Genomic DNA, 59,479 nt, shown 5'->3' with positions numbered 1-59,479 from the left:
GATTCAAACGTTGGCAGCCTTCATGCATGCTTTTCTTAACCAAAAAGGCGAGAGAGAGAGAGAGCTGGAGAGTCCAAATACGAAATGCTGCCGCTTAACTTTCTCGCTGGCATGTGATATGATTCGCCTCCTCCTTACCCCATGTTTCCGGCCCTATGCAATTTAACCATCAGGTTCTATTTCCCCTGAAATGAAGTAGAAGTAACGCAATGACGTGATATCACACGAGATAAGATATACAAGTTAAAATCATAGCCTTTTGCGTAGGGTCCAAAAAAATATGGATAGCTGTATAAATAGAAACAGATTTATGCCCGCGAATTGTACGTTAAAGAATTTACCTCCAGGACCAGGGGGCATGAAACCACTACGTAAGCTTCAGGGCTGATGGCGGCACCCCACCTCTCTTCAAAGTTCAAAGGCACGCCACTTCCCTACATCTTCTCATTTTCAAATTTCATATCTCTGTCTCTCCTCTCTCTATCCCTTGTCAGTTGTAACTGCATTCTTTTTTTTTTTTTTAATTTTTACCGAAAAACCATTGAATTCAATATATATCAATTAAGGTCTATTTGGTTCGCTTACCACATCTTTCTAACGCAATATAAATAAAGTGCAATGCAAACAAACCCTCCCCTTCACATGTAATATGATATTAATTAACGCTCTCCTCTTTAGGCGCAGATTTTGAAGCAGAGGGAAATAGATAACGCCAAAGTTTTCCGTATTTTTCTCCTTTTAATTCTTTCGCCAAAAATGTTATTTTTTACCTCTTTGAAATTTCAAATCGAGTGATTTAGCTTACTAAAGTTTTACTCCCGCTGGACATTCAACTAAACTCAATGCTATAGATTTGTGTTCTTTTCTTAGCAGTTTAGAACCCAGCCTTCTTCGACAAACATTTCTTAACAGAAAAGAGAAAACCTTACTGTCTTTTCTAAGGGAGAGAAAATTCAAATAATATCGACTGACCCGAAATTAATGTGCACTGTGTTGTGCGCAGGTTCGATTCAGCGTATTCCGTATTGACTAGAGGTTGCTCCACCAAACCTTCAATACTTTAATAAATAATAAAAAAATTAATTATTTAATTTTTATAATTTTAACTTAACTATAACTTAATTTTTAAATCTTAATTCATTATAATTTAATTTTAAAATTTTAACTCAATTATAAATCAGTCTTTAAACTTTACCTCTTGCAATTTAATCCCTAAAAAATATAATTATAAAAATTCAAAATATTTTTAAATTTATTACTAATATTTTAAATTATTAAACCCTCTTAATTTTTATAAATATTATAAATTTTAAAATTTTAAAATATTTTTAATATTTATAATTTATTTTTTAAAATAAATATATTAATATTTAAGAGGTTAAAACTTTAAAAATTAAATTACAAGGGAGAAAATTTAAGAAATAATTTATAATTGAATTAAAACTTTAAAGAAAAAATTATAACAGGTCAAAGTTTAAGAATTTAGTTACAACTTAATTAAAATTATAAAAATTAAATAATTAATTTTTCTTAAATAATATGTAGCGGAATGTGAATGCACTCAAATTTATCAATGAAAAGGTATGGTTATTAAGTTGAAAGAAACCTTAGATAATAACATACTTCCTTTAATTTTTATTATAAAATACTTTTAATTATTTTATATATATTAAAAAAATTATTTTTTTATATTATAAAAAAGTAAAGTATATTTTTATTTTTATTTTTTTTAAATAATAATACTATTATATAAAATACTTTTACGTTAGTTAACGAGGAATAAAATTAAAACAATATTTTAATTATTATAAAATATTTTATATTTTAAATTAAAAATTATTTTTAAAAAGTGTATTATAAATAAGATTGAAGGGGGGAGTGACGTGATACTAGTAATACATGGGCATTGCTAATTTAATTATTATTTAATTTAATATAATATGGGAGACCGCGCCAAGAGGTGGACCTGAAGGCTAGGTGCATTCTGCGTGCCACCAAGCGGCTTTACGAGTTAGGGAAGGTCACTGTCGCTGCCACCTCTTGCTTCCGTGGCATTTCATTTCTATTTCTTTCATTCATCTTAATTACATACATGCCATTTTTTTTTTCTAATATTTATCCTCTCTATAAAACAGTTCTTGCCTTATTCCAAAGGGAAAACAGAATTATTATTTTGTTTAAATCAATCCATCCACGCCTGTGTATATAAAGAAGAGGAAATTCTAATCGTGAGATTGATTTTCTAGCTAAAGATGACAGAATAGGACTCAAGATTTTTATATTTCGACTGAACCCATTGTTGGGTGCTTGCCTTTATATCGGGCACTCTGCAGTTATGTTTTAAACTTTTATCAGGTTGATGGCTGTCTTTGAATGCTTGAACAAACTTTTTTTTTTTAGTTTTTGATTTTGAATTACAGTTCAATGTGAACTAATGAAGTAATTGGCCACAAAAAAAAAACTAATGAAGTAATAAAATCAAAGAATCTGCAAAAATTGTATGCTGAAAATATCTCCACTTGCCGTCGCCCTGTTTCTATTTATTTAAACACTGTGCCTGTTCTTGTCGATGTCTGCCCCTTTTGTAACAGCAAATCACCCAATTGCATGAATCTTTTGATTTTCTTCCATTTTAATGGTTTTCGTTTGGGGGGAAATTTGACTTTACCAGTTTGACAGTATATTGCCGAAAAAAGCGCGTTCGCATTCGGTGTGCACGAGAGCTCATCAGCTTCTGATCCTTTCATTTTCTTTTAAGATGATCTCCATCGTTTATTTTAAATTAATTTTCAAATATTTTTAAAATTATATTTATCAGAAAAAAAATTTATAAAAATTAGAAAAAATTACTATCAAATCTGAAAACTCTTCTGTGCTTATATTCTTGATAATCTAGATTATTTAGCTTTAAAGTTTTTATTTTTATTTTTATTCTATATTTATGAAAATTATAAAAAAATTTAATAAATTTGATCATCACCAACCTTAGAACCGATAATTCAGATAAGCGGAGTTTATTCAGATCAAAATTAAAGTATTCTATTCTTTTTAAAAAGTTCATATAATTAAGCCTGACCCTAATACCTTTAGACATTGAGCTTATTTAAGCCGGCCCCAATACCCAAAATATTTTAAAAATATTTTTTATTTTCTTGAACCAAATTTAATTTTTAAATAATTCTGTTAAGTATACAATATTATTTTAACTTTGAAAGAATAAAATAAAAATAATAACTTATTAACTTTATATTTAAGTAGCTTTATTTTTGTTTTATTGTATTATGTGTAATTTATTCATGAATGTTTTCTTTACTTGCAAATTAATATCTTAGTTGTTTAAATTAATAGGTCTATTACTACTAATTTAAAATCATTGTCCCTATTAGTTTAAAATTTTTAATAACTTTTAAATAAATTATACCTTTTGTTTTTAAGAATATAAAAAAATAGCTATCATTATATTATAAAATAATTATTAGTAATGAGTAAAATACTATTTTTTAAAATTTTTTTCTTTAACTTTTTATATTATTTAACTTTTATATATAAGAGTTTTCACTTTAGTTTATTCTTAATTTTTAACCAAATCTGACATAGATGATAACTGAATAATTATCTAAAAATATTATTTTATTTATTATATTTATCTAATAATAGAGTCAAGAATTTGTATATGCCCAAATTTTATTTTAAAAATTATTTTTAATTTTATTTTTATTTTAAAATTAATTATCCAAAAATATAAAATATATTTTTTGAATATGAAAATAATGTATAGGACTCAAAAAATTTTTCAAAAAAATTGAGTCTTGAAATATAAAAATAAATATTAAATACATTTTAAATATTATTTTGAAATATTTTATTGATTAAAAATAATAAAAATAAAAATATTTTTTATTTTTTAAAAAATAACTATAATAATACACTCAAATATATAATATTTTAGTATAAAATGATATAAAATTTAAAGAATTATTTAAAATTTATTTTATTATATATATATATATATATATTTTAAAAATTTATTTTTTTATTCAAATATTTTGGTCAGGCCCAAACTAGATTGAGCTTGACTCAAATTTTCTTTGGCCGATGAGCTTGGGCATTAAAAAATAATTTTTTTTAGGCTCCACTCTAATTTTTTCTGGTGAGTTCGTGACTTGTCGAATTTGATACAAATTACTAGCTCAACCCAAATAGTGTAAAGATTTAATCAAGACAGTCCAATTTAGTATTAAATTTTTTTTATAATTTTTGCAAATTAATTATGTAAATATACTCTGGACAATCTATACGGTCCTATTTAATATTAAAATTTTTTATAATTTTATAAAGTAACTATACATATACACTCTGACCAATTCATGTTTAAGATTAATTGTTTTAGAATTTTTATAAATTATATTTTCATAAAGATAATTTTTTAAAATATCTAAAATTTAATTTAACTAACAAACACGGTAACTTAACGGATAAAGAGTTGTCCTCTCTTGGATAATGGATAATTATGTAAAAAATAATTTAAAATGAACCGCGGAGACCATCTTAAAAGAAAATGGACGGCCAGATGCTGCTGAGCACTCATGCAAACATGAAAAGTATGCATTTATCAAACTTATTTTGATTATTAATAAATGTTAGTTATGCCTCGCTAAGGTCACAATATAGCATCACCTGTAATAGAAACTTATTTTACAAATATAAAAATTATAACATGACTGATACTTAAAAGTTTCACCAAAAAAGTTTGGCCGGCCAGTATATATTTTAATTATTACTTAGGAGGCCACCAAAAAATTAAAAAAAAAATTAGGAGGCCATTTGCCCATTTCACAAAAAATAGAAAGGGAATTTATAGCTAGGAAGCATTCGTCACCAAGAGCGGGGCCCCTGATTTCAGACTGTGGCCTAAACCAGCGTAAATGAGTTGCCGAAATTATAAAAGGAGAGGCCATACATTGGGATTTATGCACACCTTGAATTTATTTTATTAAAATCTTCACATTATAATGTATAACAAATATATGATTTCTAAATAATATCACAATCACAATGAGTATATAATTGTTGTAAATAATTACATTCCGTTCAAGAATATATGCTCATTAGCATGTTATTAAAAAAATAACATATTCAATTTAAAAACTTAAATGACGAAACGTTAAGTAATCCCACCAAGCGCTCTAATCCAATCCAAACTAAAATGCAAAGAATGAAAAGAATGGAAGTGAATAAAGATTAAAGAATGCCGCTTTGTTTTGCCTAATGGGCGGAAATAAGTCCAAATTTGGAGATAAAAAAAAATAGATTTGAATTTCGTAGAGTAAAGTTCGAAATATGAGTTGACCCAAATAATTAGTCATAAGGGTTAGGCTGAATTGAAAAAAAATTACTCAAATAAAAATGAGTTTTTTTAGCCTGGACCATATGATCCGTGAATCACATGTGTTATGATTGGCTTGTTTAATTCATACTATTATTTTTAAAAAATTTAAAAAAGAAAAAAATGAGAAAATTTTGTGGATATAAATCATATTAGGCATGACTTACTTAGTTGTATCATTTTATATATTTTATGCAAACATTATAAATTAATATTTTGATTTATTTAAAATAAACCATGAATAAATATCAAATTGAAACTTGTTATTTAGATATATTTTTTAAAAAAGTCATAAAAAATAAATGTTTTAAAAATTAAGTTGATGAGTTGGCCCATTTAACTCGTCAACCTTTAAATATTGGATTGAGTTAAAATTTTTTAACACATATAAAAATGAGCTGAACCCAATCCAACTTATAATTTTCTCAACCTATACGAGTTACCTCACATGGGCCGGGTTGACTCATATTCTCACCTTTATCATAAAGTGACCAAAATATACTTATTTGTCTTATTTAAAATTATTAGATTTTATCAATACTTGAAAGAATAAGATTTAAATATTTAATTTTTTATGATTAATGTATTTTTGTCCAATCAAATCAAACTAAGTAAATTTTGAAAAATATTTAGATAGATTGGGTGTATCATGTGATTTGTGATTTATTTAATAAAAACATACTCCCATCGTTAAAAAATATAAGATATTTTTAACCGAATCTCACCCTCAGTAAAGTAGTTACTTACTTTCTAACTAACCCCATCTTTTTATATTTACCTCTATTAAACACCCTATAATAAATATAAAGTTATTATCAATAGGGACACTTTTAAAAAAGGCAATGATTACACCTTAAAACATTAAAGATACCTTATATTTTTAAACATTTAACTTCTCAAAAAATACTTTATATTTTTAAATGAAGGGAGTAATATTTATATGATATTAAATATAAATTTATTTTGATATTAATAATAATAAAGAAAGAAAAGGAAAAAAATCAAATATAAATTATGTTATAAAAATTAAATTAATTTAAAAAATATCACACAAAATTTTATTTAAATTATTTAAAATATTTTAATTAAATAAATTATAAATGATATAACACATCTGATTTACTTAAGTATTTTTTGTGATTTTTAGTATATTAATAATGTTAATAATAAAAATTTATTATAGAATAAATAATATATAAAAAAATTAAATTTATAAATTTAAATAAAAATAAATATTTTAAATATCCAGATTGAAAACAATCCAGATTGATTTATGTCAGGGTCAAATCACTCATTATGTACGTTGGACCTTCCCCAAATGTGAGATTTGATATATATATGTATATATATTTACATTACATCTTTTGATTACCAGAAAAAGAAAATATGCTGAGGAAATTACGTGCCACTCAGGATGCACAGTGAATCTTAATTACCAAAAAGCATTAGATAGTGATAATGTTAAAAAAATAGGGGTGAATAATTATTAACAATAATCCAGCTGACTTCTTATCGTAGTCCTTGCCGTCCCCTGCAGCAACCCTTGGGGCTTGTTCTATATAAACTCCAGTGCGTGGAGATGCATAAGAATACTTGTTTGGTCATTTTATTGTCGCAAGTCTTTCTTTCGGTCGTCCCTAATCAATGGCGCAGAACAACGGTGTTCCCTCCTCCGGCGACGGCCTCATCCTCAGCTTCGGTGAGATGCTCATTGATTTCGTCCCCACCGTCTCCGGCGTCTCCTTGGCCGAGGCTCCCGGATTCCTCAAAGCCCCCGGCGGCGCTCCTGCCAACGTCGCCATCGCCGTGTCCAGGCTCGGTGGCCAGGCCGCCTTCGTCGGCAAGCTCGGCGACGACGAGTTCGGTCACATGCTCGCCGGGATCTTGAAGCAAAACGGCGTCAGATCTGATGGCATCACCTTCGACCAGGGTGCACGTACTGCCTTGGCCTTCGTCACCCTACGCGCTGACGGCGAGCGCGAGTTCATGTTCTACAGAAATCCAAGCGCTGATATGCTCCTCAAGCCAGAAGAGCTCAACCTCGAACTCATCAGATCGGTATGGATCTCTTCCCGTTTTTTCTTTCTTTTTTGCTTCGGCTTTTTGACTCCCGCCGAAGATCAAGTTTCTTGGAAAATTTACGATTTTTTCCGGCAAAGTTTTCGCGCTTCACGAACCGTGGGAGGGGAGGCTATGGGTCACGTTCTTTTTCTGAAATCGGTGCTGCCGCGTCAATTTCATTCTAGTGGGCCCCATGGGTAGATCTAGGAGATGATGATACTCGAAGATTACGCCGCGCAGGATTTTTTTTTTGGGGGAAATACAGGGATCCGGTTATTGATGGGGCAATGCGTTACCGATCCCTCTGAATCTGATTGAGATTTAATCAGATCGGACCGCAAAGTTGGGAGGGTCGGTGACATGTCACGTGAGCTCACTTGCTTCTCCCTCTTCCAACACCCAGATCATTTTGAATCTTTGTTCGCCGTTATTTTTTTCAGTTCTCAATCTTCGCGGTAATTCCCGGGAATTGACATGTGGGTTGGGTCCCACTCCCATCTATTGGATCTCAGCATCTCTGTGCCTTCACTCCAACAATTTGATATTTTAAAAAGCCTTTTAATTTTCAATTTTCTTATCATTAGTTTTGAGCCCGTGAATCTCACGCCCTACAACACTAATGACTTCATTGACTTGAGAGCCGACAAACTTATCTTGGTGTTAGACGGTTAGAGGGCAGCTGCGAGTCTTGGACCCCATAGTGGCGAACGCCCTCACGCGCTTCTTCCCCTGATTTTCCCCATAAATATAGGATTAGTATACGAGGACAACCCGTATATCTGTTCGTATCGTTGTTTTTGTTTTCTTTTGGTCAAATATGGCTATTTATTTTATAACATCTTGTTTTTGGATTTGTGGGCCGCGTCTGTTGTTGAGAGGTTGTTGGCAATGAGTAATGTGGTGGCTGTAGCGACTAGTCTTTATGTTTGCTTGTTGATCAAGGCCCACAATTTACAGCCTAGCTGGCACGTGCAAATTTAAAATGAATTTACTGGAGGCCCCTGCCTTGCGTGGTACAATAATGTATTCACGTGACGACATTAGAATTCAGATTCAGAATTATACAATATGTAATTCGATGTAACAGATTACAATATGGATTATACATGGAAAAGTCCTACTTGTATTTGGGGAAAAAAAATAAAAAAGGAATAATGTCACAATTTTTGTAACCATGGGTAAAATTGGCACGGATTTACTGTTGACTACAATTACCCAGGCTAAAGTATTCCATTACGGATCGATAAGCTTGATCGTGGAGCCGTGCAGATCGGCACACCTAAAGGCAATGGAAGTTGCCAAAGAAGCTGGGTGCTTACTGTCTTATGATCCAAACCTGAGGCTGCCTTTATGGCCTTCGGCTGACGAGGCCCGCAAGCAAATACTGAGCATATGGGATAAGGCAGATGTAATCAAGGTCAGTGATGTGGAGCTCGAGTTCCTTACCGGTAGTGACAAAATCGATGATGCTTCTGCCATGTCATTGTGGCATCCCAATTTAAAGTTGCTGCTCGTGACTCTTGGTGAGCATGGTTCCAGATACTACACCAAGGTAAAATCAGATTACTTGCCTTTTTTTTAAATTAAAAAAAAATTTAATCTACTGACTAATGTTCTTGTTGAACCTGCATACCATTTTACATTCAGTTTTGATTGGTGGGCTTGGGCAAACAGTGACTCTTAGCTCCTGCATGAGTTTGAGGCATTATAGATAAATTACACTTCGAGATCATAGCTGGATGAATGATAAAAGATGTAAAAATCTGTCTTAAATTGTTTTACTTCGAGACTTCGGTTAAATTTTAAAATTTTAAGTTACTTGAGATTGATCCTGAAGTGTATTTTTCCCGAATTGGGTTGATGTTTGGTTAATTGGCTATTGTGGGAATTCGTTTAAATGCCTTTCTCATTAGTTGTGTTGTATACCTACTGCGTGACGTATTTGAGTATGGAATGGATTGAAGGAATACGAGGGCGTCGTAACAAATTGTTGCTTTGGTTTTTAGCGCATGTCTACTTTCACGAGTTTAATTTTATGTGCCTATGAATAATTATTTTTATCCTGTTATGCAAAAAACCAGAATTTCCATGGATCGGTGGACGCTTTTCATGTCAACACAGTTGATACAACTGGCGCTGGTGATTCTTTTGTTGGCGCCCTCTTGTGCAAGATTGTCGACGATCAATCCGTACTTGAAGTAAGTTCTTAGATACGGCCGGCTAATTAAACCTCTGCATTGCTCACCAAGAAATAATCTGCAGTAGCTTTTTCTGTTGTAAAATCGCAAGCCTTTATTATACATGCTTGATATATTGTTAAAGTTCTCTAATAGTTTATTTTGTCACAAATTTCATTGCTAATTACAGGATGAAGCAAGGTTGAGAGAAGTCCTGAAGTATGCAAATGCTTGTGGAGCAATCACAACCACAAAAAAGGGAGCAATTCCCGCCCTTCCCACGGAGGCTGATGTGCGCAGCCTGATCAATGGGGCATAGAGTGTCTTGATTTTTAGTTTCCTTTTTTACCCCTCCTTGCCTTGCTTATCCTTCCGAGTTGCTTGTTATCAAATTAAGAGCGACATTGTCTCTCGGCTTTCTCTCTAGTGTTTTTTTTTTTTCACCCTTTCTGCTTTGATGGGAAGCGCCACATGCTTTCTTGTTTGCAAAATAATGTGTTCGTTAAATTTTGGGATTAGGCTTTAAACGAAAATTTGAATCATATGGCCGACGTTACTTGCAGCTTTCTAATCCACCTTTTTTGAACTTAAAAAAAAAAAAACGATTCGTGCCATTTAGTACATAGAAAATAAATTCAAGTCTTAAGAGATGCCGAAAAAGAAAGTTGGACTTGTCCTGCAGGAGGGAGGGCCACCGAATGAATGCAGTTAGCATTACACGCATGGGAAACGTGCACGTAAAAGTTTGATTCAACCAGCCATGACTGATCGAGTTGTAACGGACAACGTAATTCTCATTCCAACGAGAATTATTATTCTTCCTACTAGCTATGTTCTCGAAGCAAATGAACTGATTCAGACGACTGAGTCTCCAAATCTTAAATATGCGGATTACATGAGTGAATTATAAACATCAATCGTGCCTTTTGTTTCGGGAATTCCTGCTTCTCGAACTAGCAATGTGCCTGCCTCCTTCTGAAGCAACTTGGTCCATAACAACCTGCGAGGTGAGTTATAGAGTTACACGAACCATTCGTATTGTTGTCAAAGGAAATTTGGCCTCAAAAGAAGGCTCATTTAACGATTAAAGTACTCATTGATCTCTTTCTCGCGCACTTCATTTTGCGGCTGGTAAAAGGGGGCATAGTTGGACAAAGTGACCAATCAAAAACATAACTAGAGCACAATAGCCTGAGGATGGCATTCATCAACCTCCATCTTCAAGAACTTCCAAGCATATGCACATCTTTCCCACTTTGCTCGCATGTGAGCCATAAAAGACTCTGCCCATTTTTCACTGCTCCCTCTTGTGCTCAGATCATAAGGCACCGAAAAACTATTCAAACATGATGAGACTGTCAATACTTGATTATCGGTATAATAATATCAGAATTGTAAATCTCTTCCTGCAGGATGCCGTCTGTTCAAAATTAAAACTAGAAGAATAAAAAATGCAATTTCATTACGACAATGTCCCAGCAATTGATGAATGCACTTCCTGAAATGAGCTCTCCATGTTAAAAACTAGACACTTAAGATCTAAAACCCATGGCAAGAGCCGCGCCCTACATTGTCAATGTGCAGCAGAGTGGAGCTTTAATATCACCTTCTCAAGCAAAGTCAGATGCACGACCATAAAGGTGTATTTTTTTAAAAAAAATAATATGTCTAAGTATGAATTTTACTTAACAAGCTCTTCGCACAAAATTGCACCATCCATAGAAAATATCAGCGCAATGTATAAACCTACTTCAGTAAACTAGTTTCTGACGTTACAGTTTATGTCAATAGTAAAGCCATGTCGTGAATGGCTTCATGCCTTTATTTTTTCATTATTACGATCAATAAACGGAATAATTATTTAACCTCTCTGCTGCACAAAGAAATATATAACTTAGCTGCATAAATCGTTAGTATCTCAACACTTGTTGCTATCATTGATCTCCCCCCATTCTTCCAGGCATGCACTACTTTATAATCCTAAGCCTATGTAATTCGTGGATGCCAAATTTCCAATAGCTTAAATAGTTAGTTTTGCACAATTACCAAAGATTCTGTTATAATGTTCAACTAAATCTTATTCACAAATTCAGATTTACCTTAACAGTTCTTCTGCTTGAGATTCTTTCTTGAGGGTATGATTCCTGCAAGAGCTCAAATTTCACGTCACTAAGGATATTGTATATAAGGGGTAAGAATAACATCGACATTGCTATTAGAAGGAGTAAATTAAATTTTGTCAGCCAATGAGTAATATCAAATATCCTCTAGCTGTTGACAAGATGCCAAGTGCTATGTTACATTCCTTTGACTCTACACATGAACCAACTAATAATGGATATCCCTTCAGCCTTTTTTAGATTTTGTTTCAATTTTTCTCAAATATGGTGATCAAAGTCACTGAGGCAAGATGCTATTCAATGTTAGCACCTACGACTCATGAGAGGGACTGCCTCCAGCTAGCAGTGGTGGAACCAAGACTCAGAGTCATAGGGTACAAGATAATTTAATTTAAAAATTAATGTTTTCTTAAATAATAATTTCAAATAATTAAAAGTAATAATTACATTAGGACTGAAATTATAATAACATAAGTAGATTGATCATCATTGTTCTTTCTAAAAAATTATATTGAACATGTTAATATGATTCTTTTATGTAAATATCTTCTTCATATCTTATTTTGATCATTAAAATTTTATATATCTAATAAGCTTTCAAGCCCAAATTAGAGGATGCAAAATATTAAGAGTAGGCTGCAAAGTTGCAAAATTTAAATTCCCTACTTGTAATTTTTCCCAAATTAAGGGGATGCATTTGCCCTCCCTCACAACAAAGTGGCTACACCACTCGCAACCACCAACGAGGCACTACTAGGCAAGACCTTTAGGTCTCTTATTTTTCCTTTCAAGCCAGTGCCTTAGGCGCCCCTACATGCTTGGAAGCAAAAGGGGTAAAGTTAACTTAATAGTTCAGCCCAATTTGAAAGTAGCAATAAGTTAAATAGGAAACTAAAATACCTAATTTTAGAAGTCCAGCCCAACCTTAGAGATTTCAGAATAGGGTAAAATAGTTATTATTTTAAAATATCATTTAAGCTATTAGTAGTTTATGGTTAACAGCCACAAATAACCCAAAAAAAAAAAAGTTGCCCACAAGGAACTGCAGACTGTGTCCCAAACCAGAATCACAGCAAAGAGTGATAAATAAGACAGCAACAGCAATTAATATGAGATGAAAATACTTAGGTTTTGATATTAATGAGATGAATAACCGAATTAGATGTACATGGGAGCTCTGATTCTGGCCCAAAACCCTATTTCCTCTAAAAGATGATAAAACACTCTAGCAACACAGATTACAAGCTTCAATACAAGAGTCTCACTCCCATTGGCATTCGAGAGGCCAATCTCTCCTTACTATTCCAGTCTCATTCTTCTTAGCCCTCCCTTCCTAAATAAAAGACTACTAATACCTTCAGTGGCTGACACATCGCCCATACTAACCAAAAGATCCCAATCATTACAAAAGATCACAAAATACTGTTCCTTACGGCTATGGATTGAAGGGTAAACTTCTAGACTAGTTCAAGTATTTCCACTAGAGTTATTCTTCCCCTTTGACTTCCTCTGATATGTCTTAGGAAAATAACGGGCCCTATCATCACCCTCCCCTAAGAGCTCCACCTTGTCCTCAAGGGGAAAAGTTGGAAACTGTTTGCAAATTGTTTCTGCACATTCCCAAGAGTTCTCAAATTCAAGTAAGCCTTGCCATTTAACCAACACTTCTCGCTGTCCATTCATAAGCCGGCGCACCTTCCTAATGTCTTGAGGCTGCACTTGTAATTCAAACTCATTAGAAAGCATCGTAGGGATGGTAGGCTGTGCCACAGCAGCTGAAACCATTTGCTTGAGCTGAGAAACATGAAATACGGGGTGAATGCGGGCGGTGGTTGGAAGTTCCAGCTTGTAGGCCACTGTTCCGATCTTCTCAAGAACCTTGAAAGGTCCACAAAAAGGCGAGCTGAGCTTCTCATTGCTCCTCTTGGCTAAGGTTTTTAGTCGATAAGGGCGAAGCTTCACATAAACAAAGTCCCCAATCTCAAATTGCACGTCCTGGCGATGCTTATCAGCTTGCGCCTTCATTTTACTTTGAGCCTTAGCTAAATTGTCCCTTAATTGTTCAATGATCTGATTTCGAGCTTGAATCTGTTCACTCACATCTTCCACAACTGAAGGTTCGCCACTAAATTTTAGAAATGTAGGTGGATCCCGGCCATATACCGCCTTGAAAGGTGTCATGCCAGCCGCACTATGGAATGAAGTATTGTACCAATATTCAGCCCAAGACAACCATTTAGCCCATTGAGTTGGTTTTTCATTAGCAAAACAGCGCAAGTAAGTCTCCAAACTCCTATTTAACACTTCCGTCTATCCATCTGTTTCCGGATGATACAATGAGCTAAGGCAAAGTTGGGTTCCAGCTTGCTTGAACAATTCTTGCCAAAATTGGCTAATGAAAATTCTGTCTCAATCTGAAACTATGGTTTTAGGGAAACCATGCAACTTCACAACCTCATTCACAAACTTTTCAACAACATCCTTTGCAGAAAAAGGGTGGGCAAGAGTGAAAAAATGAGCATATTTGGTGAGTCTATCCACTACCACTAGAATGGTGTCATACCTTTTTGATTTAGGAAGCCCGGTAATGAAATCCATGCTAATGTCTTCCCAAATGTTTTGAGGAATGGTTAACAGCTGTAACAGACCAGCAGGAGTTAGCGCTTGATATTTATTCTTTTGACAGATCTCACAACTCGCCACATATTGCTGAACATCCCTTTTAATTCCTTCCCAATACACCACATTGGACAGCCTCTTGTAGGTGCGTAAGTAGCCCGAATGCCCCCCTATTGGAGAATCATGATATTCCTTCAATAACAAGGGAATTCTGGTGGAATTTTTTTGGTAAGACTAACCTCTCTTTATAGTGTAGGCAGCCATGAACTAAGCTGTACCCTTCCACCCCAGTTTTATCAGTTAGGAGTTGCTGTAGAATTTTGCTCAATTTTGGGTCTGCTTGCACCTCCTTCTCCCATTCTTCCACATCATTATATTGCCATAATGAGAATCCCATTAGTTCCAGTGATTCTTCTCTTCTGGATAGGGCATCAGCAGCCCTATTCTCTTTTCCGGGCTTGTAAATAATCTCAAACTTGAAGCCCATTAATTTTGACACCCATTTCTGCTGGTTTTCATCAACCACTCTCTGCTCCAGCAAGTACTTCAGTGCTTTTTGATCTGTACGGATGATAAATTTATGCCCCCAAAGGTAATGGCGCCATTTTTTAACTGACATAACAATAGCCATAAGCTCTCTTTCATAAATAGAGCATTGTTGGGCTCTATGTGAGAGCTTTTGGCTAAAATATGCCACTGGTCTGCCTTGTTGCATCAAAACTGCCCCTATTCCGGTACTAGACGCATCAGTCTCAAGCTCAAAAGGAATGGTAAAATCGGGCATTGCAAGCACTGGCAGTGAAGTCATGGCAGTTTTGAGCTGTTCAAATGCCTTTTTCGCTTCCACTGACCACTTGAAAGAATCCTTTTCAAGTAAATCAGTAAGGGGGCTAGCAATCTTCCCATAGTTCTTGACAAATCGACGATAGTACCCGGTCAGCCCAAGGAAACCCCTCAAAGACTTCACATTCTTAGGCTTTGGCCATTTCACCATGCTCTCTATCTTAGCGGGATCAGCTTGAACTCCTTCTCTTGATATCAGATACCCCAAGTATTCAATCTTGGGTTGTATGAAACTACATTTCTTCAAATTAATCACAAGCTGATTTTCCTTTAAGATAGCAAATACAGTCTCCAAATGCTTTAAATGAGTGGTTAAGTCATCACTATATATGAGAATGTCATCTAAAAATACCAATACAAACTTGAGTAAATACTCCCTGAATACCTCATTCATCAAGGATTGGAAGGTTGAGGGAGCATTGGTTAATCCAAAGGGCATCAACTTGAACTCATAATGTCCTTCATGTGTTCTAAATGCTGTTTTGTGTTCATCCCCAGCCTTAATCCGAATTTGGTGGTATCCAGACTTCAAATCCAGCTTGGAGAAAATTTTGGCTCCCTTCAATTCATCCAATAGTTCATCTATGGCTGGAATAGGAAATTTATCCGGGATTGTAATTTTGTTTAAGGCCCTCTAATCAATACAAAACCTCCAACTTCCATCTTTCTTCCTGACCAAAAACACTGGACTTGAGTATGGGCTGTTGCTTGGCTGAATAATTCCAGCCTGTAACATGTCCTTCACCAAACCTTCTATTTCGTTTTTCTGCATATGGGGGTATCGATAGGGCCTTATGTTCGGTGGCTGCTCTCCAGGTTTAATAAGAATAGCATGATCTTGTGAACGGGTTGGAGGTAGGCCTTCAAGAACTTGGTAGACAATAGGATATTTCTCCAATAACTCATGAATTTCAGGAGAAAAAATGAAAGTACTTTCATTGCTGCCCGTGAGCCCACTATATTCAATCAGAAACCCCTCTCCTTTCTTTCCTACAGAGTGAATTAGTGACCTGAAAGTAGCCTGAGCCCGAGTAAGAGATGGATCACCCTGCAAGCAAATTCTCTTTACTTTCTTGCCAATCTTCATTGTTAACTTGCTCCAATTGACCTTCACATCCCCCAGGGATTTCAACCACTCCATTCCCAAGACTGCATCAACCCCTTTCAACGTGAAAGGATAGAAGGTTTGAATGATTTGGTACCCCTGGACACTCAAACAGAGGTCCTTACACCTTTTCCTCCCTTTTACAACAAACCCATCACCCACTGTAACCGTATATTCAGAAATCTCATCAAAAGATAATTTCAATTTACTCTGCAGATTTTCAGCGATGAAGTTATGGGTAGCGCCACTGTCAATCAGAATTATCACTTCAGTGCCTCCGATCCTCCCTTTAACCTTCATAGTGTGATTATTGCCGAATCCATCCATGGAATTGAGAGATAATTCCATCTGTGCCCCTTCATCAGCATTTTCGAATTCCCCTCCTTCAAGTTCAGCCTCTGCGTCATCTTCCTCTCTCTCCTTTTCCGCCCCCATCTCCATTATCAGTACCTGAAGGTTCTTGTTTTTGCACTGGTGGGTCGGGCTGTATTTATCTCCACACTTGAAACACAGTCCTAACTCACGTCGCCTTGCAATCTTAGCGTCAAAGAGTTGTCGCGAGTTTCCCGTCCTCTTCGTCGACGATCCCCAATTCGAAATGCTCGCAACCTTGGAATGCTCTGTTTTCGTATCCGTTTTCTTCAAATTTTCAGCAGCTGAAGACGTTGCAGTATGCATGTTGCGATTCCCTTCAGTCACGTGCGTAACTCGTGTGGAATAAATGGGTTGCAGCGTTTCGAGTTTGGGCCCAAACTGAGGACGTTGGGTTCGGGTGATCCGGGTTTCTCTGCAATCTCCAAGTATCCGATTCCTCTCCTCTATACACACCGCCATCTCCATCAGCTCTCGCAGTGTCGGAGTTTTCGTTAACTTCAACTCAACTCTGATCTCTGGTTTTAACCCAGAACGGAACGCACCGATCAAGCATTCTTCAGAGGCCTCCTTCAGCGGCGCAGATAAGAGCTCGAATTCTTCAACAAATTCCAGCACCGTCCTGTCCTGTCTGGATGTGAACAATCGCTCATATTCCCCCCTGGCTAAGAGGAGTAAAACCTGCGTAGCAACTCACTCTTGAACTCCGTCCAGTGACTCAGAGGTATCCTGGTCTCCAACCATTGGTACCAATTTAATGCCTTACCCTCAAGACATACCACCATAGCCTCAAGCTTATCTCGTTCTACAATGGAGTTAACATGGAAATATCTCTCCACCCGAAAAAGCCATCCCAACGGGTGCTCGCCTGAAAAAACAGGTAATTCTAACTTTCTATATTTGCTTTCGTCTGTATCACCGCCTGGGTTGCTCACCGAAACCTCCTCATGACCTTCCTGTTCGTTTGCACGTGGCCCGGTTATCTTCTTCTCTATTTGCACCAGGGCATCATTAATAGTCTTTAATGTTTCTTTAATACCGTTTACATCTCGGGTCAATACCCCAACCGTTTCCTTCAGTTCCTGTACCTCCAGATCAGCATACTGGACCCTTTCCGCCATATCTCCTTACACACCACACCCAGAGATTGTACCTACTCTGATACCAAATAATGTGTCCCAAACCAGAATCACAGCAAAGAGTAATAAATAAGACAGCAATAGCAATTAATATGAGAGGAAAATACTTAGATTTTGATATTAATGAGATGAATAACCGAATCAGATGTACATGGGAGCTCTGATTCTGGCCCAAAACCCTATTTCCTCTAAAAGATGATAAAACACTCTAGCAACATGGATTACAAGCTTCAATACAAGAGTCTCACTCCCATTGGCATTCGAGTGGCCAATCTCTCCTTACTATTCCAGTCTCATTCTTCTTAGCCCTCCCTTCCTAAACAAAAGACTACTAATACCTTCAGTGGCTGACACATCGCCCATACTACCCAAAAGATCCCAATCATTACAAAAGATCACAAAATACTGTTCCTTATGGCTATGGACTGAAGGGTAAACTTCTAGACTAGTTCAAGTATTTTCACTGGAGTTATTCTTCCCCTTTGACTTCCTCTGATATGTCTTAGGAAAATAACGGGCCCTATCAAACTGCAGACACACCTATTTTTTGAGCAATAAAGTTGATTTATTAACTTCATAGACATATGGCTTAAATAATGACTTCATAAGCACATTTAACAATTAACATCGTGAATTATGACTTATTGATTTTCATGCTTGAGTAGAGATGCTTAAATAGTTAATTATATGTCAAATGTTATTCAAAATTTAAATATCTATATTTTCCCCCTAATGCATATCACCTAAAGCATTTTAGAAGTCCAACACCTTAAAAGGCACACTTTGCTTTTGACCATCTTGCTCTGAACACAATATAATTTTGAAATATATATATATATATATATCCAGCAAAATTTCATCCAATTTCAATGTCAGACAGATAAAGGCAGTTTCAGAACAGAAATCATACAGGCTCACTTAGAACTTCCTACCTGCAGATGGATAATTGGAAAATGTGGAGATATTTGGTGGAAAGATTATAAATAGCATCAGCAATGTGCTCCTTGCTGAACAGATACACCACCGGATAGCCTAGAAGCCATCTGAAGCACATAAATACAGCGTCAATGAGTTAAAATGAGATAGTACTAACACATATTGCATGTTTGGAGTGGCAGGAAAATGCATGCACTATTCAGTGGCATTGCCTACAGGTGGTACAATTCAAGATGAGATCCCAAGTAGTGTAAATATTAAGAAAGTGATTGCCTTCATACAAGCTAGCTTTATATTGTATTCTGAGATTAGAACATAGCATACTAATGGCAGGCAGGCTGCAACTTGAGAAAGTATTATTATCATATTGTAGCCAGCCCCCCTAGCCGACCCCATCTAGTGGGATAAAGGCTTATTGTTGTTGTTTGTTTGTTTGTTTGTTTGTAGCCAGCCCCTTCATTTGGACTATCCCTCTCTGGGAAGGACAAGGGAAAATAACCAAGACCAAAAGATTTTGTGTGTGTGCAAATGAACCATACCAGAAGAGCAATATAAATAAACAGAACTTCAGGGAATTACCCATTCAAGGTTGGTACTGTCACTTTAGAGTCCTTCATACAATTGCTGAGATCAATGCACTCAGTAGACTGAGAATAAAAAATCTGACAGCAAGTGGATTGGGAATTATCCATAGGCTCTGTGCCTTGAGATGATGATAGATTGTGTATTCCCTCATGAGTAAATATTGATGAGAACAACTTCTGAATTGATATGAGTTGCAATGCTAATGGGCTTTTCTCTATCTCTGTTATCATCTGAATGTATGTTTAAGGTAAATAAAAGGAAAAAAAATTATAAAAAGGGGAAGGTGTATATATATATATGTTTTTTTTTTTTGGGGGGGGGGGCTTGAATCTTATTCCAAAGCAGGAAAAAACCTGTGGAGGTTCCTGTTCAAGGTCCACAAAGACCAACTTTACTTCCGAGTTTAAAGTTGATCTAACATGCTCAGCTAACCCTTTTATGTGGATCAAGTAAATCATATCTTGTATAATCATCACCCTTAGAAGCTCAAAAACCGGCGACAGCTGAAAAAGGTATAAATACCAAGCAATTGATTTCCTAAATGAGAAGGTCCATATTGAGCCAAATGAACATAAAACATCGCAAGGATGAAGAATTGCAGCTCTCACAGACACCAAGAGAATCTACTGCGCAACGGCGTTAAGTTGAGGTAGATATAGAAGTGAAATAGAAAGAGCAGTTCAAACCTTTAGACAAAGTTCGAGGAGTGAACAAAGATGGTGCTGTAGCTCAGGCATCTTTCCACCATAGTCCACCATGACAACAGGTCTCATTCCTGTGGATAGGGCCAGAATATCTGCCACAAAATTATAGGAGTCACCATATCACCTGATAGAGTAAGATTTCATCGGAGTTCAAATGTAAAAGCAAATGGCGGACTTAAATATGTAGTCTGAAACATATATCGCATGGTGCTCAGAAAAACTTGAATTAGTTAATAAAAGAACCTAATTCTAATCGGCGCTTGGTAGAAGGCTTGAGGCGCCATTTGATCTGAGCTAAAGAGGAATCTAACACTTTCACAGCTTCGTCCAACACTGCAAGATCGCCAGGAAAGCATGCTTGTTTGTTGGAGGATTCCACGCGGCCCTCTTCCATTTCCAATACGTTTCCTTCCCTCACGCTCGCACGAGAACCAATCAGCACTCGCTCCAAAATGACAACTTTGAATATGCAAACGACCAGGACACTACCTCAAACGACGGGTGTTGTTGATCTAGAGGATGGGCCACAGACCACAGTGTCGCCGCGCTGTTTTGGATTTACTTTTTTTTTTTTGGCCAGTGTGCCTGTTGTAAGATTTAATAATGATAATTTAGACCAAGAACGCTTACATCAATTGATAAGAGATTGTCCTAATTTAATCAAAAGTCTTAAGTTTAAACTTTAAAAATACAGCTAGTTTGATAAATCCTTCAAAAAAATGTAGTAGAGGCTTTTTTAATCAGAATTAAACTCTTAAAATTTTATTAATTTAATTTTTTTCTAACTCATATTCAAAAAAATTTAAGTAAAATAAAATGTATAAATTTAGATGTTAGCGATAGAGTTGTAAAGTTGTAGGCTCAAATTAGTTAAATTTAGAAAGAAAAAATGGGTAAAATTTGGACTAGGACACTAAAAGCTATCATGTAAAAAAAAAAAAGATAATTTAAATAGTGTGTAGACTTATTACTTTAAACGTTTTCCGGCAACGATACATTGATAATTACTACTGAATAATTTATATAAAAAAAACTATTATCGTCACATTCAAACGAAATGGCATTCAGTTTCAGTGTGAGCAATCTGATTATCTGATGCAGATTTTTAATTTGAATGGTTTAAATTTATTATTTTTATTTTATATTTTATATTTATTATAAAAAATTATAAAATTGTAATAAATTTACTTTATCATCCATCTCTAATCCATCTCTAATCGGGATAATGTAAATTAAATCTATATAATCTAATGTAATATTATTTTTTAAAATTTTTTTATAAAATTGATTACCTAAATATACTCTAGATAGTTAGATAGTTAATTTATAAAAATTTTAAAAATTAATATTAAATTAAAAATTATTTAAATTAAATATGCAATATCCAAATTAATAATAAAATAAATTTTTTAAATTTTAAACTAAACTATCTAAATTTTTTATCTAATAGTAATAAGCACAAAGTTGCTCTTTAAAAGCCGATGAAGTGAGTATAGAGGTGAAAATATGTTAAGCTGAATTAAGTTTTAGCCAAATAAATTCAAGTATGTCTAATAAGTCAAATGTTTGAGTTTAACTTCAAACTTACATAAAGTTTTTTTCATGGCTCAAGATTAAATTTGGCCTAAAGTCTGGATAAGAATTTTTTCATGACTCAAGTTTGAACTTATTTAAGGCATAATTTAATTTAAAAGCTTACTTAAAAATAAATATTTTAAATAAACTTAATTTGTTAATTACAATATATAATAATTAAAAAGACTTACCAATTATAATATAACATAATAATAAAGTGATAACATTAAAATTAATATATGAGTTTAATTTGATTGACAACATGATTAGAAATAAAAAAGAATGGATTGATTAAAAATAAAATGATGAAACTAATATATATGTTGAAAAATTACATAATATGTGCGTGTGTGTATAAATAGGTTGTATTGTTAAGCTTATAAATTAGGTTTTAAAATAAATAAATCTGATCTATTTAATTAAATAAATATAATTAAAAGCTTGAATTTATTTAATAGATAAGTTAAGTTAAACCTGAAACACGCTAGGGTATAAGTCTCAACAGGCCCAGATTTATTTCCACGTTTAAGTACGAGTGAGCATATATACTAGGATATGCTATTGGAATTTTAATTTCACAAATATTCTTTTTTTTCTTTTTTCTTTTTTCTTAACACTGTGAACTGATTACACGGACTGTCTTCGTCCCCACGTATTCTCTCACGTTCTAAAGCGACAAACGACATTGTAATTTGCCAGAACGACACAGCGTGGTGCTCCTACTGGTTGTTGCTCGCGGTGGAGGCGTTTCCCAGATCTTGGTTTCACATCTCTCAAACCCGATCTGATAAGGAAAGTGCAAGCCAATTATCATATTCATTGAATCGATATTCTTAAGAAAAGTCGACAAACTCCGAAATCGCAAAGTTCTACAGTGTCAGACTTTCTCATCGCCGCCCCTTCTTTGTTTTTCTACTTCAAGGTTTCTTTTTATCTTCTTTTATTTTTAAGAGTTTGCTTTCGTCTGTTATTCTGGCGATTCCGGATTTCGGCGTGCTTAAGTTGTTTCTGGCTGTACTGCATATCGATAGGTATAGGCATGTACAATAACGTGGGATCCCAACCCCAAACCCTACCCGGGGCACCTCTACCACCCGCAAGTTCTCAACCTAATCCATTTGGTAGTGCTTTTCAAGTGGCCGGTTCAGGACTTATTCGAGGTGGGTTGCATGCATACGGCGAGAAGATTTTTGGATCAAGCTCTGAGTATGTCCAAAGCAATGTAAGTGCTATTCTAGTTACGTCCTTTAATGGTTTATTTCACCATATTGATCGCGCCTCGACATATAAGAGGTGTTAAATGATAATCACCTTTTCATTTCTCGTAATCTGCATTTGAAATGTACTAATTACTATATGCCTTCTTATATTCAATTTCAGCTACCTTTGATATAAGCTAATGCAGCTGACCAGCCTTAAATTGCTCTATCTGCTTAAGTTTCTTGAATTCATTTGTTTTTATTTACAAAATGACCTCCTCTTTTGTGTGACAGATAAGTAGGTACTTCTCTGATCCTCAGTACTATTTCCAAGTGAATGACCAATATGTCAGGAACAAACTGAAGGTTGTTCTGTTTCCATTCCTGCACAGGGTACGCTGAAATGTAACATTTCTTCCGTTCCTTTTTTTACGGCTATATGTTAGATTATTTTATCTTCTTTCCTCCCCTATTATTTTCTTTTCGGATTCAGGGTCACTGGACAAGAATAACTGAGCCGGTAGGAGGCAGACTTTCCTATAAACCACCAATTTTTGACATAAATGCTCCGGACTTGTATATTCCTTTTATGGCATTCGGTACCTATGTTGTTCTTGCTGGCCTCTCACTGGGTCTCCGGGGGAAGTAAGTTTCCTGTTAACTCTAAATAATGCTGTGTTTTCTTCTTTTTTGCATTTCAGTTTTGTAATACTAGAAACTTGCTGATGATGACGGATTAAATGTTTTCTTTTCAAATTTCGTACCTCTTATCTCGTTGTCTGTGTAAACTTATGTTACTTAACAAGCGCAAGTCATGACCTATGAGTACTCAGTTTCTTATTTTTGCATAAGGTAAGAAATGTTTTTTCCTTGGTAAGCATAGTTATGTTTCTTTATTTTGCTGAAATTATTTACATTCAAGAGTCTTGCTGTTTGCATGCTTTACTGCTTGGCGTCAAAAGTGATTAAAGGACTACCAAAATGCCACTTACAGCATAATTAAAGACTCTTGAATTGCTTCTAAGTACTGTAACCTGATTTAAGGCTATCTGATATTGTCTTTTTCCTTGCTACTGATCTTATAAGCTTTACAAGATGTTGCTGAAGTCTTGGGTAGAAATAAGAGTGTGCATTTGCACCTTTTTGAGGTTGGGGGTAAAGAATTTTCGCTGAAACAAGTTTTCGACGCTGTTTTTCCTTGCCCTGAACATGATTGGATGCCCAAGAAATAATCAGCGCTCTGGATAGTATTGATATTGCTATTTGCCTTGTCATTATTCATATGAAATTTTCAGAATGGAATCTTGGTCATATACTACCTAGACTTGTTAGCCTGATATGTGAGCAATAATTTTTCAGATCTTCTACCTCTGCTTTCTTTTGAACTTGTAACAGTTTTCTGAAAAAGCTTAATTGATTTTCAGATTTAGCCCAGAAGCTTTGAATTGGTTGTTCATCAAGGGACTGCTTGGTTGGTTTCTGCAAAGTGCACTGCTGAAGGTGACATTACTTTCATTGGGTAGTGGGGAGGCACCCCTGCTTGACATTATAGCATATGCTGGATATACTTTTACGGGCATATGTTTGGCTGTCCTTGGTAGACTTATTTGGGGCTACTGCTACTACTTCTTGATGCCATGGGCCAGTTTATGCATGGGAATATTCTTGGTTCAGACAATGAAGAGAGTACTCTTTGCAGAGGTTCGGAGTTATGATTCGAGCAAGCACCACTATCTCTTGCTCTTTATTGCTTTGGTTCAGTTCCCTTTGTTTACTTGGCTTGGCAACATTACTGTCAATTGGCTTATATAGAACTTTAGCTTCTACTCTATCCTTGGAAAATAAAGTTGTTCCTCAGGAGTTTTATGTTTTGTTTTAGGCATTAATGTTGATATCTTAACTTGTTTTACCATACTTCCTTTTCCCCCGTTTCAGGGATTAGCACAACGGGGAATTGTAACCTTCGGATTTCTTTTGTCACCCTTAGTGTTGGTTAGGTTGGCGGAAGAAATGTCTCTTCAGAAACGCATAAACTCCAAATATTTACTGAATATTTTGTTTATAACTTATCTAGTAGCTTCTGAAACATTTTTCAACATGAAAATCTTTTATAAAAGATAACCATTGCAATATTCACCATAAAGTTGGATTTTATCATTGGAAGTCGCCTAAACCTGGTAATTGTTTTGCCCGACGCACTCTGTATCTGGTCTTTGCCCTCCACGACAAAGAAGAACATTCTTTGGACAATTAAGGCAATTGCTTGCAAGACTGCCTCTGATCCTTGTCCGATCGAACTCCATCGGAAGATTACCGATAAGAAAGTTGTTATCTAAGTACAGACTGCACTTTATCTGCGTATTCCCTGGGAATGGAGCTGGAGAATTGATTCCTTGCTAAATTAATTGATGTTAGATTTTGAAATGTGGCCAAGTTTACTGGTAAATATCCATGGATATGGTTCCCTTTGGCATCAAGCACTCGAAGCATAATTTGCGACCTCTAATGTCGTAAGGCGATTGAAAGAGATATCGAGATAAACTAGCCTGGGCAAGGAAAGAACATCCATTGACATGGAACCTGAGAGCTTGTTGTCACTCAAATCTATCCATCTGAGGGGTTTGATCCTCGTGAGGGGAGTGATATGGCCAGAGAGTATATTGTGGCTGAGACGAAATGTTCCTAAACTCATTGGAAGACGTGGGAAATTTCCAAAGAACTGGTTATGGAGATCTGCTGTGTTGAGCCACCAAAGCCTCGTGAGGTCAGGGATTGTGCCTGCAAATCCATTGTTTGACAAGCTCAAATAGGTCAAGCTTCGTAATCCAGAAATTCTGGCAGGGATTACCCCCCAAGAGCTTATTCCCGACAAGGTCTAGATGATCAAGACTCTTGGGCCTTGTTTGGTACAAAAGAATGAGATGGTGGGACTAAGACTCAATAATCTCACTTTTTTTTTTTTGTTTGGTATGAAATAATACACAATCCAATGCCAGTACCAATCACCAATTCCATCCTTCATGGAATTATCCAATACCCACCTCCTCTGTTGCATTGCAAAATCAATTCTGTAATTTATTTTTTCAAGATGAAAATGCCCTCCAACCTTATTGGTTATTTATCAGTCATGCCTTCTTGCTGTGCCATTCCCTCTGCCGTTCCTACCGTGCCTCCGTTTTCTTCTTTCTCTGGTTCGACCACCCTCTTGGTCAAATCTTCAAGCCTTCTTGAACTCCATTTCCTTGTCTTCATCTTCGAACTTAGGTCAGTGACATTAGCGTCAGTGGGAGTTCATCTTCGAACCCAAGTCTACTCCATAGCTTCCAAGTCGTCAGACTACTTGTGGCATTTGGTCCGTTGAGATTGATGCCTGTGAGATGCAAACAGAGTGAGAGCTAAGGGAGGAAGAAGATGATCGTGGCAGGGGCCGGAGGGATCTGTATCTCGCGAAAGAGAAAATGATTTTCAAGGTACAATTTTTTTTTTATTAATTCCAAGGGTATTATACTCTTTTAATAATTTATGTTTAATTAGAAGATAAATATTCCATGCAATTATTACTTCATACAAAACATAATTTTAAAACATCAATCCCACTACCAATCCCAATTCCTCTAATTTCAAGTTTTCATACCAAACAGGGCCTTGGTGTTCCAAATTTGTGCCGGAATGAGATCAGTGAGCAAGTTGGTTGACACGTCAAGCCTTGTAAGCCTTTTCGGGCTTTCTAGGGTATTTGGTACTGGCCCTCTGAAGTAGTTTTTCCCCAGATTTAGAACGGTCAGCTCTGATAGGTTCCCAACAGTTGGGGATATGAACCCATCATATCCAACCGCATCGAGATCAATGGCTGTTATTCCGCTAGAGGATTTGTCTAGGGGCAAACTACACAGAATTCCCAGAAATTTTGAGCCAATGCTTTCACACGAATCCACCGATAAGTGCCAACTTCTCATCATATACGAAGATAAGGAGATCAAATTGGGATCGATGAGACGTTTTATCTCATGAAGAGCACAAGCATCAGATTCAAGTGTTATTCCGAGGGTTTGTGAAGCTACAGAACATGAAGCTATGGCTAGGGAGGGATAGAGAGGAAAGTGGCAAGTCTTGGGATGTTTCGCCATTCTCAGAGTGAAGTACGGTCGTTTCAAATGGTCTGATTGAAACTTCTAAGTGGTTTTTATAAGAATCAGAGCGTAAAGGTGGACATAAAATAATGAACGCCCGCGGACCCGCCAAGAACTTGAGCCATCCAAACAAAGATCATGAAGCTTGCGAGGCAGATGCCTTGGCAAATGTCATTCTTAACCATTGGAACCTGCTTAACTAACGAAATAATTTTGTAATCTTGCCTCATTTGACATAGTATATCAGGCAGTAACGAGTCAAAATAAAAACGCTGTTCAAGATGTTTAGAAAATGGTTGGTCAGGAAAAAAAAAAGTGTTTAGAAAAAAAAATACCCCCCACATGTTCGTGGTGGGTGAGCAGACGATAATTTAAGCACGATTACAAGTAACCCTATCTGGAGAACTGAAACTCCTTACAAGTGTTGTGAACTTCACACAGCTCGCGTTATAGGCACTTAAATTCCCAAAATATTGGTGCTTAGATGACTATACATATACAGCTAAACAACATGGAGAGTCATGTAAAAAGAGCACGGGCATGGCTTAACTTTTGCTTCAACCAAGATCAGGCACGGTGAAGTGTTCATCATCATCTTCAAATTCAATCCTCGGCTTCTTGAGAGACATGAGGGACTTAGAGGGTCTGTATGAGGCAACATTGCTAATTTGTGTGACTGGAAGTTGAGGGACTTCAGCAGCAGCCAATGCCTCCCCAGGAAATTGTTCCCCGAAGAGACCCACCTCCGATAACCATTCCAGCTCTCCAAACTCGAGTGATTCTTTCTGAACAAATAGATCCGAGGATTAAGATCTCCGCATCATAGCACATCGGACATAATTAAGGGGCTAATACAAGAAAAGAATCTCCATATCATATTAAAATTTTGTTGCGTTACTTGCCTTTTCAGGAGATTCGAAGTCAGTGAATTCCAACAAGTCATCCACAGCCCAAGGTGATGCGAAGGTTGGGACTTGCTGAGGCTGAGGGGGGATTTTTGCAGAAGCTTGTTGTGCACTCCGATTAGGTGGCTCTAAGCGACGTTCTTCATTGTCCTTGGAGCAGTTGGAGCTCAAAGCCACCCGGATACCAGTTGCAAGGAAGCGCTGGTGGTTTGCAGAAAGGCTGCCAGCTGAATGAATCGGTTCATCACAAGCTTCACAGAACAGCGCTCTGTCTTCAACACAAAATATAAAAGCCGGCTTGTCCTGTGTTTACAATATGCACAAATCACAAAACATAGATATTAGCAATTATCTATCATGTTCACTGAACAGGATAACTCATGCGCTAGTTTGGCCTAATCCTATCCAAGTCTTGTACAGCCAAAGTTGAAGAAGAAAAAAACAATATTTCTCTATTTTTTGCTTCTAGACCACCTACTTGAAAACGAGACATGCTTCTCTTAATTGGTACTTGATAAAGTAATGGAAGAGTATCCCAAAAACATCTTGCAGTAGCATAAAAACGACATGGACTGATATGTTTCCAAAAGGTATTAGAATCCTTAACCCAACCAACGATAAAATCGACCTTCATCCTCCCTTTGCCCACTACCCCCCCCCCCCCCAAAAAAAATAAATAAATAAGGTGAATTCTGTGTACATGGTCCAACAGGTTAGAACATATTTTCCTTTTACTTCCCTCATCAGTTTTTACAAAGCAAAAGGTGAACCAAACCATGTTAAATCGATGTTGTTTCATTCTCTCTGCTCTTCAGACGCACTAGATTTCTCAGTTTTTCCTCATCTCATGTCGAAGATAAACTCCTTTTAAAAGGAAAAATGGTCATGTACAAACCGTCCTAGCAGACAAAAAGATATTTATAAATCTGGAGATACACAGAAAGCAAGGGAATAAAATAAGAAAAAAAAAACTGTTACTTGGCAGATGTCACATGTGGGAAGCTTGGTAGACAGGCACTGAAGGAGAAGCCTCTGGTGCTTGCTGGCTAGCTTGTTGGCAGCATGAACTTCAATGTCGCATTTAGCACATAAAGCGGCCTCATCGGCGCAACAAATCACAGTTGCTGGAGCTTTCTCACACACATCGCACTGGATTTTCATCTCTTAATATCTTGGTCTTCACCTTTCCTCTTGAAACGATCCGTTCTCGTTGGACTGGAGAATGACGAATATATCCAGAAATCGCAGACGAGGCAATAAGCACTCGTGCCGACAAAACTTCCCAAAACACAAACCCACTTGGAAGTGTCGGGATTAGTATGAGTCGCTTGATCTAAAAACACGCTTTAACCAGACACTAGCTGTGAAAGCCAAATGTTAGGCCGAAAATGGCGATAGATAGATCAGGAGAGATTGGGATTGAAGCGGAGAGGAAAAAAGAGAGGTAAATGGGAAACACGAACACAATCAATAAATGGAGGAAGAAACTGTAGGACCCAAGAAAATGAAATGAGTGGAGGAGAATCAAAGACACGCTTCCGAGCGAAGCGATAAGGATTTGGAGCTTCCGTATCAATATCGGTAACATTAATGGAGGTCATGAATCCCCGTGGGACCATCCTGCCACTTGTTGTGTGACCGTGGAATCGCTAGCACTGACCCAGTTTGAGGTGGCCACTCAATTTTCAAGATATTTTTAATGTTCAGGAAAATTCATCATCTCTATCACTGCGCATTGTACAGTACTCCCTCCCTGCCTCCTCAGTCCCTTCCCAGGCATAAAAGTTAAATAACCACTCTACCCCCTCTCAAAAAAAAAAAAAAAAAAAACACTAAGCAAGATTCAGTTTCATTGATAAATGTTTTAAACATGTCATGATTTTTCTTTCCTTCTAAAAATGTCTCTAGTAAAAATATTAAATTGAGTCGCATGTTAATTAATTCGTGATAACTAAATGGAAGGCAAAATAAGAAATGTGCATTAACTTCGTCATTAAGTTTTGTTTTTTTAGTTTTCTCATACCTGGTGACAGAATAAGATTTGAACGATTCTTTTATAGATGGAGCGCGAGTAAATCAGTGAGAACAATGATGTGTTTGATGCCCTGTTGCATATAGCTGGCAATACGGGCTTACATATAGCTGAAAATACGGATGAATTCAATCTTTAAAAGTCTAAGACCTTGAATTCAGTTTTTTATTTTTAACTTTTTTTTTTTAGGTTTGGTCCGGATTAGACTCAGAAGCCCTATTTTAAAAAAATTATAAAAATTAAAATAAAATTAAACATTATAAATTCATTAAAATATTTTAAAATTTTAAAAAATTAAAATTATCACAATTAAAATCATCAATCAAAACCCAAATCCTTCTTATCCTCATCATTTACAAATAAAGCATTAGATCTCTCGGATATAAGTGTACTTATTGGAGATGGAAGTGAAGATTTAATGTCAATTACCTTTGCAACTTCTTCTTCATTACTTACAATAAATATTAACCAAATTGTGTCATTATCAATCAAATATGTGTGTGTGGGGGGGTGTGTGTATTTAAGATAAGCAGGCTTATCAGGGCTTGGAGGGTCGCCACGACCCGAGCCCTTTTTCACAAAACTTATCAGGATCAAGCCCTTAAGCCCAATTCCTTTAAAAAAATAATTTTCAAAGCTCGAACTTTTATTTAAACAGGACCTTCAGGCCTAGCCCTTATTCCCGACTCTGCTTTTGCACAAAGAAACGTACGGACCACCTTACCATCTTCTGGTCAACAAAAAGGATAAGGGTCCTCTTTTAGTTGGGAGAATTTCAATTGAGAAGACAGAAATATAATTTTTGGTAGGTCTCTAAAAAATTTAAAACTTCAGTTCAGTTTTGGAGTATTGATTGAAAAAAAAATTGAATGTGAAAAATATGAAAATACTCTCAATTCAAATATTAAAAAAAACTATCAATCACCATCACCGAAGCACCACTATCGATGATTGAAGCCTTGCCAATGATGGCAGCCACTGAACCATTGCTGCTAGTGGCTGGAGAATTAAATTCTCCAAAAGTGGCCGAGGGTGGGTGTAAAACCCATGACCCTTTGGCTCACCAAAAAGGTATGGACTACCAAGCCATTGAACCTATTCAATTATATAATATATAAAATTATATATATATATATATATATATATAATAAACTTTGTTTCCAAACCACTTGATTATTACATCACTTGTTAATCATGTAACTTTACTTTTAATATTTTAACAGGACTTGTTAATTACTAAACTTTCCCTGTTAACTTCATGACTCTTGTAACAAAACTATATTACTTGTTAATTGTATAACTATACTTGTTAATGCCTTAACAGGACTTGTCGGTTACTTAACTTTTCTTATAAAGTTCATTACTTCCATAATAGAACTACATTATTTATTAATCACGTAATTGTACTTATTAATACCTTAACAGGACTTGTTAATTACTTGAATTTACTTGTCAAATCTATGACTTCTTCAACTGAATTGTATTACTTGATAATCATGTAACTTTGCTTGTTAATCACGCAATAATACTTGTTAATTGCATAGCTTGACTTTTTAATACCATAACAAGGCTTGTTTAATCCTTGTTCTGAAAAAACAACTAAATTACTTGTTAATTGTATAACTTTACTTATTAATTTCTCAACAATACTTGTTAATTATCTATTGTCCCTTGTTGAATGAACATATAATTTAGTATATGTTCATTTAAATTATATCACATAATAAATTATATGATAAAGGAGACCCGACTGTCGTCGCTTTCGTTATCCGACAAACTCAATTTTTTATTTTATATGTTCATTCAATAAATGACAATAGACAATTAACAAGTAGTTGTTTTTTAGGAACAATGGTTAAACAAGCCTTGTTATGGTATTAACAAGCCAAGCTGTGCAATTAATAAGTACTGTTGCATAATTAACAATCAAAGTTACATGATTATTAAGTAATGCAATTCAGTTGAAGGAGTCATGAATTTAATAAGTAAATTTAAGTAATTAACAAGTCCTGTTAAAGTATTAACAAGTACAATTACCTGATTAACAAGTAATGTAGTTGATGGCTCAGTTAAGGAGCAAGTAGGCGTGCATAATGTAACATCATAAGTTCCCTTATTAGTAATTATCAGTGTTTTCAAGGGATAATTTGGTTAATTTAGATAAATTGTTATTTAGCGAGATTCATGAAGACTAATATGGTTTTTGAATCTTTAGATAGCCTTAGAAGAGGGTTAGGTCGAGGTTCAAGCAAGCCTGGCATGGAAGGGAGTTTAAAATTTTGTGGGGCTTTCTCTGCCATGTGCCGCGGTGGGCAAGTTAGTGCGCCGCTGCGCACAGGCAAAATCAGCACTTATTAGATCACAAAAATAGACCAAAAACAAAAGAGAGAAGAAGGAAAAATGAGAGAGCGATAGAGGAGAGGTTTTAGTATGTTAGGGCACGATCCTTAAGCTACTTTGAGGGCATTTGGAGCTTGAATCACAATTAGTTAAGTTGTACATTTCCTCTTCTCCCTCTTTTATGCGAAAATCTAAACATTTAGGGTAATGAGGGCTTTGACTTCAGTTCCCTTGGGTTTAAACCAAACCTATTGGGTTATTTAAGATCTTGGAGAGTTAAATCAAGCTTCTAACCTTGAGTTTATGAGTTTTATGGTGATTAAGAATTTTTTGTAAGGGTTTAGATGAACCCTAAGTATAATTTGAGAATTTTGAGACAATGTGGGACATTGATTAGTGAATTTGGTATGTTAAAATATTTAATAGGATGGTTAGAGTGTGTGAGAATGGTTGGTATTGTTAGAAAAGAAATTTTGAGTATTTTAAGCACTTAGAACTTAGTGAATTTGGAGTTATTCGGAGTGATAATTAACGATTATCACTTATTAGTGTAGATTGAGCATTTCTCGGGCCATATCGTGCGTATAGAATGTGTGGAGCTAATATTGAGCCACAGTAATCCTTTTCGTGTGACAAAAGGGTTGAGGTAACTATATAGTTTGTTGTGTTTATTAACTATTGTAACTATGTAGAATTAATTTTAAATGATAAAGTTGTAGTTTTGAAGAGTTGTGCATAATTTGACATTATAATTGATTTTAGCATGAAAAAGTGTTTTGTAAATGGTTATTGTTTCTAATTGAAATATATATACTATGTATAAAAGTGTGATGTGAAAATGTGGTGAAAAATAGTGGAAATTATGAAAGAGCATGATCATAGAGGGTGGGAGTTCACTCAAGATATGTGGGAACATGTGTGTGTGGAGATATGTGAGTGAAAAATTCATATGGTCGAGCTGACACCATGGGACATCTGGTGCAGCATTATATGGGACTGTTATCATGAGACATACGGGTAGTCTAGCAACTCTCTAGTACCCATTAGGGTATGATTAAGAGTCAACGATACCTCTATCACGAGTGTGTGAAGAGGGAAAAACTATACTCCGTAAGCGAGTTAGATTACCTTTGATTGGGTATTTTTACCACTGAAAGTGTGCTCAGGTTAACAAGTGATTGAACCAAGATAGCCTATGGTTTTATGTCGGGGAGTATTGGAGGTTCGGTGGTTAAATGATCATGTTAGTGTAAAACTATGTGTTTTGTTGAGAAGAGATATATATATCTCATAATTTTTAGGATGCTTGTTAATACTATAATTTTGATACTTTTTCATGGTTATTTATGGTAATAAACATTTGATGAGCTATATTAGTTACTGAGATGTTTATCTCACCTCATGGTTATATTTTACAGGTAAGGCTCTGGTAGGGGCAAAGGAAAGGAAGGGGCATTTGAAAAGTGAAGAGCACTATTATATAGCTCTTTCCTTTTCTCTTCTTGCGTAATGTAATGAATATTGTCACTAAATATTGCCAACTTGAAAACGTGACATTATTTGGATATCACTTGTATGAATTTGTGATAAGTGTGTATATCTTGGTCCAAGAATGGTGTTATGGATTAAGTGTGTACTTGGCCAAGTTGCTTACAAGTGATATATATATTGTAAGTGTTTTGAGTGTCAAAATGATCAATTGATTGATGTGTTGAATTTTTTCCACCCCATTGTGTTTTTGTCTAATGGGAGTTTGGTGGTTATTTTGAGCGTTATTGCTTAATTGTGTGATATGAATGGATTGTTATGTGGTGTGTGGTCCATTTGAGGTGGTCAATGTGTCTTTGGGGCTAATGGCATTGTGTATTGTGAGTTAGACACCATACTATGTGTTTTGTTGTGAAAATAAACCATTTTGGGTTCGGGTGTCCATCTTTTAAATGGATGATTATTTGAGTATGAGACTGGTGCCATTAGCTAGAAGGCTCAAAGAGCCTCGTGTGGACACTTTAACCACTCAAATCAAATGTTGGATGGCAAAATGACGCACTTCGAAAGTTTAAAGAAAAGTCATGGCAGCAATCTGCTGTCATGACAGTAGGTGCGCACCGCGACGCAAGAGGCCCTCTAGAGATTTGTCCCTCTGTGCCATCCGTTGTGGCAGACGGACCAGTATTTGTTGAAAAATGGCATTTAACCATATTTTGATGCAGTTTGTTTCCCATGCTTCCGTATATGCTTTTAATCGATTTTTAACCATGGTTTGAGCTCAAACTATATTTTACAAAGGGTTTTTTTGGGATCCCAATATTTTAACTAATTATTTTCACTTAAGTTATGGTAGCTTTGATAAGGGTTTATTAAATCCTAATTATCACAATGATGTGTGAGTGTTGTCCTGGTAATGTCAAGACAAACATTACACATAAGGTGTAAGAAGGAGGAGTCTAAGCCAAACATATCAAGAATGGTATGCTTAAAAATCCATTATAAGGTATTGGAGGCCCAATAATTAGGGTTAGAACCAAAGCTATGAAGGAAGCTCTTAATGGATTGATTCAAGACTTTATTGAAGCCAAGCCTATGCCCAACAAAGAGACCTAAGGCACCATCTTCACCCTCCAGAGTATCCAAGAAGATTTGTTATATGCAAACTTATAGTGCAAGATTTAATCTTTGACTAGTTAAGCAAGCATTAATTGCTAGATTAGTTTCCTTAACTATTAGTTTCCTATTTTCATTTAGGCATTTATTTCTAATATCTTTAATAATTTTCTTAATTTTTAAGATTGCAAATTTTCAATTTTAAGTTATTATATTTTAGGTAAGATCATAGAAGTTGTCATTATTTAGGAAAGTTTTTAGATTTAATTTCTATTGTAATTTTAGTCAACTTTCCTATTTCTTTGCCTTAAGTGGCGCTATCTACCTCCTTCCTTCTAGGGTTAGGGTTTTCATTTAATTGTTCATATATAGGCCTTATGTAATTGGGTTTAAGAACAAGTTTAAATGAAAACTTTGAATTATTCACATACAGTGAGAGCTTTTCTTATGTTTTCTAAGTGCTTGAGAAGATTGTGATTATCAAAGAATTGGTCTTCCTTTATGGGTGCCTGTGAAGTTAGGGGTTAAGAGCTAGGTGCCTCTTGAGTTTTAAATCATAGACCATGGGATAAAGAGTTAAGAGACAAGTTCCTCTAAGGTCAACTATCTAAACCTATCTTCTTTGGTTTCTTATTTTCATTTCTATTCTTTTTTGTGTTTCTTCTTGATTTCACTTCTTGTTTGTTGTTCCTTTTAGTTTTCCACTTCTACTCTATTCTTTGTTTTTGTTTGTATAGTATTTGACAATTGCATAATGATCTATTGGAATCCAGGGGGTCTGCTTCCAGGTGCAAGTAGGAATTTCCACATAGTAGTTTTATTGTGAGAGTTATGGACTTAATAAGAAAAGTTAAGTAATTAAAAAATTATATTAAGATATTAACAAGTATAAGTATGCGACTAACAAGTAATGTAGTTCTGTTACGGGAGCCATGAAGTTAACAAGGAAAGTTTAGTAATTAATAAGTCCTATTAAGGTCTTAATAAGTAAAATTACGTGATTAACAAGTATTGTAATAATAAAGTGATTTAGAAACAAGGTTTATTATATATATAATTTTATGCATTATATAATTGAATGGATTTAATAACTTGGTACTCCATATCCTTTTGGCGAGCTAAATGGTCATAGGTTCTACACCTACCCTTAGCACCCTTCGAAAAATTTAATTCTCTAGCCATCATCGATGGTGGTCCAGCTAGCTGCTAAAGCTCTAGGGACAGAAGTCCAATGGCTATCGTGGCTATCGTCGCTAATGAGACACTAGTCACTAGTGATAGTGCTCCGACAACGATGGTTAGTGGTTTTTATAATATTTGAACCAAAGGTATTTTCATGTTTTTTGCATTCAATTTATTTTTAGTTTATCCTGGAGGACTGAATTAAAGGTTTAAATTCTTTAAGGACCTACTATAAATTATGTGTCTTCCCACGTCCTTAACTGAAATTCTCCCTTTTCAATTTTCATTTCTGACCCCTTCAATTTTGAATTATTCAACTGCATCTTTATTCTACCAATTATTTTTCGATCTTTCCCTCGTTTATGTACAAACACTTCTTATGTGCATAATGGGTCATTAGAAAGGAATCCAATCAAGCGAGGTCTCTTTTTTTAATCATGTTTCTCTTTTTTGCATCTTCATTATAGTTGTAAACTATGATTCATGAAGATTAAAACCATAAACTGTTGAAATATTTATAGATTTGCATTAATTAATTAAGCCTAAATAGTTTGGTTTTTATGATCTTGTGTAGACCGTGATAGGTGAACTACACAAATGAGTCTAATGGGTAGAGGCCCAACCTACAATCCTATAGCCATCGGTTATTCTTTATCTCTTAACTGACTGGGTCAAAAATAATGTAAGATAATTTATTTATTTATTTATTTATTTATAATTATGGTTATTGATCTGATTATTAGATGTGCGATTTATATTACTAGGCCTTAGGCCTACTAATATCTCAAAACCTAATTTTCCTTTCTCTCCTTTCTACTTATAACGTTTACTTTCAAAGTCTTCGATTAGATTTATATTATTAGAGATTTTAAGAGTGTGTTTAGGGATTTAATTAGATCCTCTCTCTCCTGTCCTTATCTATATATGTATTGGGTCCTTCTCAATAAAAAATATATGAATTATTAGTCTAAATAAAGTTTCATAATATCAGAGTTGTGCTTATAGTTTCCTCGACTCTTGCATCTTCCTTTCCTTCTTCCTTTGGTCTGGTGTCATTCGTAGGAGCCCTCACGAGCCAACCACCATGAGCATATCAAACAGGCAATGAAAGCTAAAAAAACTCGACTGGTGAAGATGGGTTGAAGGGCGTGACTGGTGCGATGGGTTGAATGGAGAAAAAAGGTTGCCTGGCATGTTTACATCAGCGTCTGAGGTTTTTACCTAGATCACAAGCACTCACTACTTGAATGGAAATAACTACCTTCAGTGGTCTTGAAACGCTTGAATGGTTATATAAGGGAGAAATAAGGAGAAGTATCTCATAAGTATTCCTCCTTGTCCATTACCTAACGATACCCAATATAAGGCTTAGGTTGCTGAAAATAACATATCGATGGCTTGGCTCGTGAACTCTATGATAGTAGAGGTAAGCAAAAATTATCTACTTACAACCATTGCTAAAGAAATTTGGGAGTTGGTCAAGAATACTTATTATGTTTGCAAAAATACAGATTCCATTTTTCAAGAAAAACATTCCCTCAGAAGCCCCATTCAGAATGAAAAATCTGTAACTCAATATTATACTTCCCTAATGAAATTTTGGCAAAATCTGTAACTCAATATTATACTTTCCTAATGAAATTTTGGCAACAAATTGATCTCTATGAGATCTATAAGTGGTTGTGTCACAAGGACAGCCTTTATTATAAAAAATTAGTTCATAGAGACAGATGCTATGATTTTCTGTTAAGTCATAATGATGTGTATGAAGATATTAGAGGCAAAATCATGAGCATGAAACCTCTTCCCATGTTAAAGGAAACATTTAATATGATAAAGATGAGAGGAAGTAGAAAAATACTGACTCAAAATTCCATTATACCCACTTCTCTCCCAAAAGATGCTTCTGCTCTTACTACTCGAGGAGATATGAAAGGAAAAAAATCAGGAAAGTTGTGCAATCACTGTAACAAAAGTGGTCATATTAAGGATGAGTGTTGGAAATTACATGGTAAGCCCTCAAACTTTAAACATAAGCTTAAAAGTGAAGGAAAGGAACTTATAGTGATTGTTGTATATTTAGAAAGTGGATCATTGAGTGCCGAGGAGATGTCCATTCTTTGAAAAGTATTAGAAAAACATGCTTCTTCAACTGCTGCTAATGTATGTGAGGCAAAAACTCTTTCTGTAACCTTGGCTTAATCAAGTACTGTTCTTACCAAAGCTCTAAATGGGATAATCATATCTAAAAATATTTGGGTAATGGATTATAGTGCAATGGACCACATAACAAGATTCAGGGAATTATTCTCTAATTTTTCTAAATATTCTAAGCATAAATTTGTTGAAGTAGCTAATGGTGAATATGCTAAAGTCTTGGGTTCTGAAACTGTAGTTATCTCTGAACATATTATTTTAAAGAATGTTTTGTTTGTTTTGACTATTAAGTGTAGTTTGTTATTATGAGCTGTATTATGATTCAAGTAAATTGCATATTATTTTTTACAACAAGGGTTATGGTTTTTAGGATTTGGCTTTAGGGAAGATGATTAGCAATGCTAAGGAGTGGAATGAGCTTTACTATATCCACGAATCCTCATCAAATAATTCTCATGATGTTTTTTTCTGCTACAACAAGTGCATATTTTGTTTATCCAAGTCCACAATATATGAAATTTATGTTTTCTAATATCAATAATAAAGAGCACATCAAAAATAAAGTTATCTCTAATTTCCATTTTAATACTTGTAACTTTGCAAAACTGTCGAACCTCTTTTCCTTGAAACGAGTATAATCCTACTCATCCTCTTTTCCTTTATCCATAGTAATATATGGGGTCCATTAAAATTTGAAACTAATTCTAAGTCCAAATGGTTTACATTTATCAGTGATCATACTTGGATAACATAGGTTTTTCTTATGAAAGAAAAATCCAAAGTTTTCATAATCTTCAAAAATTCTCATGCATTTATTCAAAATCAATTTCAAACATCAATAAAAATTCTCTGAAGTGATAATGAAAGAGAATATTTTAACTCTAATTTTCAAACATATTTACAAAAATATGGCATGCACCATCAAACATCTTGTGCCTATTTTCCCTAATAAAATGGTGTCTCTTAAAGCAAAAATAGACATTTGCTTGAGGTTTCTTGTGCTCTTATGATTGGTGGCAATATTCCAAATAAATTTTAGGGGTATGCTATCCTTACTTTTGCCTACTTGATCAATCATTTGCCCTCTAGAACTCTAAACTTTCAAAGCCCTCTTTACAAATTTCTCAAGATCTTTCCTAACTCCTATCTCACAACAACCATATCAAAACAGGTCTTTAGGTGTACAATGTTTGTGTACAAGGAGGTTGGGGAAAGTTAGATTCTCGTGCTATCAAGTGTGTCTTATTGGGGTACTCCTTTACTCAAAAAGAGTATAAATGCTATTCTCCTATTACAAATCCTATTTATATTACCATAAATGTCAAATTTGTTGAATACCAGTCCTTTTTTCACAAATCACCTATTCAGAGGGAGAGAGGGACAAATGAAAATGAAAATGAAAGGTCAATTTGTTTACCTGAGGATGATCATCGTAACAATTTACCTAACTTTTTTGGATAATGGCATGAACACTACATATTGTAACAATCCTTACCTAATCCCACTGGGTTAACCCACACCACTACAACGAAAGCTAACTTTTCCCAAAGTAATACTTGAGTTATTCCTCACCCCATTAAAGAGGTCTTTTGAAATCTTCCTAAAGTGAGGAAGTTGAAACCTCTACCACTTTAATGAAGTTGAGACTAAGTCTGGCACTATTGAGTTAAAGTGACCCAATGGTATGAGGGTTGGCCACAACTTTACTAAGGTAGGAGAGGTTGGAAGCTCGATCCTTAGAAAGGTTTCAAAAGACCTCTTTGATAGGGTGAAGAATAATCCATGTATTATTATAAGGAAAGTTGCATGTGGGCCCGTGAGGGGACACATGCCCACACCAAGAGGGGATACGTGCCAGCACTGTATTTGCCAGTGCAAAGGCTAGGGACCGTGCTCTTACATGGCTAGTGAATATAGTTAACTCAATGGTACTAAGGTTGGCCACAACTTTACTAAGGTAGGAGAGGTTGGGGGCTCAATCTCCAGGAAAGTTTCAAAAGACCTCTGTAGTGGGGTAAGAAATAATTTATGTACTATTATAAGAAAAGTCACACGTGAGCCTGTGAGGGGATAAGTGCTAGCACCATATTCGCCAGCATAAGGGGTTGGGGGCCATACTATTACACATATTACCAAAACTACCTACAAATACCTTCTTTAATCATAATGATTCCACCTCCGAGCCTTCAAACTGTGCTGAGCCTGTTGAAATAATATCTCTAAATTTTGAAAATTTCTCAAACATATCCCACTTTCAAGATGCTAATCCTTTTGAGCCTCTTAATATGTTGTTTGATTCTAAGACTTAGGTGGAAGAACTTAATAGTGCTATTGAACATCACTAGAGTAGAGAAGACCTTATTTCTATACTGACGCAAAACTATGAATCTATACTTGAGGAAAGTCTTGAGGACTTACATTGGCCAATTTCTTTGAGAAAAAAAAAGAGGAATTGTATCAGATATCCTATTATCAGGTGTATTTCATAGAAAATTTTATCTCCTCATATGAAGGCATTTGTAGTAAATGTTGAAAACAAAAATACTCCTAGGAACAATGAGGAAGCAATTATAGATCCCAAATGGAAAAAGGCTATAGAAGAAGAATTAAGGGCTCTACATAAAAACTAAACATGGGAAATCATTAAGTTGCCTAAGGAGAAGTCAATTGTAAGTAGTAAGTAGGTTTTTAAAATAAATACAATCCTAATAGGAGTGTAAACAAATATAAGGCTTGGTTAGTTCCTTGGGGTTTTACTCAGACTTATGTTATTGATTACCAGAAAACTTTTACACTTGTTACCAAGCTTAACTCTGTAAAAGTTTTGTTATCTCTCACTGTAAATCTAGATTGGCCTTTACATCAACTTGATGCCAAAAATGCATTCCTAAATGGTGATCTTGTGGAAGAAGTTGATATGGAAATTCTATTGGAATTACAAAACTCTCATAATTCTCACAAGGTTTGCAAGTTGATTAAGTCTCTGTATGGTTTGAAACAATCACCTAGGGCATAGTTTAAAAAATTTACTTGGGCTATCAAAGCCTAAGGATACAAACAGTGCCAGGTAGATGACACTTTATTTGTTAAACATTGTAATTAAAACATGATAGCTCTCATTGTGTATGTTATTGATATAGTTTTAATAGGAAATGTTGATGGGGAAATTGTCAAACTAAAGAACAACTTAGCAACTGAATTTAAGATCAAAGATCTTGGATCACTTACTAACTAAATTTGAGATCAAAGATCTTGGATCTCTGAGATACTTTTTAGACATGGAAGTGGCATGAACGCACAAGGGGATTAGTATGTCACAATGAAAATATACTTTGGATTTAATGAAGGAAACAAGGATGTTAGGAGCAAAACTTATAAATACTCTCATGGAACTGCACCAGAAATTAACTATCAGATTTGATGAGACAGTAGTGAATAAAGAAAGATGTTAGAGGCTAATAGACAAGTTAACCTATTTATCTAATGCCAGACCTGATGTTTACTTTCCTATGAGTGTAGTTAGTCAGTTCTCAAGTTGTCCTTAGAAGGAACATTTAGCTGTAGATTACAGGATACTTAAGTACATAAAGAAAACTCTAAGACTATGACTATTCTTTGTAAAAGGAGATACTAGAGGTATAGAATTGTTCACAAATGTTGATTGGGCTGGGTTAAAGATAGATAGAAGATCTACTACTGGTTATTGCTCTTATGTATAGGGAAACTTGGTGACCTGGAGAAGCAAGAAGCAATATGTGGTTTCAAGAAGCTCTATTGAGTCTGAATATAGGGCTCTTGCTCTAGGAACTTGTGAAGGAATGTGGATTGTCAGACGTCTAAAGGAAATTAAGATTGACAAGGTTGGACCCATTGAAGCATAGTGTGATAACATGTCTACAATTAAGATTGCCAACACATTCGGTACATATGATCATACTAAACATATAGAGATCAATCAGCATTTTATTAAGGAAAAATTAGACATAAAGGCTATCGATCTATCCTACATCCATTCAAGATAGCAAATTACTGATGTGATAACCAAAACCTTTATCCTAAGAAAAGTTTGAAGCATTCAGAGGAAAGCTAGGAATGATAAACATCTACTCACCAGCTTGAGTAGTAGTGTTGGATATGTGACTTATATTATTGGACCTTAGGCATACTAATATCTCAAAACCTAATTTTCCTTTTTTCCTTTTTGCTTATAATGTTTTAATTAGATTTATATTATTGGAGATTTTAGGAGTATGTTTAGGGATTTAATTAGATTCCTTCTCTCTTGTCCCTATCTATATATGTATCGGGTCCTTCTTAATAAACTGTATAGGAATTATCAATACAAATAAATTTTTACTAATCAATATAAGTCGGTTAGTTGATAACCAAAATACGATGATTCACTTTCTCCATTATCTTTGAACTCTTTGTAAATTATTAAAGTTTAGTGAGTTATGTATCTGTCTATACTTGAAGTAATTGAGGTCTCGCATTTAATTATAGATTCTTCAGATACATACATCACTTTATTCAATCTTATTTAACTTGTATGAATTGAGATATTAAGCATAACATATACTATATATTAGTTTATATTTTTTAAGATATGAAATCTAAATCATAAAAAATAATGAAAGGTCTACTACTAGAGTGAATCATCCAGTTAATAGAGGGAGGGCAATCTTGCATATTGTTAGCATAAAAAAACAGATGGTGTGACAATGGGACACGATAAAAATATCTTTATAGTAGTGAAGTAGGTGATTAAAATGAATAGCACATAAGGTGTGAAGCAGGGCATAAAGCATGAAACTGGGGAACGAAGAGTGAACGCTTGAAAAGTAAGCCTAGTAGTGATATGGCCTTTTGATGGAGCTTGTTTAGCTTTTACTTCCAACTCCACAGGACACTGTGGACCTTAACGCATGTAAAAGTAGTTATAGATTGTTCACCAATAAAGTGCTCGTATTGATCTAAATCTTTACCTTCACCACCTCTAATCATCAATCTTTTTTGTTACCTTACATTTTTCTTAGCACTCTCAAGCGTGGAGCTTTTTGGTGGGCAAATTCAAGCCCAACTAGAATTAGGCTTTATACTTCCTCCCCATCTCTTTCCATGCCTACCTCTTCAAATTTAGGTCTAAGAGCCTGAGCAACCTGACGCAATCTAGGTTTTTCGAGTACATGTCATTGCCACTATTTTATAATTTTTGATCAAAGCAAATCATAAATTAAGCCCACAATTACCCACAGTGGTTGGATCAAATAGGATACCCCTTAAATATGTTTGTTAGCTCAAATTTTATCTATAGGAATGCGTGACCCTAAATAATTATCATATTTTAAACACAACAGCGTTTCAATGTGAACGAGTTAGTTGATAGCCTAAAAAATCAACTAGTTATAAAAAATGAAACTAAAATTTTATCTCCATAGTTCAAAATCATAAAGAATGGTATATATTTATTTATAATAAATAGAAGTTATATTTTTATTTAAAAATATATTATGTAATTTTTTATTTTTTAAATTTCTGATTCATCTAATTGAACTTTTTAGCGTTAAAAAAATTACAAACTATTTGGGTATGAAAAAGACCCCTTTGGGAAAAGTAAAACCCACTTCTATTTACTTTTCAGTCGATCCCAAGTGAGCCCAAACAAAGGAAGATAAAAGCACGGTAAGCATGCCAGGCCTCAGACAGGGGCTAGGCGTTGTTTGGCCCAATATATTATAAACCTTATTAAATTTTTATAAAAAAAAAAAAGATCTGTAATTAAAATTAATAAGTTAATAAATCCTTAATTGTCATTTTTTCTAATTAGTGATGATAATAATTTGACGGGGCTGAAAACGCCGACTCGGGACTCGGGAGTAATGCTAATCTTATACTATACACTGTAGATTACAGATCTCACATCTTCACTACGAAGCCGATAGGCGGACTCGTTAATTTTGCTTTAGAAAGCCCCAGAAGCCTATGACAACGGAGAGTTCGAATCGACTTGAAGCCGAAGGTGAGCCATCTTGTTAACAATCTTGAATCCGTGATCCTTGATTTCTCAGAAATATTAATCCCCATATATTCTTGTCAATTCGCTTCGATTGAATTTGGATTGAAGACCTCGTCATTCGTAGAATCCAACTTCGTCAGCGTAGGACATGAACTTCCTGTCCCGCTCGGAACACGAAGAAAGAAACTTCTTGGTCTGCATCTCACGAAACTTACTTTCCAGTTATTTCTACGCTCCGGGTTCGTATATTTTCATTTAGTGAGCACTTCCTGACTTGGGGCTTCTGGATAATTCCTGAGATTTCCTCTAGATTCCTGAATCCGGGAGCATGGAAAATACCATGAATATTGTTTGTTAAACTGCAGTTGTAGTCTTGGAATTTGCACAAGAGCTGGCAGCTCAAAGGCGGAGAAATTAAGAGGGATTTCGGAAATGGGAAGGCCTTTGTTTTATGAGATCTTGGAAAAACCCGCCACAAGTTGTATCATAGGTGTATCCTGTGCGATCTGGTTCTACATACAGAAGAAAAACATCGGCTATTCTCACGTGGGACTGAGTTATGAGACTGCCATAGAAGGGCATTATTGGAGGATAATCACTTCGGCCTTTTCCCATATAAGTGTTCTTCATCTTGTTTTTAATATGAGCGCTCTTTGGAGTCTTGGGGTGGTAGAGCAGCTGGGGAACTTGGGACTGGGTGTCGAATACTATTTACAGTACACACTTGTCATGGTTGTATTATCGGGAGTGCTAGTTCTGGGCATGTACCACTTATTAATCCAAAGATTTAAGCTTGAGCACTTTCGCAGAGTAACAGCTGTTGGGTATTCCTGTGTTGTTTTTGGGTGGATGACAATCCTTTCAGTGAAGCAACCTTCTTCTAAGCTGGATCTATTTGGTTTTCTTTCACTTCCCATCAGTTTTGCACCGTTTGAATCACTTGTTTTCACTTCAATTATTGTACCCCAAGCAAGTTTCCTTGGCCATTTGTCAGGAATTATTGTTGGATATGCTATTGCATGGGGATTGATTCATGGGATGAACAATTACTGGGCACTTTCCTTGTTAGGTTGGATCTTGCTTGTTTTTGTTTTGAGTTTGAAGAGATCTGGTGCAATTGACCTCAACTTTCTTGAGATTGAGTCTGTAACAGATCCGTCATTACCATCCGTAAGGTTTTTGGGATCAGGAAACGGCAGAACACTGCAGATGAGTGCATTACCATTTGGAAATGTTGAACTCGTATAATTTCAAGCGAATAGATCCCTGTGAATCAGATGCCGCCTTGACGTGCTCGAGTCAAGACTGGTTAGCAATATGGTCTATTTCTTTATCAGCAAATTGTTCATAGTTGCCTCGGTGTCCGCATCTGGAGCGCGCATCTTTGCTGTTATGATAATGAACAGCCTCATACTATTGTTTCCAATTGTTGTACTGGCACTGCCATTGGAAATATTTTGCCGTTGATTTTTTACATGCATCCTTTCTTTTCTTAGACATCTATTACAGTATTGTTCATGCTTACATGCCACGGATCTTCATGCTTACGGTTTTGTTCAGCTTTATCGCCCCATTATATTTTATTTGGTTGTTAGGAAAATTGAAATTCATTGCTATGGTTTATGAATTTGACTCTACAACTTGGCATTCGTGCGAGATAAATAGTCAAACCGACAGACTAACCTCGCTGTTGACCGTAAAATCCCACTCTTGATTTCTGGACAACAGTTTTGGAGTACTCAGTCTCTTTCCTTGTATTGTTTCCATCTGAGTTTGTGCAAAATTAATAGACAGACAGCCTGCTTCTTTTTCTTTTTGCAAGGGGCTATTCCAGACTCGAGCAGTTTGGAAAAATCGTAAACTTCATCATGGAATGGCAACTTACGTTGAGTCAACAAATTTCGTGCTTCTAGGTTCTAGCCAACAAAAAATAAAACAAACTTGATGCTCGCTTCTCAATATGATGAACGCTGGTTTGGAAGGTAGGAGAAAAAAAGTGATGATGATCCTTTGCCATTGTTTTTCTTCCTTGATAAGCTCTCTCTTTTTTCTTCTTTAAAGCTATTTTGAGTACAGCCTATAGGTAGTTGCTACTAGTGTTCACGGCAAATTTTGACAGTGTCAAGACAAGATTGACAGGCAGGAAAACGAACATGAAGGCTTGTTATCCAATTCGTTATTTACAAATTACAATAGAAGATGCTATATAATAAAAGAACCTTTTAGCAGCAGGGATCATGATATTAAATCGAGATTCAGTAATTCTTTAATGTTGTGATAACATGATATCCTGGCCTACTTACGCACAAATATCCTATAAAACTAATTTCTTGACGCGCGCGCGCGCGCACGAGTCATATAAACTTTGGGGGGGAAAAACAATTTTTTGAATTAAAGAAAATTAACTCTGTTTCCATTTTTTTAAAAAATAAAGTAAATTAACAATATCACTCATTCTACTAAAAGAATGAGACACCTTGAATTTCTACGGCCAAATAAAGGGGGCAAAGTCACGGTTTAGATAGTCATATACATACGTAGAAATTGCTATAATAACTGATATATGCATGATATCCAGCTCGAAATTCAAACTCTGCGGCCATATAAAGCTCCCCAGTAGGTGGGAACAGATTCACCGGACGAATACTCTAAAGGCCACCACACAAAAATTTCAAGAGCAACCAACTCAAATGAAACTTCATTCTTCTTCATCCAACAAATCTACAGAAAACGCAGAAGTTAAACATCCAGAAAATATATCCATCTTCCATGAATGACCATACAAATGATGATTGCATTGATAAATGTAATGCTACTTGTCGCTGTGGTATTATCAATAATATTATCAAATTACTAGCAGCTAATGAGAACTATTAAACTCTTTATATTAAGTCTAAACTCTTTATATCAAGTCTGTTTAAGGTAGTCTACTTTATCAAAATAGCTTGTCATTTGATTAGACACATCCTAAACTTTATATTAGGAGAATTATACACAAATCCCACTCAAAACAATTAATTACTTTCAAGTCCATTAAAAACTGAGTTTAGGAGAATAATAATACATTGTGTTAAGTGGGACCCTAAAATAATTCTCCCTTATATATTCTTAATCCATCTTCTAATTACTAGATGTGGGACTCTTTATCTCTAATACTCTCTCTACTACTTTTCTTGTCTCATTTTTTTTCTTTTTCCTTTTCTTCTTGCCTAGCTTGTACTTTTTTAATCTCAAAGACCTCAAGTCTATTCAATTTTTTCTTTCTTCTTCTTCTCTTTTTTTTTTTTACTTTTTTTTTTCTATCTCTGATCAAATGGCTCATGATATCATATTAAACTATTTATTATTAAGTATGCTTGAAGGTAGTCTCCTTCACCAAAATAACTAGCCATTTGGTTAGACACACCTTAAGTTTTATGTATTCTTAATCCATCTTCTAATTACTAAATGTAGGACTCTTTATCTCCAATACCAAAACCAGAGTTAATTTTCACTTCTCATCTCTCCTGCAGGAGAGCATTATTTAACTAAGCAAAACAGAAATAATTGGAGGCGTGTCTAACAAATTGTTCCTTCTATGCAATATTGAAACAAAGATCTATCAAGACATATAGAACATGCACCAGTCCTTCAGCAGATAGCCAGATACTGATCAAATTACCACTTCCCCATCCCCCTATTCCATATATAGGGATAGAGGACAGAGGATATAAGGGTTTATAAACAGTTGATAAACACAAGTTATAAACATTTAGATATAGAGTATATCTCATTGGTCAAATCTATTTCCCAAGCATCAACTAATCATGTTATTGTAACAAGACGTCGCAACTCTACCAACTCACCGTTACTTGAGGCCAGTCTTATTGTCCCCGTGATTTCCTACAGTTTAGCATGTTATGAGCCAGGGGTAGAGGCACCTTCTTGAGAACCCGGATTGAGAATATGAGTAAAGCCTTGCCCGATAGACTTCCACAATCTTGTTGGTAGAGATGATTGTAAATTATTCACATTCATCAAAGATGAGGGCTCAAATGTTCTAGCAGAAGCAGGATCCAGGTCAGAAAATCTGAAAGCACCCAAAAGTTTTTCTGGAAGCTCATATTCTGCTTGGCTCTCAATAAGAAAAGCCAAATCAACAGTCAGAGATGAAATATAACCAAATGCCAAATGAACTAGCGCACTTGCCACCATGGAAGACCCAATATCAATATCTACTTCTAAGAAATTTTCTCCCATACAGTATTTACAGGTAAGGGCACGCCCAATTATGCATATAGCCTGTTCTCCAATTGCTTTTCTAACAATCCATGGACCTTTCACAATGTTAGCAATCAGCTTAAGCCTTGAATTTTTGAATGCATCATCACCTTTCAGGAACTTGTCCATTAATGACCCCGCCGGGATAGGCTCTTTGGTTGTAAAATATGCCACAGCACTATAGTTGTCCTTGGTTGGGAGTTGAAGATTAAACGCCCACACAAAAGGCCTATCACCAACTGAAAACTCATCATCAATGACCTTCCTAACTCGACAATCAGGATGGCTCATGATCTCCCCAACCTTCACTGAGCTTTTAATCCAATCAAATCCAAGAGGCTTGAGCAGATATTCATCAGCAGGAATCTTGACCCTGGTTGTAAAATACTCAGGACCTCTAACCATGAATGAATCTTCAGGTGGGGTAGCCCAACCATTGCTACAGTTATCTGGTTCAGGAAGTGGAATGGCTCCTTCAGATCTCATTCTGTCTATCCATTCAGGTTCTTTCGTATCACCAGGGCAGGCCATTAAAACCCCTGTTTTCCAGCTGTCTAAAAGTGATAATATATGATTTTACTAAAGTGATTGTAAGATAAATACTAATTGCCCGTGCAAATGCTGCCATGCAGTATGAAACTAAATCATGCTAAATATAGATGAAAAGAAAATAAACATTAATCATGAAAATCAAATATATATATATATATATATATATGGAACGGAGAATATAAAGTATGTAAGTAACAAAAAAGCTATACATTGATAGTCAAATACGACCACCAAAGAAATCAAATCAAACTTTAACTGTCTTTAGGTTAATTGGGGGAATTTCCAAAGGGTCTTCAAATTTACTGACTGGAGTTGATTCAAATTTATGCCTGTCCTGTTAATCTTAATCTTGTTTAGATTTGTATGGAAAACTGACTGAACCATAATGAGCTTGTGCACTTTTTGCTTCCCACCCTGTGAATATTTTTGCTCTACATGAACACCATTCTAAAGAAGGAAAAACATTACAACATCAATTCTGGCATCATCAAACACAGCAACTTCCTAGATTGCTTTGGACTGGTAATATTGTCACAAAAATTAGCCTATTCTATGATGGGCAAATAATCTTGAGTACAATCTGCAAAGAAATATCTTTCTGATAGCATCAAAGACCTAGCGAGAGATAGAGTAATAGCAATGTTTAAAATCATCTGCAAGCAGAATACCACCCCTCCTTCAGCATTCAAAAAATTTCCAGCGTCAAGCTCGAAATATATTAACAATGAAAATAATAACGATCGAAGTCTTCGAAAGGAATAGAAGAGCATATACTTATTTAGCTAAAAAAAAAAATGGGACAACAAAACAGAAGTAACAGATAAATTGTGAAACTCAAACCTGTGTCCTATTCAGCTAGGGGAAATACCACAGTATAATGATAGGGAGATATTCGTTGTGAATTACCTGAGTAACCCAGAAATGCCAACCAAGAGATTTCGGAGAAGTCACGAGGCTCTGCAACGAGCCAAGGACCAATCAGACAAGCAACAAGACCTGAAATTAGGGATTTGTCATGAAATTTAGCAGAAGCTAGATGGTATGGAGGCCGAGACCCGGGGGCAAAGGGGTCAAAGGGATGCTTCCTTTTCTCTTTTTATCTTTACTTGTATATCTTCAAATTTCCCGTCTAAGAAGGAAAGAAAGAAAAGAAAATCTCTTTATTTTCTTCCCCCGGAAAACGGCCAAGCCTTGAACAGTCCCGTCGTACGATGCAGTTCCTGGGTGCTGGGAGGAGGGCTCTATTTTTTGATATATTAAACAATCCGCATAATTTCCGCCATCCCATTATTTTCATCCAGGGATTTCTCTCTCTCGACTCTTCTTTTTTCCAGAAGGCAGAGAACTTGCTAGGTTGAATTTCAGTTAAGACGAAGACACATGATTTTTGATAGGTCTTACAAAATCTGAAACTTTTCTTCGGTCTGCGACTAAAGTGAAAATAAATTATATTCTCAATTCAAATATTTAAAAAAACCACCAACCAGCATGAACTTTTGTCATTAAAGCTCCTACCGCCAGCTAGATCATTGCCAGTAATGACTAAAGAATTATAAAAAATTAAATTCTTTAAAGGTGGCTAAAGATGGGTGCAAAACTCATAACCTCTTAGTTCACCAAAAGATCATAGACCACTAAATAATTGAACCCATTCAATTATACAATATATAAAATTATATATATAATAAACTTTGTTTTCAAACCACTTAATTATTACATTATTTGTTAATCACGTTACTTTACTTGTTAATGCATTAACAAGATTTGCCAATTACTCCCTCTAATCCTATTTATAGGGCAGATAAAGAAGAATTTTTTGGTTCTATTTATAAGTCATATCATTAAATTTTCATCACAAATTTCTTCTTTCACCTTCCATTGAATTTTTTAGAGAGAAAATATATTATTGAAGTATGTATATTTAATAGGGGCAAAGTTGAAAGCTTATTAAATTTTAAAATAAAGTTAATAAGTTTTAAGGTTTTCTTTAGTATTGATGAAACATGTCGGAAGTGACTTATAAATAGAATCAGAAGAATACTTAACTTTTTTTGTTAACTCCATAATTCCTACAACAGAACTACATTACTTGTTAATCGCATAACTAAACATTTTTATTCTCACCTTCTCTCTCCTCTGTTCTTCCTCACACCCGCACACCTTCTCCACACCTGCAACTTCGAACTTTCACCCTAAGGACAATGATTGTTGCAAACTTCCCCTCCCACTTTGTCATATTCTCCGCTATCCTATGTATTGATAAATATGCTCTTTCTCATCCTTCTCTCCTCCCCCCTCTCTCTTGATGGAAATGCAAGTCTAGCATCAAACCTAGTGAACTTCCCTCTGACTTGTCGTCTTCTCTGCTAGAGCTGGCAAAGTAGGTGACCAAGTGGCAATACATGCTTGTAAGAAGGAGGAGGAGGCATTGATGGGGTTAAAGAAGCTGTAGAGAAATAGTTAAGTTTGTCGCCACCCTCCTCTTCCTTTATATCTCTATTACTACCACCCCCCCTCTATCTTCTCCCCTATCATCCAATCTCATCTCCTCTCTCTCCTTCATCTCTTTATCGACATAAGTAAGGAATAGAGATCACTTACACCTCAGTATGGAATTGCAAATAGAAAGGATGTGTTGGGTGGTGGCAGTATTGATGTTGAAGGGAGAGAGGCCATTGAGAGTTGTAGGGGGGAGAGAGAGAGAGTTGAGAAGATGAAGAAAAGCATATGGGAGTTGCAGAGAGAGATAAGGGATGGGTAGAGAGGGGAACATGTAGATTTGGACAAGGATGATGCGTTGAGAGTGGCATTGAATATTGTAGAGGAGGAAGATGATGATGGGGAGAGGTGAGAGGAGACGAAGAAGACGCCTGCATAGTGCAGTGATAGCCAAAAGCTTGTGTGATAGGATGAGAGACAGATAAGATGAAGGAATTGAGTGTATCGGGAGGGTTTGATCTAGGAGATGGAAGAAGGTATGCATGGGGGGTTTGCTAGTTAGAGCATGTTACTCTCATCAATCAAGTCCCGAGCTCAAAACCATGACATTACTGTTGACCTTCATCATCATTCATTCCCTCTCTCTCCCCCCTTCATTCCCCCCTCTCTCTCTTCATTTTTAAATCCAACCTTGCTCTAATTAACTAGATGAGATTGAGGACTCAAGTGAAGCGTCATTGACACTAGTGCCTAGTTCATCACTACTTCGACTACTTTGTCTTCTTTATAAGAAAGTGGGTTTCTTGTGTGTGGTGATGAAGTCATTCATTGCCAAGAGAGGAGGGGTGAGAGAGAAGAGGGAGAGAGAGAGAAAGTAGAGGTTGGTAGCCATGATGGAGCCAAGGAGGGGAAAGATTGTAACATCCCAATTTAAATTTTAATAGTTAATTTGGGTTAATAGAAAATTAAAAAAATATTTAGAGGTAAGAAAATTAGTAGGAGATGATTATTAAATCTAACTTAGGATATAATTCTAAATTAAAATTTAAAATTTAATTAAAAAATAATAAAAAATAAAAAATTATTATTAAATTATTATTATAATAAAAAAAGGGAAAAGGTATTAAAAAAAGGGGGGGAAGAAGAAGAAGAACAAAATTTGCTTTCGGCCGTCGCATAACAATCATTCGTATAAAATATTAAAAAAATAAAAAGAAGAAGAAGAGAGAGGAAAGAAGAAATAATAAAAAAAATGTGAGATCCACTGAATTTTTATAAAAACCCACCTCCTTCTTTTTTTCTTCACTTCTTCGTTTCTTCATTCTTCCCTGTGCGCGAGCTGAGGCAGAGAGAGCGTCTAGTTTCGCTAGTGCTGGGTTTTAAGGTAAGAGTTTTTAATAGGATATTTAGGGTGTGATTTTAAGCTTTTCAAGACTAAGTAAGTGTTTTAAAATTTTTTCTTAGTCATCCTTCCTCTTTGGTTTCTAATTTTGTGGTGGTAGAAAATTTAGGATCTGGAAGAGAGATGAATTTATGTTGAATAAATATGGTTTATGAGGTTGTTAGTAGTATAATAAATGTTTTAGAGTATAAATTTATTAATGATCTTTGAATTTGTGGCTTATGGATCAAATTCTAAACTAGATCTGAAAATATATGTTGATTTATTGAGGTTTAGATGATTATTTGGGATGAAAAATGAATTATTATGGCTATAGGATTATAATTCTAAGCTAGAGACTCAATTTTTAATTTTTGAGTATTTTAGGTGTGAATTTATAAAATAAAAAGAAAATTTTGATAAAAGAAATTAGTTTAAAATTTAATTTTTAAATTATTAATGTTTATTGATAATTAAAAAAGGAGTTAAAAAATTTTACTTAATAATATTAACTCTAGATTTGTATTAAGATTGAGATTAGGAATTATGTTATATTTTTAATTCTATTATTAAAATTATTTTATTAGTTTCAAAAATTGAAACTAATATTTATAAATAATATGTTATTTGTAGATTGTATTATTGGTGAAGATTGTGGTGAGAGAGAAATTTTAAGGAATAATTTATTGAAAAAGCCACAAGGTAATCATGCTTTTAATTTGTGATTAGTGTTACTTCATGTTAATTGGGTGATTATTGAGAAAATTATGAATTTCTATAATATTGTATAATTGTGCAATATTATTATGAATTTGTTTGATTATTGTGGGAGATGTTGGGAGACTTGCTATTGTTGTTGTATTTATGTGCCATGTGGTACGCCCCTATTGGAGCTCAATAGGTGGCTTGTAAGGGCTCGGGCTAATCTACCTTTGGCTGGGTAATTTAGCACCGAGTGAGGGCTACGGCTCGAGGTTAATGGAGGGATATAAGGATAGTTATTTGTGTGTATTGTAATATTTCTTATATTTGTTGGAATTATATTATTTTTAAATTCTCACTTAGTAAGCACACACTTAACTGTTTGTACACACTATCATAAATTGGTATTGGTTACTAAGACTTTTGAGTCTCATTATGTGGTTAACAATTTTCAGGAGAAGAGCCACGAGTGACACGTGGAGGAGTCCCAGAGGCTTAGTGGTTTAGATACACTGTTTCTTTTGGATATTTGATTTATGATTTATAATGTGTTATATTGCCAATATTAGGGCTTTTTGTTTATTGTCAATTATATGAATATATAAATGTAATCATGCCTTTCAAACTAATTTTTGGTATACTTTGAATGACTGTAATTTTAATATTTGATTTACTTTGGATTGGTTAAAATGGCATGATTATGAGGCCAAATAACTGGCTTGTTTTGAAAATTGACTAAATTATTTATTTTATTTGTTGGGAGTATAAGGATGGACAAATGTAATTTAGTTTACTTGTTGGGAGTATAAGGATGGATAAATGTGATTTAGCTTAGTGGCATATGAGAGGTAAAATTTTATCTGAAATGTTATATTATGTGAGTTGAAACCAATTATAAAATATTTTATATTAAAATTATTGATATAAAAATATGTTGGGTGGCTGTAACCCAACTATGGTTGAGTTAAATTATTTAAAAAAACAAAAATTTGGTGTGTTACAAAGATTGGAGGTAGGTGTTGGTGGAAATATCATCAACAGTGACACCAATCTTAGCTACAAATATGGTGATGATCATGTATGACGAATGTGGTCTAGAAGTTGGCATTGGTTTTGGAGTTGAAGTTGAGTTGCAGAGATGAGAATAATGGTGAAGAAGAGGAGATGAGTTGTAGGGGAAGGAGGGAGGAAAAATATTTAAAAAATAAATGGTGGGACCCACTTTAAATATTTTATAATAAATAAATATTTAAAAATTCACATGTGGACCCTATTAACATAAAAAATTAACAGAGGAAATGGCAGGGTAATGGACTAAAAAAATTTTAAGATTGAAGGATATAAATAACCCAATAGTTGAGTTTAGAGTCATTTATGATTTTTTATGTACACTTTAGAGACATTTTTTACTCTTAACTCTTTTTTAAATATTTGTCCTCTCTCCCTCTCTATGAAACTCTCGTCTCCTTTTCATCGTCTTCTTCGTATCTCCCCCACTCCTTTCTCTCCTCCCCCTCTCATTTCTAGATTACTCATTTTCATTTGCTTTAATCGTCCATTATACTATATCTTTATATGGTTTTAGTGCATGCGCTTGTTTCTGAAACTTATGTGAGCATATATTCTCACCATATCCTCCTCGTGCAATGGCTCAAAGAAGACTAGAATCTAGCTGGATGAGTATAACAACCCCTTCGATCATTGAAAACTTCCACATGTTGGGTGAATGTCCATATTAAAGCCTTCAATCTTTAAGCCAAAAATGTGATCCTGCATTGTCATTTCATCCCCCGAAGTTGCCAATCTATTCTTGAAGACTCATCACACTACTTTCACATCCCGATCCAACGTATATTGAGGAGTAGTTCCATGATCTTACCAAAAGCTACAATAATAAGGAGCAAGTATGAGAGCCCAAATGATTTACTCTCCATCATCCACCTTTGTTTTCTATTCAAAATATAGAGCTAAATAAAGAGTCGCACCTACACCTCCTTAGCCAACTTGGCTATGAGAAATGATCAGAAGTAAGGCTAACAAGAAGTCTAAAAGTCTTGTCGACATCTTTAATGACGAGGAGATTGTTAAGCTCAGCCTAGGTGAGATGCATGAGGGATTTAAGGGCTTGAGATCTAAAAGTTTTAGGGTGGCTCGTTCTAGATCTTGGTTAGATGATGGGGGGAGAGAGAGAAGGTAGAAGAGAGAGAATAATTTTTAAAATTCTTAAAAAATAGAAAAATTTTGGTAGGACCCACAAGGCAATATTTTATAATAAGTAAATATTAAAAATTCAAATGTGGCCCCAGTTAATGAAAAAAATGACACTCTAAATGACAGGGTGATAAATTTAAAAATTTTAGCAGTTAAAGGATATAAATGACCCATAGTTGAATTCAGAGTCATTTGTGAGCTTTCATGACCAATTCAAAGATAAAATTGACCCTTAACCCAAAATATTTTACAGACTTCAAAAATATTTTGACCACCCAAATTCAATGTTCAAAACTTTAAAATTTTGCAATGTATATTGGTGATTAATGATTCAATGAAACCTTTAGAAATTTGTTGTAGGTAATGACTGACTTGTTCAATGATCAAATTCTTCAAAATCTACAATGACTATTGATGAGTTTCTTAATCTAGATTCATTGCTAAATGTTTAGAAACTCTAAAATGTTTTAATGGTAGTGTTAAATGGTGCCCAACATTCATGTGCATCTATCATCTATGTAAGGCATGCTTATAGAGCGTTTATAAGACACTGCTATTTAGTGTTTGAGCATTTCGCTTCCATCTCAAGTTATTCTTTCTAGTTTATGTGTTTCTATTATTTAGCACCCTATTTTTTACATAATGAGTTCGTTTAATCTTAGGGAATTGCTACATTCAACTTGTGCAATAAAATAACTCTTAATGATAGTATCCTCAAGCACGACTTGAATCATATTATTTACCAAGTTTTGTAACATGATATAGAATCCTTATAATGTGTTATTATTTTACTGTTATCCACGCACATGAAAGTTAAAGGATGGGTCTTATTAATCATAACCATATGTATGTATTATATAAACATTTTTAATGGAAAAATAGCCAAATACTTGACATTTGTTAAATTTTTATTACTATTATTGTTTGTATATAAAAATTAAAAATAATGACTGTAATCCATAATTTCAAAATGATCTAGAATAGATGGGAAGCCTATGTGTTCCCTCCACCACACTTTCCAACCATTTTGCACAAGTCAACTATAGATTCGTGCCATTGGAGATGTAGCAAATGATTTAAATTTAACTATATTTTTTAAAAGTTAACTCCAAGCCATTAATTATGAAATTGACGATCCAAATCTCCTCCTCCATCTTGGGTAGAGATGGAATGAATAGCAAGTGCTATAGAGAAAAATTAAGGTATGATAGATGGCAGAGCTAGAAAGATACAAACTAGAAATAATAAAAGTATGAAAGCCCTTTAAATCCATTTAATTTTGAAACGCCATCTTACACAAAGCAATAAATGACAGCATGAGAAAAGGCTAGAACCATATTTAAATTGCTAAGCCTAGGAATACTTATGGGTAAGGAAGAGTGGCAATGTGGTTATGAGCTACGGTTCCAATCCAAAGCTTCCCCTCTATCTCCCTTACTTCACTCACCAATTTCATCACTTTTCCCTGTTTGTCTTCAAGAACATCCAGTATCTGTCCATCCTCTTCAAAAAGTGAAATCATAGTGTACATCCTCATCCCCATCATTCTAGCTAATATGCTCATTTTCATTGGCAACCTGAAGTAAATACTCCTTAACCATGGATTGTGAGTTAGAATCTCTTGTGCTGCAGTGCGGCAACAGTCTATTGCTACCCAAAATTGCCCTTTTCCATTTATCCTTACATTGTCTGGAAACCCTGGAAGATTAGCTACATGTTCCACGATTCCCATTTTTGGACCTTGCACCCAAAACTTCATTAATCTGTCATATTCTCAGTTAGTTTAACTGTGTCAAGTTACATCATTATAGGTGAGGGTGGCATCATGATTACTCACCGGCAATTCGTAGTCTCAGTGAAGAGAAGGGAGGATTGATCCCTGGAAAATTGGACTCCATTAGGAAAAGCAAGCCCATCCAACACAACATGGGTCATTTTGGTTAGAGGATCATATCTGAGAAGCCTACCGGTGGCCTCGCCTTCTAGTAAAATGAAAAAGTGCGCTCTGTACATAGAGACACACACATGATACATTGATATGAACTAAATCCTACTATGCATACATGAGAAATTCATGAATGCTTACACTCTGTTGTATCTTCTGCTGGTATCTGTGAAAAAGATGGATCCATTCTTATGGATGTCAAGGTCATTGGCAAAGAGAATGGGCTTTCCTCCCACATGGGTTGCCAGAGGAGTAGCAATCCCTCCACCAGGTCCAACCACCAAAAGGCCAAAGTATGCGTCGGCAATGTACAAGTCCCCACTCTCTTTGTCAAACCTTAAACCCAAGGGACGCCCACATGTTTTCTCATACTTCCACTGTTTGGCTGTCGTCGAGTCGTTGCCCCTGTAGCAAAGCTTCTTCGTCCTTCCAAGTCCCCAAAACACTAACTATTATTAGCAATTTAGAATTATGAGTTTATAACATGTAATTAAGGATGTGCTTCAACAAGAAACAGGAAACTTTTTCAGGAGAATCACCAATTGGCTGTAACCACTGCAAATGTTTCCCATCCTCTCTGCTCCCCCATCCATCTGACTATGCGTCCATCAGCTAATCCAGCATAAGGGCCGTGACCCATAGGATCAAACTCCAAGGACTCTGGCCCGAAGACTTGGTCCTTAAACTCCAATTTCCCGTGGAGTCCTAGTCTGCTCATGTTGTCTCTTGGCCAACTCTCCATGACTTGGTCATACGGCGCGATGTCATGCTTCACAGGTATGAATTCATGATCTCCCAATGGACCCAAATGAAATGGGTCCATTACAACAAATCCGAGAACCAAAACAAGAGCAAGGACGAAAGGGTGTTGCAGAAAGGTTTCATCTTTTAGTGGGCGTCTCTTCTCCATACATATGAAACAAAAGGCACAAGGTTTTGATGTGATGTTGATGAGAAAATTGAAGAAGAGGGATACCGTGACTTGAATGAGAAAGCCAGAGATCAAACGCTGTGCTGATTGTCTGACCCGGGACAAGTACTTGGCCTGGTAGAGTTTCATATGCAGACAGATTGAAGAGCTGAAAGCATGCGTTGGTCGTGAGGGCATTGTGGTTGGGAGTAGGTCATTTATTGTTGAGACATGTTATCCGCGTTGCATTTATAGGAAGAAATATATCTTCACGGTGTAAGTGCGCGGCTTTCATAATTAAAGTGTCAAGAACAGTGGCACAGGACAATAAAATAACAAACATGATGATGATGGTCATGCGTGATTGCACTCGCGCATGCACTCCTTGTAAGTTGTACCTGTCAGTCTATGACTACAGAATGTAGATTTTGAGCTGTAACTGGAATTTCTATCTAGTTTTGTCCAAAAAGAGAGAATTTCAACCCCAGTTCATCGGGTGATTAACGGTTCCTCAAGCTTTTGACGTACTCTTATGCTTTAAACCTACGTTGTTAAAATGCTCGAGTGCCGTGTAAGCATTTTGGCGGTAGCATATTCCACTTAGCTAATTGGACATGAAGCTTTTGATTATGTCATCAGTGAGTCGATGCATTTCGCTTGAAGCTCTAAAATCCCAGTCACCGGGCTGGGGGTAAATTGTCCTGCTTCATTATCCGCATCTTTTTTGCTGTTCGGCTTAGGTGGCTCATATTCTGTCTGCAAATGCTGGAAACCAAGCTTTGTGCGTCCATCGTCATGTACCGTCAGTTCATAACGATAGAACTGGAAATAATCCTTTAAATTAATTTAATATACCTGATGATGATATTAATTCCACAAAGATTTATTTGTC

The 59,479-nt window shown here is 35.4% G+C and overlaps 8 protein-coding genes across 13 annotated transcripts; 3 read left to right on the top strand and 5 right to left on the bottom strand.

Annotated features, from left to right (window-relative positions):
- Positions 1-6,959: 6,959 nt before the first annotated feature.
- On the top strand, positions 6,960-10,067 carry LOC129313441 (probable fructokinase-4). Its single transcript, XM_054956543.1, has 4 exons — positions 6,960-7,444; positions 8,667-8,999; positions 9,529-9,645; positions 9,815-10,067. Exons 1-4 carry the CDS (start codon positions 7,031-7,033, stop codon positions 9,941-9,943), a joined length of 993 nt encoding a protein of 330 aa, XP_054812518.1. The 5' UTR covers positions 6,960-7,030; the 3' UTR covers positions 9,944-10,067.
- Positions 10,068-10,394: 327 nt separating this feature from the next.
- On the bottom strand, positions 10,395-20,570 carry LOC129313442 (uncharacterized). 4 transcript variants are annotated; one of them, XR_008593950.1, is made up of 8 exons: positions 20,291-20,568; positions 20,030-20,139; positions 19,697-19,846; positions 19,338-19,573; positions 18,755-18,865; positions 11,724-11,768; positions 10,741-10,960; positions 10,395-10,624 (listed from the first exon to the last, which is right to left on the bottom strand). XR_008593950.1 is itself a non-coding variant. In XM_054956544.1 (8 exons), coding segments are annotated over exons 1-8 (963 nt in total). In that variant the 5' UTR covers positions 20,442-20,570; the 3' UTR covers positions 10,395-10,623. The 4 variants fall into 4 exon arrangements, 3 of the variants coding, with proteins under 3 accessions (XP_054812519.1, XP_054812520.1, XP_054812521.1); XM_054956544.1 differs by having other exon boundaries at positions 10,802-10,960; positions 20,291-20,570; XM_054956545.1 differs by having other exon boundaries at positions 10,395-10,960; positions 20,030-20,171; positions 20,291-20,429.
- Positions 20,571-22,271: 1,701 nt separating this feature from the next.
- LOC129313039 (uncharacterized) lies at positions 22,272-24,730 on the top strand. The gene is made up of 5 exons (XM_054955866.1): positions 22,272-22,544; positions 22,654-22,844; positions 23,116-23,214; positions 23,315-23,466; positions 24,246-24,730. Exons 2-5 carry the CDS (start codon positions 22,662-22,664, stop codon positions 24,631-24,633), a joined length of 822 nt encoding a protein of 273 aa, XP_054811841.1. The 5' UTR covers positions 22,272-22,544; positions 22,654-22,661; the 3' UTR covers positions 24,634-24,730.
- A 170-nt stretch (positions 24,731-24,900) lies between these two features.
- Positions 24,901-27,128, bottom strand: LOC129313042 (putative receptor-like protein kinase At3g47110). The gene is made up of 2 exons (XM_054955868.1): positions 26,456-27,128; positions 24,901-26,191 (listed from the first exon to the last, which is right to left on the bottom strand). The coding sequence occupies exons 1-2, from the start codon at positions 26,946-26,948 to the stop codon at positions 26,082-26,084; spliced, it is 603 nt and encodes a 200-aa protein (XP_054811843.1). The 5' UTR covers positions 26,949-27,128; the 3' UTR covers positions 24,901-26,081.
- A 141-nt stretch (positions 27,129-27,269) lies between these two features.
- LOC129313041 (B-box zinc finger protein 24) lies at positions 27,270-29,328 on the bottom strand. Its single transcript, XM_054955867.1, has 3 exons — positions 28,835-29,328; positions 27,850-28,159; positions 27,270-27,732 (listed from the first exon to the last, which is right to left on the bottom strand). The coding sequence occupies exons 1-3, from the start codon at positions 29,015-29,017 to the stop codon at positions 27,509-27,511; spliced, it is 717 nt and encodes a 238-aa protein (XP_054811842.1). The 5' UTR covers positions 29,018-29,328; the 3' UTR covers positions 27,270-27,508.
- Positions 29,329-44,025: 14,697 nt separating this feature from the next.
- Positions 44,026-45,734, top strand: LOC129313335 (RHOMBOID-like protein 13). Of its 2 annotated transcripts, none has more exons than XM_054956328.1 (2): positions 44,026-44,426; positions 44,553-45,734. In XM_054956328.1, the coding sequence occupies exon 2, from the start codon at positions 44,620-44,622 to the stop codon at positions 45,433-45,435; it is 816 nt and encodes a 271-aa protein (XP_054812303.1). In that variant the 5' UTR covers positions 44,026-44,426; positions 44,553-44,619; the 3' UTR covers positions 45,436-45,734. The 2 variants fall into 2 exon arrangements, with proteins under 2 accessions (XP_054812303.1, XP_054812301.1); XM_054956326.1 differs by having other exon boundaries at positions 44,028-44,190; positions 44,296-45,734.
- An 844-nt stretch (positions 45,735-46,578) lies between these two features.
- On the bottom strand, positions 46,579-50,416 carry LOC129313334 (protein ENHANCED DISEASE RESISTANCE 2-like). Of its 2 annotated transcripts, none has more exons than XM_054956324.1 (3): positions 49,906-50,416; positions 48,033-49,001; positions 46,579-46,908 (listed from the first exon to the last, which is right to left on the bottom strand). In XM_054956324.1, exon 2 carries the CDS (start codon positions 48,976-48,978, stop codon positions 48,085-48,087), a length of 894 nt encoding a protein of 297 aa, XP_054812299.1. In that variant the 5' UTR covers positions 48,979-49,001; positions 49,906-50,416; the 3' UTR covers positions 46,579-46,908; positions 48,033-48,084. The 2 variants fall into 2 exon arrangements, with proteins under 2 accessions (XP_054812299.1, XP_054812300.1); XM_054956325.1 differs by having other exon boundaries at positions 48,033-48,997.
- A 6,558-nt stretch (positions 50,417-56,974) lies between these two features.
- On the bottom strand, positions 56,975-58,783 carry LOC129314646 (protein STRICTOSIDINE SYNTHASE-LIKE 13). The gene is made up of 4 exons (XM_054958130.1): positions 58,217-58,783; positions 57,819-58,103; positions 57,570-57,737; positions 56,975-57,495 (listed from the first exon to the last, which is right to left on the bottom strand). Exons 1-4 carry the CDS (start codon positions 58,735-58,737, stop codon positions 57,096-57,098), a joined length of 1,374 nt encoding a protein of 457 aa, XP_054814105.1. The 5' UTR covers positions 58,738-58,783; the 3' UTR covers positions 56,975-57,095.
- Between the last annotated feature and the right edge of the window lie 696 nt (positions 58,784-59,479).

The sequence above is a fragment of the Prosopis cineraria genome, unplaced genomic scaffold (genome assembly GCF_029017545.1).
Source record: "Prosopis cineraria cultivar Desert tree isolate PC_DT_omini unplaced genomic scaffold, ASM2901754v1 PC6, whole genome shotgun sequence".
NCBI lineage: Eukaryota > Viridiplantae > Streptophyta > Magnoliopsida > Fabales > Fabaceae > Prosopis > Prosopis cineraria.
Note: the sequence above shows the minus strand (reverse complement) of the source record. Positions and strands in the feature narration are given on the sequence as shown.

Coding starts and splice junctions, on each gene's coding strand:
- LOC129314646 (XM_054958130.1), bottom strand. CDS start 58,737: ATGAAACTCTACCAGGCCAAGTACTTGTCCCGGGTCAGACAATCAGCA. Junction 58,104..58,216: donor GCAGTGGTTACAGCCAATTG/GTGATTCTCCTG, acceptor GGGACTTGGAAG/GACGAAGAAGCTTTGCTACA. Junction 57,496..57,569: donor ACTGAGACTACGAATTGCCG/GTGAGTAATCAT, acceptor AGAATATGACAG/ATTAATGAAGTTTTGGGTGC.
- LOC129313441 (XM_054956543.1), top strand. CDS start 7,031: ATGGCGCAGAACAACGGTGTTCCCTCCTCCGGCGACGGCCTCATCCTC. Junction 7,445..8,666: donor ACCTCGAACTCATCAGATCG/GTATGGATCTCT, acceptor ACAATTACCCAG/GCTAAAGTATTCCATTACGG. Junction 9,646..9,814: donor ACGATCAATCCGTACTTGAA/GTAAGTTCTTAG, acceptor TGCTAATTACAG/GATGAAGCAAGGTTGAGAGA.
- LOC129313442 (XM_054956544.1), bottom strand. CDS start 20,441: ATGGAAGAGGGCCGCGTGGAATCCTCCAACAAACAAGCATGCTTTCCT. Junction 20,140..20,290: donor CAAGCGCCGATTAGAATTAG/GTTCTTTTATTA, acceptor ATTTTGTGGCAG/ATATTCTGGCCCTATCCACA. Junction 19,847..20,029: donor TCCTCGAACTTTGTCTAAAG/GTTTGAACTGCT, acceptor TACCTTTTTCAG/CTGTCGCCGGTTTTTGAGCT.
- LOC129313042 (XM_054955868.1), bottom strand. CDS start 26,948: ATGGCGAAACATCCCAAGACTTGCCACTTTCCTCTCTATCCCTCCCTA. Junction 26,192..26,455: donor GAACACCAAGGCCCTGTTTG/GTATGAAAACTT, acceptor TGCATCTCACAG/GCATCAATCTCAACGGACCA.
- LOC129313039 (XM_054955866.1), top strand. CDS start 22,662: ATGTACAATAACGTGGGATCCCAACCCCAAACCCTACCCGGGGCACCT. Junction 22,845..23,115: donor CTGAGTATGTCCAAAGCAAT/GTAAGTGCTATT, acceptor TTTGTGTGACAG/ATAAGTAGGTACTTCTCTGA. Junction 23,467..24,245: donor TCACTGGGTCTCCGGGGGAA/GTAAGTTTCCTG, acceptor ATTGATTTTCAG/ATTTAGCCCAGAAGCTTTGA.
- LOC129313334 (XM_054956324.1), bottom strand. CDS start 48,978: ATGGCCTGCCCTGGTGATACGAAAGAACCTGAATGGATAGACAGAATG.
- LOC129313041 (XM_054955867.1), bottom strand. CDS start 29,017: ATGAAAATCCAGTGCGATGTGTGTGAGAAAGCTCCAGCAACTGTGATT. Junction 28,160..28,834: donor CCACATGTGACATCTGCCAA/GTAACAGTTTTT, acceptor TTGTAAACACAG/GACAAGCCGGCTTTTATATT. Junction 27,733..27,849: donor CGAATCTCCTGAAAAGGCAA/GTAACGCAACAA, acceptor TTGTTCAGAAAG/AATCACTCGAGTTTGGAGAG.
- LOC129313335 (XM_054956328.1), top strand. CDS start 44,620: ATGGGAAGGCCTTTGTTTTATGAGATCTTGGAAAAACCCGCCACAAGT.